Source organism: Amborella trichopoda, chromosome 4 (genome assembly GCF_054954075.1).
Source record: "Amborella trichopoda isolate Santa Cruz 75 chromosome 4, AtrichopodaSantaCruz75HAP2 v2.0, whole genome shotgun sequence".
Classification (NCBI taxonomy): Eukaryota; Viridiplantae; Streptophyta; class Magnoliopsida; order Amborellales; family Amborellaceae; genus Amborella; species Amborella trichopoda.
In genome coordinates this window covers 4,939,694-5,011,782 of record NC_142339.1, presented here as the reverse complement: position 1 = coordinate 5,011,782, position 72,089 = coordinate 4,939,694, and the positions used below count along the sequence as shown (strand labels likewise).

At 33.1% G+C, this 72,089-nt stretch overlaps 2 protein-coding genes across 10 annotated transcripts; both read left to right on the top strand.

Annotated features, from left to right (window-relative positions):
• The first annotated feature begins 27,599 nt into the window (after positions 1-27,599).
• On the top strand, positions 27,600-39,436 carry LOC18439265 (Pentatricopeptide repeat (PPR) superfamily protein). Of its 8 annotated transcripts, none has more exons than XM_011626963.3 (13): positions 27,600-28,271; positions 29,014-29,177; positions 29,903-29,980; positions 32,055-32,134; positions 33,533-33,617; positions 34,176-34,595; positions 35,146-35,253; positions 35,749-35,816; positions 35,893-35,980; positions 36,693-36,764; positions 36,928-36,981; positions 38,210-38,303; positions 39,096-39,436. In XM_011626963.3, the coding sequence occupies exons 1-12, from the start codon at positions 27,791-27,793 to the stop codon at positions 38,288-38,290; spliced, it is 1,779 nt and encodes a 592-aa protein (XP_011625265.1). In that variant the 5' UTR covers positions 27,600-27,790; the 3' UTR covers positions 38,291-38,303; positions 39,096-39,436. The 8 variants fall into 8 exon arrangements, 3 of the variants coding, with proteins under 3 accessions (XP_011625265.1, XP_088720624.1, XP_088720623.1); XR_966842.3 differs by having other exon boundaries at positions 27,601-28,271; positions 36,693-36,768; XR_016053889.1 differs by having other exon boundaries at positions 27,601-28,271; positions 34,162-34,595.
• Positions 39,437-47,039: 7,603 nt separating this feature from the next.
• On the top strand, positions 47,040-56,618 carry LOC18439266 (UDP-glucose 4-epimerase GEPI48). 2 transcript variants are annotated; one of them, XM_006849435.4, is made up of 10 exons: positions 47,040-47,445; positions 49,274-49,323; positions 50,012-50,147; positions 52,615-52,716; positions 52,847-53,074; positions 53,555-53,633; positions 54,864-54,946; positions 55,170-55,261; positions 55,387-55,491; positions 56,345-56,618. In XM_006849435.4, exons 1-9 carry the CDS (start codon positions 47,263-47,265, stop codon positions 55,478-55,480), a joined length of 1,047 nt encoding a protein of 348 aa, XP_006849498.1. In that variant the 5' UTR covers positions 47,040-47,262; the 3' UTR covers positions 55,481-55,491; positions 56,345-56,618. The 2 variants fall into 2 exon arrangements, with proteins under 2 accessions (XP_006849498.1, XP_088720622.1); XM_088864496.1 differs by having other exon boundaries at positions 52,615-52,732.
• Positions 56,619-72,089: the final 15,471 nt, after the last annotated feature.

Genomic DNA, 72,089 nt, shown 5'->3' with positions numbered 1-72,089 from the left:
CAGCTTTCAGAACAAGGTATGGCCATTATGAATTTTTAGTCATACCTTTTGGATTAAGCAATGCACCGGTTGCATTTATGGATTTGATGAATCGGGTCTTTAAGCCTTTTTTAGATAAATTTTTTGTAGTATTCATTGATGATATTTTAATTTATTCCAAGAATCAGAAGGAGCAGCATGTAAGAATGGTATTGTAAATATTAAGAGAAAAGAAATTGTATGCCAAACTTAGTAACTGTGAATTTTGGCTTGAACAAGTGACATTTTTAGGACATTTCATATCAAAGGAAGGTCTATCAGTTGATCCTTCAAAGGTTGAAACCGTTGTTAATTGGAAACAACCAAGTAATATGACTGAAGTTTGAAGCTTTTTGGGATTGGCAGGATATTAAAAAAAAATTGTAGAAGGATTTTCTCGAATCGCAACCCCATTAACTCGATTGACACAGAAAAATGTCAAATTTGAGTGGACAAGTGAATGTGATGAGAGTTTTCAAGAACTAAAAGTTCGATTAACTTCAGCACCTATTTTAACTATTCCTGAGGGGAGTGGGGGATTAGTGATTTATAGTTATGCTTCACATAAAAGCTTGGGTTGTGTATTAATGCAATATGGGAAGGTAGTGGCATATGCATCCAGACAGTTGAAAGAATATGAGAAAAAATATCCAATTCATGACTTGGAACTGGCTACAATGGTATTCGTTTTGAAAATGTGGAGGCATTATCTATATAGTAAGTAATTCGAAATATACGCCGATCATAAGAGCTTGAAATACCTCTTCTCTCAAAAGGATTTAAATATCCGGCATATAAGATGGATGGATTTTTTAAAAGATTATGATTGTACAATCCATTATCATTCAGGAAAAGCTAATGTTGTGGCCGACGCTCTAAGTAGAAAGTCTACGAGAGCCTTAGCTCATCTAATGATCCAAGAAATGAGATTGTTAGAGGAAATAGTGGATTGGCATCCGGCTCCGTCCATTAATGGTGTAGTAAGTATGACTGCCAACATTAAGGCAGAACCCCAATTAATCCAACAAATTCGATCGGTACAAAAGAAAGACCCTCAGCTTATAACAATTGTAGAAGAGGTAAAGCTGGGAAAGAAAGACGAATTCTCTATATGTAGTGAGGATTTGCTAAGATTCAAAGGTCGGATTTGTGTCCCGAATGATGAGAGTGTGAAGATAGCTATATTAAAAGAAGCACATCACTCTCGTTATACGATACATCCCGGAAGTATTAAAATGTATCAGGACCTGAAGAAAACATTTTGGTGGAATAATATGAAAAAAGAGGTAGCATTATTGTGTCTAAGTGCCTAATATGCCAGCAAGTAAAAGCTGAGCATCAAAGGCACGCTGGGTTGTTGCAACCTTTACCCGTGCCAGAGTGGAAGTGGGAGCACATCTTTATGGATTTTGTCTCTGGCTTGCCTAGAATAAATTCAGGACATGATAGCATTTGGGTCATTGTGGACCGGCTGACCAAAGCTGCCCACTTTCTGCCGATTAGCACGACGGACACTTTGGATTAACTGGCCCAATTGTACATTAAGGAAATAGTGCGATTGCATGGAGTTCCAGTTAGTATTATATCGGACAGGATACTCGGTTTACTTCTAAATTTTGGGTTTCGCTACAGTCAGCCATGGGGACGAGACTCACCTTTAGCACTGTCTTTCACCCTCAAACTGATGGATAATCAAAGAGGACCATCCAATATTTGGAAGATATGCTGAGGGCCTGTGTCATTGACTTTATAGGAAGCTGGGATGACCGTTTACCCCTGATTGAGTTTGCTTATAATAATAGCTTCCAAGCCAGTATTCAGATGGCACCATATGAAGCCTTGTATGAAAGGAAATGCATGTCACCAATATGTTGGAATGAGGTTGGTGAAAGAAAGTTTTTGGGGTCAGAAATTGTCCAGGTAAACACATATAAGATAGCATTAATTAGAGAAAGGCTCAGGACAGCTCAGGGTCGACAAAAGAGTTATGCTGATAACCGAAGGAGAGATCTTGAATTTGAAGAAGGTGATCGAGTTTTCCTAAAATTCTCACCAATAAAAGGCATTATGAGATTCGGCAAGAAAGGAAAGCTGAGCCCACGTTACATCGGACTATTTGAAATCTTGGAAAGAATCAGAGGAGTCGCTTATAGACTTGCCTTACCACCCGAATTGGCAAACGTCCATAATGTCCTCAATGTATCATCACTACGAAAATATCAGCCCGACCCATCCCATATCTTGAAATATGAACATCTACCGATCAGAAAGGACCTATCCTTCATTGAGCAACCAATTTTGATACTGGATAGAAGGGTACAAGTGTTGCGCAACAATGAGATTCCTTTTGTCCGTATATTATGGCAGTACCATTCAAGAGAAGAGTCGACTTGAGAACGAGAAGACGATATCAGAGAAAATATCCCTATCTTTTTCAGTAGTCAGGTACACAAATTTAGATGACTAAATTTCTTTAACGGGGGAAGAATGTAATAATCCTAAAAAAAGAAGAAGAAAAGAAACTTTTAAATAAGTGATGGTTCGTATGAGCAAGATGGTCCTTAAAGACCATCACTACTTTCAAAAGCTTTTACCTGGTTTAAGCTTTTGCTCTTGCCACATCCTTTAGTGGATGTGGGCTTTAAGCATTTAAGATGTAATATAACTGTTACACCTCATGTGTGAGGTGTAACTTAATAAAAGCATATAATTAGGCATCGTAAGAATTTAAATAGGAGAAGTGAGGACTCCCACCCTAGAAAATTTTGAGATTTCTCTCTCTAGTCGAAACGCAGTGAGCTCTTTCTTTCTCTAGCCGAATTTTTATCAGAAGCTTCCTCTCAAATATTTTAGGTAAGTGACTTTATTATCTTGAAAAATAATCTGTTCTTTTTAAAAATGAAATGAAATAATTACTTCTGCTTATTATCATGAATTTTAAGCGCGATAAATTTTAAGCGCAAGCGACCTCATTAATTTGAAAAATAATCTTTTTAATAAAAATTGTGATATTTTATCTATGTTAGAAATTTTAAATGCTGTAAATTTTTAAAAATAAATTTACTTATTTTTCTTGTCTATTGTTAGAAAACTTTAGATACTATAAAATTATTAGAAATAAATGTGATATTTCTGCTGTTAGTAAAATTATGAGATTTATTTCTACTGTTTTTAAATATTTAGCCATTGTAAATTTCATGTGCAAATGACCGCCTTATTATTTGAAAACTGATATTTTTTCAATTTATAGCATTGTCTGTGAAATATTTATTTGTGAATTGACATCCCATAAATTGCGATGATTCCGTATTCTTGAATTTCTATAAGAGTTTTTTCTATACATATTAGATTGGCACTTTTGCTATAATGTCTTTACGAACTGTTACCTTTCTGAACTTGAGCCCAAAATATTTGACTGGGTATTTTTGAAATGTTATTGAAAGTGTCTGTTATTAATGGTTTCAGTGAAATTCATATTAATAATTTCAGTGATATGTTAAGTACATGATATTGCTGCTTTCGAATGTTTAAAGAGATTTAGAAATACTTTAAGTATGCAAGTGGACTTATCTGGGACGTCGGTAGGGATTAAGTGGACTCATCCGGTACGCCGGTGAGGTATAAGTGGACCTATCTAGGATGCCGATAGGGATTAAGTGGACCCATCAAGTCGCTGATGGGGTATATAGGTGACCTACTTGGGACGCCAGTAGGGTAATTTGTAAAATCCTTTGAATTATACACTGCCGTTAAAATGTTATATGCATTTCAATTATTCGGATTATACTTAATTATGCATTTTTTAAAGTGAAACTGTTAATACATTTATGTTAATAGATCTCCTTTTTTAAAATATTGATATCTTTCAATCATGATTATTTTTAGGATTATGATGATTACTTACTAAGTAGCCAAACTCATCAAACTATGGTAAACATTTTTTTTCAGGATAACTGCGGTTTCATTTTGAGTGCTCTTCAGGATCAACTTTGGAAAATATTGTAGTTGTGCTTAAACTTTCTTTTGTTACTTTGTAAGAATTCACCACTGTAAATTTGTCCTATCAAGAGATGTATATATGTTTTGAATGTCACATCTCAGGAATATCAGTATTGTAAATTCTTGAGGTGTGACACTGTTAGTTCTTTATCTTTCTTAATTAATATCAGATATTACAATTGTGGTAGAACTAAAAGTATTTAGAATATTAACAATTGTTTTTTTTCGAGCTATTAATATTTTGTTAATTATGCAAATAATATAATCATAATTGATATTATGATTGTGTTATAATCACTCATGTATACTTATGTAATTATATTTTAATGAGTATAATATTATAATTATATAATTATATAATTATATTTTAATAAGTATACGATTATAATTAGGAGAATGATCCGATGTATTATCATACATGGGCTTAAGGTGATTTTAGCCCTCCACCAAACCTGTAGCCTTTCTCTCTCTTCTCCCTCTTTATTGGAACCCAAAATTTCTCTAGTCTGGTCTCCCATTTTTCTGCCTGCTTCTCTTCTTTGTTCTTCTCTCTCATCCAAAGAGCTACCAAATCTCTCTCATTCAAGTGGGAAGGAAGGCTTGAGAGAGAGAAAGAGAGGTAGGGATTTTAGATACTTATGCCTTTGACTTAATGAAGAGATCTCCAAATAGACGCTCACAAACTAAAATCACACGAAACCTGTGTATCTAAAATACAGGATCATTCCCTTTATAATTATCCGTTTCATGTATATTTTCTTATTTGTTAAGATATTGTTTAATATTAATTATGTGTTTCATGTATATTTTCTTATTTTTTAAGATATTGTTTCGTATTACAAGCCATGGTGGTATGCTCTAATTTATAGTACATTTATGAATAATATTATAATTTTGTATTGTAGGGTTTTCGGGAACCCCTTAGCTTGCGGAACCAGGAATCTCAAATATTGGGATCCCACTCAAGATCATGTACTCAATTGGTCAAATGCGAAGTAAATGAATACAACTATAAATCGAGTGCGAGAAATAAAGCAAATATAAAAAATACACCACAACAATACACGATTTACGTGGTTCACCCCATAGGGCTACATCCACGGCCTTGGCAACTAGAAATGCACTATCACAATAAATATTACAATTTTTTGTTACAAGAGATAATACATATCTATAGACTTCGATAAAATATCATCACCAATCTTCCCTTCTAAACCAGCTCTCCCAACCGAGCAACACGGTTGAACAACGTTCTCTTTTCCTCTTTTCTCTCTCTAGAATTAGAAGTTAACCAACCCAAAACTCATGGGAATACCGTCACTCTCTCAAAGAAGCTATGTCTCTCTCTCTTAAAGACCCTTCTCTATATTCGAGATCCATTCTCATAACCTCAAAAGGGGTGACTCTCAAAGGATGTGTATTATGTCATCCTTCACTCTCTTATAAAGATATCACTTTCTTGTTTACTAAGAAAGTCCATTTACTATTTCCCATAATACCATTAATCTTTAGAAGAAAATATAGGTATAGTGATTTGGCTATCACCAAACTCAATAATCTCCACCTTGATAGCAAAATTACCATAATTGCCTTGACAACCTTCATTGAATAGATTTTTTAATTTTTTCATACTTGCTTCCATTTTGGAATTTTCAAAAACATTTTGCCTTCATATTTCTCCACCTCAAACCATGGATATTTCTTTATTTCTTCTCACTTGCCTCCGTTGTGGAATTTCCACAAACACTTTGCCTTCATATTTCTCCACCTCAAACTATAGATATTTCTTGATTTTTTCTCAATTGTTTCCATTGTGGAATTTTCGCAAACATTTTGCCTCCATACTTCTCCATCTCAAACTATGTATCCATCAAACTCCACCATTCATCATTTTATTAATGCAAGTCTTAGCCCTCGTACATCCCTTATGCTCTGATACCAATTGTAGGGTTCTCAGGAACCCCTTAGCTTGCAGAATCAGGAATCCCAAATACCGGGATCCCACCTAAGATCATGTACTCAATTGGCCAAATGCGAAGTAGATGAATACATCTATAAATTGAGTGCGAGAAATAAAGCAAACATAAAAAGCATACTACAACAACACATGATTTACGTGGTTCACCCCGTTAGGTTACATCCACGGCCTCATCAACTAGAAATCCACTTTCACAATAAATATTACAGTTTTGGGTTACAAGAGATAATATCTCTCTATAAACATCAATAAAATATTATCACCGATCTTCCCTTTTAAACCCACTCTCCCGATTGAGCAACACCGTCGATCAACGTCATCTTTCTCACTACAATACCGCTACTGGAAAGATAACCTCGAGAGCAATATAGATATTTTCTCTCTCTAAAAGTGGAAGTTAACCAACCCAAAACTCATGAAAATACTGTCTCTTTCTCAAAGATGCCCATCTCTATATTGGAGATCCATTCACATAACCCTCAACGGATGAGTATTATGTCATATGTTACTCTCTTATAAAGATATCACTTTCTTATTTACCAAGAAATTCAATTTTCTATTTCCCATAATACATTTAATCTTTAGAAGAAAATATGGGTATAGCGATTTAGCTATCACCAAACCCAACAATTTTTATTTCTACAATTACAAATTTGATATATAAAATGGAAAAAGTTTATATAAGGTGGCAACCTTAAATGTAGAATTAAGGATGCACCTAAAGAATCCGTCAAAAAATGTTGTTTCAATGTTGAAAAATCCTCTAATTGATCATCTCGATATCGAGATGTACGAATATGAAAAATAAATAAAAAATTATGAGTCTCAGAAATAGCGCATCTTGAAACACATTATCTACATCGTCCATTTTGGAGATTTTCATATGTTTATAGATCTACTTGATTTAAAGCATTTTTGGAGTCTAAAATTTTATAATTAGAGATGAAAATAGATTTTGAGATAATCCTAAGGAATCTTTACTTCAAAATTACATATTATGATAAAATTTGAAGGTGTGTCTTAATTAGATTGTTTGAAGTTGCAACCATATAGAAACTACACCCTTATAAAAAAAATGGAAAAAAATAAATACAATGTTGCAACCTTAAAATGTAGAATTACATATGCACCTCAAAAATCCATCGGAAAAGGTTGTTATAATGTTGAAAAATCCACTAATTGATCATCTCGACATCGAGAGGTATGAATATGAAAAAAAAAAAAAATGGTTTTTGAGTCCCAATCCATTTTCAAGATTAAGCAACAAACCTTAATTGGATTGTTTATGGTTCCAACCTTATAAAAACCACACCCTATAAAAATAGTTATAATAATTTTATCATAATATAATTATTAATTTAGCATTAAATAATTGATTGGGGTTTTCTTTATTATAATTATGATAGGTGTTTAAGATTATAAAAGATTAAGTGAAATGTTGATAATATACATTATAATATTATGTTTGCAATTTGTATATAATTATCCACTTTTTATAATATAACTCATCAATCCATTTTTTACAACATAACTCATCAATAATAATTAATTTATGATAATTAATATATTCGTTATATTAAGTGTTAGTAATCCTATTTATGATAATAAATTGCAAGGAATGTAAATATAATTTTATAAATATTTTAAAAATAACTAGAAACCTAATTGAATATTATGAAGTAGTAGCAGCAGCTATAGCAATGGTTTTACAAATCATTGAATTAATTTTATTAAAGGTTTAATTTCATTAAAGGTTTGTTACTTATTTTTTATGTACTACCAAATTTCTAAATTGGTTTGTAAAACTTATAAATCTATCATCTATCTCTGCATATGTAAGAAACCATTATTTTATATTTTATGTAAAATTTAGTTTAATCTTTTTAGTATGGTCTATATTTTTATGATTAGATTTATAAATTCATTTTGCTAAAGAAATAAAATTATCATAAATATCACATTGTGCATGATATTTAAATAACACCTGCAATGCACTAGTATAATATATAAAATGCCACATGGTTTAGACACCGTTCAAGAAATACGGTAGGGGTTCGAGAATTGGTATTTGTTCTCTTATATTCCAAAAGTTTTTATACCCATTTGTGTAGAGACAATCCGTCCACGACTTAAACTTGTGTGGATACTAATATCAGTAGACAAGCTAATCATCTTCCTAAAAATTTACTATGCATTATACATGTATTTGAGAAAATATATGTTAATATGTTATTTACACGTCGTTCATGCACAAGTGTGCATTTTTAAGGACCGATTTAGTGTCAGTATTTCTATTACAGGGAAATGAATTACAAGGAAATATATTACTTCCGAATTTGGTTATGCATACGGTAAGTAAGAAATGAAACACGTTACCAAAAATTCCCCCCCAATATCGTGAGAACCATTTCAAATATGGGGCTTGATGGGTAATGTAGGCCCAGCCAAACTCACTAAAATTAAATACAAAAAATAGTTTAACAGGGCTGCAGCCTACCATAATAAGTAAATCCCAACCTCATAATTTATAAAAAAAAAATGCTATTCAGCATTGAAAGACCTTTACAACAGTTATCTCCTCTTGATCATTACGATTACGATTGTGAAAAAAATAAGATGCAAGCTCTAAAATATGTGTAACAAATTATCCAAACCGCCCATTTTGCCCTAAAATAAGTAGTTCCGTTTTAAAAACCTTGCTCCCTCTCTTATACGCACAATGCCATCCTCTCTAAACTGGCAACACTCAAAACCCTGGCAGTGCTCTCTCACATGCAGCTAGCTGGTAAGCCCCCCCCTCCTCTTCTCTCTCTCTCTAAGCCCTCTCTCTCTTTCGGTCTCTCCCAACCGTTGTTGTTAATGTCAGATCTACTATAGGCTCTGCAATTGGTGGTGTTGATAGCCGTGATCCACCAGCTCTTGCTTATATCGATCCCCCATAGTTACAGCTTTCAATCAGAAGTAGACAGGATGCTGGCTACTATTGCAATGGTGGTCTGGAAGATCTTCTCTCTTTCCCTCTCTATATCCACTGTGAATCTGTTGAAGTTGTAATAAAAGAATAGAGAAGATAGAAAGACAAATAGATCAACGCGACATATACGTAATTCGGCAATGGTGCCTACATCTATGAAGGGTCAACCCCTATTTCATTCATAGGGAATGCTCTGGTTTATCAAAGATTTATAGAGCTATAATTTTTATCTTTTAGGAAACAAATCTCATTACAATTGTAATCCCACAAAATAGGAAACTCTCAATATAATATTGTAATCTACAATAAAAGAACCTTTATATCTTGTTGCTAGACCTTCAACATAACCCCTTATCTTTATTCATTGTGAATGCATCTTATGGAAACCTCTAGTTCTTCAAGTGGTGAGGGCCCATATTTCCATAACTTTTTACTCTTCCTAAATCACAAAATTTGTGATTTTATACACAAAAAATAAAAAGTTATTTATGCACAATAAAAATAAACACTAGTTATTTTTGCCTATACATTATTTTGGCATATACTTCATTTGATTCACCATTTGGCAATTGTTGAGGTGGGTTCTCATAAGTTATCCATTCAAATTATGAACTTGTATGCAACTAATTTGTATTTCAGTAACTTTTCATGTACGACTGATTTTTAGTAATTGGCTACAATTAATCTTGATAATGTTGTCCTGATTTTTATTATGCGGTGGTTCCAGCTTACTAAAGAGATGCATGGTAGTTTATCTCTTAGTTACTGGGAGTGGGAGCGGGAACGGCTCCGGTTCTAAGAGCAGGGGCATCGGATCAATGGTTGCCCAAAGCTCCAGAGCTCGGAGAGCGAGTTCCAGTCAGGTTAAACTTTGCTGATCGATATCCCATATGAAGAGGGAGCGCATTCTCAATATAATAGGATCGAGATCCTTGCTTGACGGGTACTCGGTCCATGTACATTGGGATCGCGCTCCCATCCACAACAGGAATGAGATCCCATTTGAAGTTGAGTCACACCCCAATATAGGAATAATTGCTTTCCTAGATGGAAAGGATCGAGCTCCATTCAAGGACAGATTGCATTTCATACATGATTATACGTACTCCCATCTCATAACTCCACTTGTATCAAGAACCCAACTCCATTACACATGGATTCATGCTCCCACTAAGCATGGCAGCCTATTCCCATATAAACACGATCTCGTTTTGATTTATTCTAGAAACTATTGTCCTATGTAGCAATGGCCCATGGGGTTAGATCCACGCACAACCAATCCTAGATGTCCATGGACTAATTAAATTCCATTAGTCTTGTATGAAATAAAGTCTTTCAATGCTTTATACAATTATATTCTTGAAATGTTTAATGCTAGTATTGTTCAAAATCTCATATATGATACGCATATGGGCATCACATTGGAAATTTGGGTACTTAGAAATATATTGCATGTGAAACAAATTACTAGCGTAATATAGTACTAACATAATATATTACCTGAAAAAGGGAATGTTGTTGTCTGGGCACTATCTGATGCAACCTAAGCATGTATTGCTACTATTTGGCTATGTCTTGAAAAAATTTGGGAAATGCATTACCATTATTTTAGGTTGGAAATACTACATGAAATTTGGCTTAAAATATAATTCTTTTATTTTAAAATAAATTTATTTAAGAAATATCTTTTAGGAAATTATAAATTGGTAAAATAATTTTATTCAAAATTACAAAAAATTCGAGGTCACTTCCTTACAAGGATAGAGTTCTGTGAAGACAAGGATCGCGCTCTAAAAATTCGGGGACTGAGGATCTTATTTGTTCGGGTGCGAGATTTACAATCTTTAGGAATGTGCACCATGCGATAGTGGGATCGAGATCCTTTGTTCATAGGTTCGAGTACCCTATAATTGGGAGTGAGATCATGTAAAAAATAAATCGAGTTCCAATCGAGATCCCGATCATGGAATGTAAAAAATAAATCGAGTTCCAATCGAGATCCCGATCATGGAATGCCAGAGCTCGAGTCCGGAGCGGAAGCGCCACCTTGTTGGGGCACTCCTCGTAACTATGGTTATCCTTCTTTTTTTTTCTTTTTTTCTTTTATGGTATATAGATGCATAATGGTAGAGAGATACGTACTGTTTTTTTTTTTTTTTGGCTTTGCCCTTTGAATTTTGGTTTTATTGTAAAACCCTTTTAAAGCTGCATAAAATGTTTCCATCTTCATATATTGTCTTGACTTGAAATGGTTTAATAAATTTGGTTTGAATTGGTTCAAACATGAATTGATTCGATTAACACAATTTCTATTAGATCATGCTCAGAGTTCACATTCAAGAACCATGCATTGATTTTGAGTTGATTATCCATGTAATTTTTTTGCTTGTTGAATCTCTCTTTTTTGCTACTGCTGGTGTTGCAGCAGAAAACCAACAGCTATGTCATGATTTCATCCTTCTTGATGATTTCTTGATGGAAATTTTCACCAAACTAGACATATTGTTGAAGGAGATCATTATGATTGAATTAGAATAAATAACAACATCATAATCACACTGATATGGGCAATTTTCTCTACTGATTATGCAGGAGAAAAATTGCAGCACAGTTCTTTCAAAATTTGATTAAAAGTTCCAGTAATTCTTGCCTAGAGTTAGTGATACATGATCATGTACTGTTTAAATGATTGACAATAAATTGTCAATTTGAAGTTCATTAGAACAAAAGAAAGTCGGATCGAAATATTTGATGACACTACTGATGTATAAAATGCGTGAAATTAGTGAGTGTTTGTTGCTTGTGCTTGTTTGAAATTGTTTTGATCATACAAAATCATGATTGACTTTTGCGATCATTGACAAAACATGAGAGCAATGTTCAAAAAGTCGACTCGGCCAAGGTACTTAGACCCTGGCCGAGGAGATTTACTTGGGTAAGTCCGAGTAACTCACCCGAGTCTATTGCATTTGTTTTTAAAAGAAAATGAAGAAAAATATATAATATATATTTAGTGTGAATATCAAATAGTTAATGGTGAGTTGGTTATGGCGTGGCATGTTGGTCGCCTCCCTAATGTAGGTCGCGGGATTGATTCATGTTGGCATGCTTTTATTTTTAAAAGCTTCTATGAAGAAAAAAATTAAAAGCTTTTATGAACTAAAAAAAGTGACAAGTTTCTATGAAGTAAAAAAAGTGACAAGTTTTCTCGAAAATGGGATGCTCTACTGTGATTCGAACCCTGAACACGCAAAAACTGCAAAATCTTACGTGCAAACAATAACCGCTATTAGTTTTCGAGATGCTCTACCGTGATTCGAACCCTGAACACACCAAAACTGCAAAATCTGAAGTGCAAACAATTTACGCTACGAGTTTTCGAGATGCTCTACCTTGATTCGAACCCTAAACACGCGAAAACTGCAAAATCTTACGTGCAAACAATAACTGCTATGAGGTAAATAAAACGTGACAAGTTTTCTCGAAAACGGGATGCTCTACCAAGATTTGAACTCCGAAAAATTGCTCAAAGGACACCCTTGGCAAAATGTTGGGGCTTGTAGATTGTAAAGATGGAAAAATTGTCTAGACTATGATCTATATCTTGTCCCTTATTTTGTTCCATCTTTATAAGCACCAAGCCCCCAACCATAGCCTTTTTATTTTGCATATTCTACAAAAGACACCTTTGATCGATTCCCATATGTAATCAGTGACCTTCTTGTTGTACTAGTGTTTTAATTTTTATACTTATTTTGTTCCAAAATATCTTGTAATCATGTATAATCGAGATTTTGACAATGTTTATCAAACTGGATCAAATCCTTGTTGAAAAAAACTTGAGGGAAGAGATGGACCCTCTCCTAGGATTAAGAGCGGTGTCTTTAGACTATCGATCGTAAAGATCAGGTTTTTACCAGAACTGTGAGAACTCCGTAAATTCTTGTATACTTCTCCATGGCCATGAAACCCTTCTTAAAGAGGGATAAAGGATATCGTTCTCCAACGCTCGGCTGCCTCCTGAAATCTCTGAGAAAATATTCTGCTGCCTCCTGAAATCTCTGAGAAAACGTGGCCCTGTAATATTGGGAAGTGGGTAGTTACTTTCTAGCCGTTAAATAACGGCACTTTCCCTCTCTAAGAAGCCTCCCTTTTTTAGTGATAAGTATTAAATTATAAGAGAGAGAAATATTGCATGTTTAAAGGCCCTATGACCACATACACATACCAACATCTCCCACTTGGCCATGAGGGCCAAATATATTGAAATATCATAAAGTCTTTACCACTTAATGAATTTAATATTTATGTGCATATTTTTGTCATGAGGCTTTCACGCAAGTGCGGTTATACATCTCATAACAAAAGATATCCAAAGTCATGTCACTGTTTTTCATGCTAATGCGATTTTTCCTCTCATGACCAAGATATCAAAAAATATTCCATTTGGGAGTTCCTGACTTAAATATTTTTAAGTCCCATCAAAACTACATGCTTTGATAATATTTCTGCACTCAATCCCCTTGTTAACGGGTCAGCAATCATATCTGAAGATGGCAAATAACTTACCGTTAATTCATTCTTTCTAATAATATCATAAATATAATAATAATCAATTTCAATGTGTCTACCCTTAGAACTATAAGCTCAATTTCTAATTGATGAAATAGCAGCCTGATTATCACAAAAAAATTTAACAGGTCTGTCGGCTATATCCAGCTTCAAATCTTTTATGAAGCGTTTAATCCAGACGGCATAAGTTGTAGCAATGCTACAAGCAATATACTTGGCTTCCATAGTATACCGAGCTACACAACCTTGTTTTTTATTAGACCAAGAAATACATCCACCACCGAAGAGGAATACAATTCCTGAGGTTGATTTTTTATCATCTGGGTCTCCTGCAAAATCTGCATCAGAGTGGAACCGTCGGTTCCCATCCGGTTCAGCCTGGTTCTAGAGTGGAACCACCAATTCCCATCCAGTTCAGCCCGGTTCTAGAGTGGAATCGCCGGTTCCCATCCGGTTCAGCCCGGTTCTACAGCGGAACCGCCGGTTCCCATTCGGTTCAGCCCGGTTCACACACGTAACACATGACACGCACGTGCGAGCGTGCCCCACGCACACTCACACGCGCACACGGGTGTCCGAGCGCACGTACGAGCGTGCCCCACACACACTCACACGCGCACACGTGTGTCCGAGCGCACGTGCGAGCGTGGCCCACGCACACTCACACGTGCACACGTGTGTCCACATGCACATGCGAGGTTGCCCTAATATTTTTATACACATTTTACAATTCATATTGCATAGGTATTTATATACCAAATTTGAATACCCATCTTTCGATGTGGGATAATTCCCAAACATCATTAAATGAAAACAAAATGTAAATATAATCTATTAATCAGCAGTTTATAATCACATGTAGTTAGATGGCTTGATGGTTATGACTTTGAATTTTTTACTTGAGGTCCCAAGGTCGAATCCCCTTGGGCATGTGTTGCATTTTTGTTGTGTATAAAGTGGTTGGTATAAATATTTTTGTTGTTTTCGAATCCCCTTAGGCATGTGTTGCATTTTTGTTGTATATATAGTGGTTGGTATAAATATAAATATTTTTGTTGTGTATATAGTGGTTGGTATAAATATAAATATTTTTGTAAATAATATAAAAGACATAAAAAAATAAAAAATAAAAAAATTAATTCTTTATATAACCGTTAATTTTTGTTGTATATAGTGGTATAATTATTTTTGTAAATAATATGAAAAGTATAAAAAAAATAAAAATAAAAAGTTTATTCTATTTGAAATCTCCATCTTTCTACTAACAATCTCTTTTACTAAATTTATTATAGAAACCTAAAAAAATAAATTTTTGAAAAATTGAAGTGTTATTTCCAAAATTTGTAAGCATTTTATTAATTTTTACATTGATGACCAAATTTTTTACTTTATTTATGAATTTTTACATTATAAATCATATAATGTACTATTTTTCTTACAGTTGTCAATAATACATTTTAAATTAAATAATATTATAAAATAATTTAAATTTGTTATTATTTGTCTAGTAAAATAATAATAAAATGTAAACTAATAATTATAATTTCAGTATATAATATTATAATTAGTGAGGTTGTAATAATTTTGGATTATAGTTAGTTAGGCTGTAATAGTTTGGGTTTTTTTAGCGGGTTAGGGTTTTTCACCAAAACGAGATTTTAATGGCCATTCTTTCATTGATTAGTCTACTCTTTATAATAGTCCATATATAATTATATATTTCATCCATGATAATTCTATGATTTTTCTTTTATGTGATGCAAATTTAATAGTTAAAATAAATTTATATGGGGAAAGAACATCTCAATATTCACAAATTGATAAAAAAAAATGAAACTTAACAATGTAGTACCCTCATTTTTTATTGGATTCCTAAAACACAACATTTATAATGAATTTCAATAATTTTTTCGGATTTTTTGAAGCTTTAATCCGACCGATTCAACCGATTCCCGATCCGGATCGCCGATTCGCCGATCAGGATCGGTTTTTGAGGTGCCCAATCCGGGTCACCGATCCGTTTTTTAAACCATTGGTCTAACCCAGTGTTTAAAAAATCGCCGAGTCGAACCGGATTCGCCCGGTTCGACTCGGAATTCACGGAAAAGGTACCGGATCGGTTCAAAAACCGGGAATCGTCCGGTTCTAGAGAGAACCGGACGATTTCGCACAGTGACTCGCCGATTCATTGTGCGGAATCGGCGAGTCCGTGAAGAACACGGGTTGCACAGTGTTCTTCACGGATTTTTTCAAATTTGTCATTTTTTGATCATTTTTTTTGTTTTTTTCGGCATGTGATCTGTTTTTCAGGCTGTAAACAGCTTTATTCAGATTTTTCAAGGATTAAATGGTGGAAAAATTGGTTGTTTTTGGATCAAGAAAAATTCGGGGTTTAGGGTTTCCGCCATTTCTGAAATTTCATGCCAAATAGGGCATGAATCTTTCAAAATTTGTAGGCATATTGATCTTACAGCTTTGAATCAAAAGATTTTGTTACTAATTTGTGATAATCGTTGAGAAAAACAGAGTTTTTTGGAGATTGAAGGCTTCGGTTCACAAAAACAGGTAAGAACTTTGGGTTTTTTTTTTTTTCCGCCATTTGATTTATTTCACGGCATAATTTGAACAAAATGAGTTCAATAATTAGGGTTTTTAATCTTTATTGTGTCTAATATGATTTAAAATTTTCAATTTTACGTAATCTGATCAATTACAGCAAGAAATTTGATATGAACTGTGAGATGCCTGAGGAACCAAATTCCGCTGTTTTTTTTTTTTTTTTTCCGCCTTTTGATTTTGTTTTCATGATATATTTGAAATAATGTGTTAAAAATTTAGGTTTTTGATTCCTTATATTGTTGTTTATCAGAAAATATAGTCAATTGGATGTAATTTATTCACTTGGAGGTGAATTTTTGAGTTAAAATCCCTTATGTAAAACGACTCTGTGAAGAACAATTTTTTTTTTTTTTTTTTTTTTTTTTTTTTTTTTTTTTTTGTGTAGCCCATGATAGAATTTTTTGTAATCTATGATCGAATTTTTTGTAATCCATGATCAAAATGTTTGTTTTTTTTTCTTGTAATCCATGATCGAATTTTATTTTTTATTTTTTATTTTTGTAACCCATGATAGAATTTTTTGTAATCCATGATCGAATGTTTTGTAATCCATGATCGAAATGTTTGTTTTTTTTTGTAATCCATGATCGAATTTTTTGTTTTTTGTTTTTTATGTAACCCATGATAGAGTTTTTTGTAATCAATGATTGAATTTTTTGTTATCCATGATGTAATTGTTTTTTTCTTTTTTTGTAATCCACGATCGAATTTTTTGTTTTTTCTTTTTGTAATGCATGATCGAATTTTATGTAATCCATGAACGAATTTTTTGTAATCCATGATAGAATTTTCTGTAATCCATGATCGACTTTTTTGTAATCCATGATCGAATTTTATGTAATCCATGATCGAATTTTTTGTAATCCATGATAGAATTTTCTGTAATCCATGATCGACTTTTTTGTAATCCATGATCGAAATGTTTGTTTTTTTACTTGTAATCCATGATCGAATTTTTTGTGTTTTTTTTTTTTTTGTAACCCATGATTGAATTTTTTGTAATATGATCGAATTGTTTTTTTCTGTTCTTGTAATCCACGATCGAATTTTTTGTTTTTTTATGTTTTTTTTTTTTTTGTAATCCATGATCGAATTTTATGTAATCCATGATCGAATTTTATGTAATCCATGAGCGAATTTTTTGTAATCCATGATCGAATTTTTTGTAATCCATGATCGAATTTTTAGAAAGTTTATGATTTTTTTTTTTAATCCATGATCGAACTTTTTGAAAATTTGTTAATTTTTTTTTTTAATCTATGATCGAATTTTTTGAAAATTTGCTGTACTTTTTTTTTTTATTTCTTTTTATCCATGATCGAATTTTTTGAAAAATGATGATTTTTCGAAAAGATGTGAAAATCGTGATAAAGTTTTGATTATCATGATGTATTAAACATTTAAACCCAATTTTTAATTTTTATTGTTTGAGTTTGCTGTAAATTTTTTTTTTTTTTTTCCATGATCGAATTTTTTGAAAAATGATGATTTTCCGAAAAGATGTGAAAATCGTGACAAGGTTTTAATTATCATGAGGTATTAAACCATATTTTAAATTTTTATTGTTAAAGTTTTTGTTGAAAAAATTGTATGTTGATGGATTATTTATGCAAAAAAATGCATGTTATTATATTTTCAATACAAAACTGTATTTTTTTTATCTGTTGTTCATGGATTTTTTAGTTGGAATGACTGATGTTAGCCGGCTCTTTGAAGAATTGTTTTTATTATTAATTTTTTAATGCAAAAAATGTATGTTCTTGATAATTGAGTTGTAGCCATGTTTGGAGCTTGCATTTTGTATTATTCTAAATGTTTGTAATTGATATGTACGAAAATATTATTGTCCTTTTGCAATAACAAATAACAACGAATATGACTACATGAACTACCGCAACATATTATCATTACATATGGTGATTATTTTTCTTTTTGAACTGTCAGGTTAATTTAAACTTTTTACATCTTAATTTAGATCGTATATTACTAATTTTATGCTTTATTGTAGTCCATGTATGCTGATATACTTATTCCATGATAATTCTATGTTTATCCTTTTGTATGATGTAAATTAAATGTTGAATGGCGGTTCATGCAGGGGAAGAACATATCAATATTCGCATATTCATTCAAAAACATGAAAATTCTTAATGGAGTACCCTCATTTTTTATTGAATTCCTAAAAAACAATATTTATAATGAATTTTAATAATTTTTTCGGATTTTTTTGAAGCTTTATTCTGACCGATTCACCCGATTCCGATCCGGATCGCCGATTCGCCGATCCGGATCGCCGATTCGCCGATCCGGATCGGTTTTTGAAAAGCCCAATCCGGGTCACCGATCCGGTTTTTAAACCATTGGTCTAACCTATTGGCTATATAACCAATTTCAGTGATTGCATTATGAAAAGTAAAATGTCATTGACTGTTTTAGACCATATAAAGATTTTTTAAGTTTATATACTTTATCTTCTTAACCTTTAATTACATATCCTTCTGGTTGTTTCATGTACATATATTCTTTTAATTCTCCATTTAAGAAAGTTGTTTTGACATCCATCTGAAATAATTCTAGATTATAATATGCAACTAACGCAATGATGATCATAATAGATGAAAATTTTGCTACTGGAGAAAACGTTTCTACATAATCTATGCCCTCCCTTTGCGTAAATCCTTTAGCTACCAACCTAGCTTTATATTTATCAATGGATCCATTTGTATTAAGCTTTTTCTTTAGGACCCATTTGCAACCGATGGCTTTTCTATCTTTAGGGAGGTCAACCAACTCCCATACTTGATTTTTTTTAATAGAATCAAGTTCATCATCTATGACTTGAGTTCACTCAACTGAGTCATGTGAGCTAATAGCTTCACTGTAACTACGAGGTGCATTTATTGTATCCTCACTCATTGAAGAGCAATTATCTTCATTCATAAATACATAAAATTCTTCTAAAGTCATAGGTGGGGCTATAGTTCTTTTAGGCCTATCTGGTATACTTGATTCAATTGAATCATTCTCATCAAATGTAGAGGGAGTCTGAGAAACAGGGTCTTCCAGACCCTTATCTTTATCAATTTCATGTAAGTTAATAGGCTTATTTAAAATATTCTCATCATCTATATTTTTTAAGAAATGAGCATCACGACTCTCTACTAATGATCTAGTATCATGATTATAGAATCTATACCCTTTAGAATTTTCTAAATAGCCTATAAAATAGCATTTTATAGTTTTACTTTGTAATTTATCTCTATTTTGTGGTGGTATAAGCACATGTGCCCAAGAACCCCAAACTTTCAAGATAGTAAGGTCAAGTTTTCTACCTGTCCATAATTCATAAGGTTCAAGTCTATATATTTAGTTGGAGCACGATTAATGATATATATTACAGTGTTGAGAGCCTCACCCCAAAATGAAGTGATAAATTTGAATGACTCATCATGGACCTAACCATGTTCATTCGAGCTACACCATTTTGTTATTGTGTATATGACATAGTTGTTTGGTGAATTATATCATGCTCCTTACAAAATTCAGAAAATAAGACGAAGCAAATTCACCTCTCCTATCTGTTCGAAGAATTTTAATATGCCTACCTAACTGATTTTCTACCTCAGCTTTATATTCTTTAAATGTTTCTAATGCATCTGATTTCTTACAAATTAGGTATACATATGCATAACGTGAATAATCATCTATAAATGTTATGAAATATTCCATACCTCTATGTGTTTTTACATTTAATGGGCCACATATATCAAAGTGAACAAATACTAAGTAGTTCACTAGACCTTTTCCCTTTAGGGAAAGGTTTCTTAGTTAATTTACTAGAAATATATGGCTTGCATGTTTTGAACACAATTTCTCCTAAATTGGGGAGCAAGTCTCTTTTAACCATTTGATTTATTTTATCTTTATTTATATGTCATAATCTTAAGTGCCATAAATATGGATCATCCATACACATAAAAGCATCAATATAACCAGAAAATGATGAACTTTCATTAATATTCAGTCGATACAAATTGCTAACTTTAGTGTCATACACCAAAGCTCTAGAATGCTTCCCAATGGTAACCCGACCAGACCTGAACCTTGGGACAGAAATCAAATTGCGCCTCATATTGGGCGCAGACAATGTATCAGTCAATAAGAGATTTGTTCCTCTTGGTAAACACAGCTTGAAAGTACCAACACCTAGTACATCGCATAGGTGTCATTTCCCATATAAATCTGTTGGTTACCGTCTGCAATCTCTTTCAATTTTGTGAATCCATCTTTGGTCCTCGAGACATGTCGAGTAGAGGCTGAGTCGACCCACCAATTTCTCAGGTCATGATCGGTAGATTCTAGGACTAAGCAGATAAAGTCATTTCTCTTATTTTGATTATTTCGAACAGAGTTGTTATTTTGGTTCTTATTTTTATTTTTTAGCTTAGACCAACTAAACTTGATGTGCCCAATTTCCTTATAATAAAAACAGGTTTTCTCAACCTTATTCTTTTGATTTTTAAAATTTCTCCTTATTCTCTTATACCTAGTATTTTTCTGATAATTGAAAGGTTTCTTGAGGATATGAGAAGATGAACTTTGAGCAAAGTGGAGCTCATTTGACTTCTTCCTCATTTTTCTCTCAACTTCAATACTAAGATGCATGTGAAGATTTAACATGATTATCCCTTGTGCAGAATGGTTCAATGCAATTACAACAGAATCCCAAGATGGAGGGAGATTGTTAAGGACAATAGACACTTACATGCGATAGGGGATTGGATTCTCAGCTGCAGCAATGTCCTTTGCAAGCACCGTCATTTTATTGACATGCTCGGTCACTGAGTCCGTTTCTTTCATTCTGCAAGAATTGTATTTTTCTAACAATAATTGTACATGATCTTAGAAGTGGTCCCATACTTTTCAGATAGGGCGCCTATTATACTTTGAGTTGTGGTGCCTCAAAGACTCTAATTAAATCATCTTTTATAAAGCTTAACATAGTAGACCTAGTTACTTTGTCATCTTCTAACTATTTTTCAAGTCTCCTTCTGGCTTGACCATTGGCATTAGGCTCTAAAACTGGTGGATCTGTTTCTATGACATAATCTACCATATCTTGAAAAAGAATATATCCAATTTTTCTTTTCCACATAAAAAAATTGGTCTCATTGAGTTTTTCAAGTTTGGATAATTCTGACATGACTAGCTTAGATGCCATTTTAAATTTTTAGATAATACCCAAAAGTTCAAAAACGAATTTAATTGTGTTTAAGAAAAGGTTGCCTGCTAACTAAATCAATAAGTTTGCCGACTCTCAGTGAGCTGCAACTTCAAAGAAAAATTTACTCGAACAGTTTATTTTCACACTGCTGTGATGCAACAAAAAATTAATAAAGTAAGGCAACAACTATTTTTATGTCAAATCTTGCACAATAATAATTTTCATAAATATGTGAATATGTCTTAGTACAAGATAGAGAGTCTACAATGATATTTGATATTTTTCAATAAAAAATATGGCATTGCATAATCACAAACAAACAAAAAAAAATAATTCACAAAATCATGATCATGAAATTTTCTTACTTCAAGAGACCAAACATAGGATAATTATGCCATGCAATGACAATTATTATGCAAATAAAATATGTCGAAAATCCCTAAATTATAGGTCACAAAAAAAATAAAATAAATAAAATAAATATATGCAATTGATATGTAAGCCTTTAAGTCTACAATGATATTTGATATTTTTCAATAAAAAATATGGCATTGCATAATCACAAACAAACAAAAAAAAAAAATTCACAAAATCATGATCATAAAATTTTCTTACTTAAAGAGACCAAAGCATAGGATAATTATGCAATGCAGTGACAATTATTATGCAAATAAAATATTTCAAAAATCCCTAAATTATAGGTCACAAAAAAAATAAAATAAATAAAATAAATATATGCAATTGATATGTAAGCCTTTACTCCAATAGAATTGGAGTGTGCATAATAAGATTCAATAATAATATGCACTAATTTTTAGCAACAAAAAGATGGAAGAAAGAAGATGCCAGCCGCCTGATTTTCAGCAGTCCATGGTAAGTAAAAAAAGGTATATAACAATACATAAATTTAGATGCTCAGCTACCTTGCATAGAGTAGAAGAATTTTTATTATTTATTATTATTATTATTATTTTACAGTCTTTACAAAGTACTATTATTATTATTATTATTATTATTATTATTAATTTTATTAGAAAATAGAGAGAATAATTATTTGCCTTATTTTCTATTACTTGACCATGGGCTCAAATATGTACTGTATCAGCAATTTGATTTGAGAGAAAATAACTACACAACTTGTTCCTACTCTAGAGAGAGAGCCTAATATTGAGGCGTTCCTACTCTAGCGAGAGAGCCTAATATTGAGGCGTAGAGAGAGAGCCTAGTATTGAGACGTAGAGATAACATAATATTAAGGCATATGCTAAGTTAAGATAACTCTTCTGCAACAACTTTAAACTTATTTTTTCTCTTCCTATTCTTTTGATGGTTCTTCTAGCATCTCTATCTCTTTAACTTTTCTCTACAAAAGATTAAACAGAGGACTCATCCGAGTACGCTATGATCACATAAGCCAAACGCAATCTAGAGAGAGAAAATATGCAAAAGAATTTACAGAGAGAATATATTTCAGAACCTATAATACCAATAAAACAAACACTACATCGCAAATGAGGAGCAATAAATTAAGAGAGAGAAATTTATAAAAAATAAATAAATTTAGATTATTAAATTTAAGGTTAGAAAAAAAATTTACAGCAAGATATACGTGAATGACAAAACACAATATCAAAGTTATTGTAAACTAAACTCACAAAAAAAAAAAACTATAAAATACCAAAACAAAATGAGACATCTAGGTCATGAGCCCACCATGCTTCCATAACCTGCTCTGATATCAATGTTGAAAAAAACTTGAGGAAAGAGATGGACTCACTCCTAGGATAATCCTTTGTAATGAGGGATGGAGGAGACCGTTCGCGAACGTTTGGCTTCCTCCTGAAATCTCTAAAAAAACGTGACCCTGTAATCTTGAGAAGTAGGTGGTTACTTTCTAGCCATTAAATAACGACACTCTCTCTCTAAGAAGTCTCTATTTTTAGTGATAAACATTAAATTATAAGAGAGAGAAATATTGCACATTTAAAGGCGCCATGGCCACACACGTACCAATAATCCCTAGGTTATAAGTTGGACTTTCAAATAGAAGATAATATTATAATTATTTTTTGGGTTCTAATTGAGGTGTTTGGAGACTCGCGTTTGTTTTAGAGTGTCTATGACAATTAAATGATATTATAATTCTTTTTGGGTTGTGGTTGATAGTGTTTTGGAGACTCCTTTGTTTGTTTTAAACTGTGAATAGCATTAGTACTGATGCGCTTTTAGTATTTCCAACAAGTGTCTCTTTTTATGTGATAGGGCTATTAAAGAAAAATGAGCGGGTTGTATAGAGCCTAGGCTCTAAACAATCAAATTAGAGCCTACCTTCAAATAATGTTAAGAAATATGGTTTCAACACTGAAAATCTTTGTGATAGCCTAAAAATATATTTTGATCTTTATTTATAAAGTTTAAAGCTTCAAAAATAGTGTAGCTCAATTGATCTATGTAAACTTGAAAGTCCTGAAAATTGATGGTAAAAAAATACATTATAAAATACACTATTTCCAAAACTTAAAAATCCAATTTTTTCTTATGTAAACCTCACCATAAATAAATGCAACCTTATGTAAACCTCACCATAAATAAATGCGCCAATAAATATAACACAAGCCTTTACTTGTTAACTTTCTAAATGTTCATGGGAAAGGGTTGAGGTTGTGGTGGTAGCATATCTTATACCCCAGTTGCACGTTGTGGATTCCATTAATTAAAAACGGGTTGGGGCTTGTCATCCTCACTAAATTATCCAAATTTTTTTTTTTTTTGTCTAAATGTTCCAAATTCAAACGTAATTTAAATAGATGGCTTGGTGGCCATTGCTTGTTGCATTGGCTTGAGTGGTCGTGGGTTCAAATCCCATGAACAAAACGCGGTCTTACATAGATACGATACTGTGTCTCTCACCAATAGACACATTAATAAGTGTCAAGATGCCGTATCATAATGCGAAAAGTTGTAGATACGAATGGATAACATGTTGATACATGTCAATACGTGTCGAAATGCAACAAACGAGATAGAGTCAAGTATTTATGCAACTACTCACTTCTGCAATTGTGTCCCCTAACACTTAATAACTTGGAGATGGAGGTTAGAAAATGGTAGCCCCATAAATTTAACGGCAGCTTTCTATGGTTCCTATACAACATGAAACTTATATACTTCCCCTTAACACTTAATAACTTGGAGATGGAGGTCTGAATGCGTGTTGAAATGCGACAAACGAGATAGAGTCAAGTATTTATGCAACTATTCACTTCTGCAATTACGTCCCCTAACACTTAATAACTTGGAGATGGAGGTTAGAAAATGGTAGCCCCATAGATTTAAGGGCAAGCTTTCTATGGTTCCTATTCAGCATAAAACTTATATACTTCCCCTTAACACTCAATAACTTGGAGATGGAAATTAGAAAATGGTAGCCCCATAGATTTAACGGCAAGCTTTTTATGCTTCCTATACAGTATAAAACTTATATACTTCCCCTTATCGAACCGTCCATTTTGCATGAAAGGCTAAGATTGCCCTAATGACAATGTCACGTGTCAACATTATTTTATTTTAAATTTTTTTTCTATAAACTATTTTGACACCAAATTTGGGACATCCATTCGTCTATTAAACTCGCACTAGTGGAAAATATAAAAACTATTTTCAAAAAATTAAAATGACCAAAATACCTCTGAAAGTTTCAAAGGGTATTTTGGTCATTATATTTTATCGAAAAATTATTTTCAATATTTTTTCATAGGTGCGTCCCAATGAGAAGATGACACGTACCAAATTTCATACTCATACAATTTGAATTAAAAAAATAAAAATAAAATACTTTGAGACGTCGGATCTATGATCAAATGGTGAGCGCTCTCTTGATCAAAATTGAACGGCTAGATAGTAGGGAAATGATAGAAGGATAGAACTTATATGATATAAGGGAAGTATATAAACATTTTCCATAGATTTAAAGTTGACAGTGCTAAAACTATGTCAAATAGTTTTTTTATTTTTTATATATTTTTTTTTTCAGGTTCCTTCTTATCATGGTTGAGATCTCCCTGAGATTTTGAATTCAAAATCCATCTCTAAAATAGAATTTTGGAGTGATTTCATTTAAATAGGTGAGTCGGCCAACTCATAGAAACCTTTTTTTTTATGATAAAAAACACTAACAAGGAAAATTAACACGCATAAAATAAAATTGAGGGTCTATGCATAGAAATCTCAAGTGTATATGATTTTTGCAAGTAAAAGTTGCTTTTCAAAAAGTCAATTTCAAATATTTATATGAGAGTGTGGTTTGCATAATGTTGCATTCTTAAATAATCAAAGTTAGGCGCACCTCCAAACTTTGTCATAAGATGTAATTTTAGTGTCGGAAGTTCTTAGGATGGTCAAAGAATATAATTATATCTCTAGTTATGATATTCTAAACTTAAAAAAGAGTTCAAATAAAGAAGATCTATGAACATACGAAAAGCTTGAAAATAGATGATCAAGATAATGTGCTAAAAGATGGGATTAGCCCACTAGCTTATATGAACATATGAGCCCAATGGCCCAGATCGAATCTGGGCCGATCTGACGATCACAGATATCCGGTAGTGTTTGATTTTTTTTTTTTTCTACAAATCCAACTACTTGAAATTTTAGGTGTGTATTTTTCTCATCAAGGCGCACCTAATAAAAATAAAAATAAAAATTATTCGCCTTAACAAAAATGACCAAAATACCCCTCCGAAACTTTTCAGGGGTATTTTGGTCAATTTATTTTATGTAAAATATTTTTTTGATATTTTTTGAAGATTCACTTATGTAATATATATATATATATATATATATATATATATATATATATATATATATATATATATATATATATATATATATATATATGGGAAAGGATCATGTCAGCCTACTGGCTGACAGCTACAGTGTCAGCCAACGGCCCAAATTGAATCTAGGCTTAATCCAATGGCTATGACTTCATTTTGTATTTGAATTTTTATTTATTTTTATACAAATCAAAATCATTGAAATTTTGAGTGTCTATTCTTCAAAAATAGGAGAATCTAATAAAAATATAATTTTTTTGTAAAATACAAATTGACAAAAATACCTCTACAAATATTTGGGGGTATTTTGGTCAATTTATATTTTACAAATTGTTTTTTTTATATTTTTATTAGGTGTGCCTTGATGACAAGAATGAATGCCTAAAATTTCAAATGATTTTGATTTGTAAAAAAAAAATGAAAATTCGCATACAAAATGAGGTTGTAACTGTCAGATCGGTCCAGATTGAATATGGGCCGTTGGCTAACACTGTAGGTGTCAGCCCGTAGGCTGACATGATCCATACAAGTGCTTTTTTTAGAGAACAATTGTGAGACCAACTTGGCTTTTATAGGGTCGAATGTTGCGTAATAAAAAAATAACATATCCATAAAATGCGTATAGTTGAGATGGATGAGCGGCAAGACAAGAATGGATAAAATTCGAAATGAATAAATTCAAAAAAACTTAGGTGTAGCTCCAATAAGCGATAAGATAAAAGAAAAAGACAGATTTAGCCCTTGTTAGGAGGTCGGATTTGGTTCAAGTGGAAGGCTAAAAAAAGACAACGTGAAGGTTAAAAATGATATAGTTGGAAGTAGTGATAAAAAATATATTGACTTATGGTCTTACTGAGTGAATGATTATTGATAGAGCAGAGTGGCAGACCAGGATTCATACAGAGGATCTCAAATAATTGATAAAAGGCTATGATGATGATGATGATGATTATGAGTGGATAATGGTTACAACCAATGATATAAAAAATAGATCGATGACCTGGATCAAGAATTGCAAAAACTTATCCGAATTGGTGAATTGGTGTTCGGGACCGTCGTTTTACTTTTTAGAAAAAATAGTGAACTAGCAAAAAAACCATACAAAAATAATGAATTGATAAAAAACCGATTCGGATAAGTGAATCGGCATTTTTTACTGTAGCAAATCGCCCTTACTCTTCTAGATCCACACAATTTCATATATATTAATAGGATCGGATCGGCATGAGGTGACCGTTTCTTCGGTTGAGCCCGGCATTTTTAAATCACTGTTTACAACGAGCTTTTTTCTTTTTTTTTCTTTTTTTTTTTTCAGGAATCTAATAACCAGTTTCTCTCAACTTTAAAACTCAATCTCTCCTGTCTATCCAATAGTTCCAATATCGTCTCACTACCAGCAAATCTCTCTCTCTCTCTCCTCACTTTTCACCACAAAATCTCTCTCTCTCAAATTTTATATTTATTATATAAGTTTGAATGGACCATTTTGTACTTTAAGCCTCTCGTTCCTTATCCATTATCTCCCGTGCCTTTTCCCACCTCACTCGATCATTTCCCTCCAAATTTTCATGGCTCTGAAACTGATAGCCACCCCATGGGTTTCTTCTCCCTTCCAAACCCTTACTCTCTCCTCCAAAAGCCCAACAATTTCTTCAAACACTAGAACCCTTCTCATCCTTCTCCTAAGCCGATGCATCTCTGCAACTTCCCCTCTCAAACCCACCTTAAAAAGCTTCAATGCCAGAGCTTCTTTGAATGGGGAAATGGAGGCCCAAGAACCCATTTCAAGGGCTTCTCTCTCTACTGAAAATGAACCTAGTTTCCTCGACGAGGACTTGTTAAGAAGGGCTTCCGTAGCGAGAGATGCTCGTGAAGTTTTGAGTATGATTTCAGAAAAATACCCCAATGAAGGAGGTGTCATAGGAGCTTCTGATTGTTCGCGTATTATAGGAATGGCTCTCAAGCAAAGCAACACAGAGTTAGCGTTTTCTGTTTTCTCAGCAATGAGAGGGAACTTCACTAAGAAGAAATTGGGTGAAGTAAATGAAGGTGGGTTTTGATTTTGATGCTCAGTTTTCATGGTTCCATCCTTATTCTAGATAATTGTGTACAAATAAATTTATTTTTTAGGCTTTTTGTGGGAGGAAACTTCACTGAGAATCCATCTGGCAAAGAACATGACCGTGGGTTCTCTTTTTGATGCTTGGTTTCTATATTAGTTTTATCATTTTCTCCTAAGAATTCTGTCTTTTGAGCTATAATTTGATTTCATTTTGGACCTCTATTATTTCCTATTATGTAGGTGATTACTGCATATGTTTATTTCTCAGGGAGTTCTGCTCTTGATTTCTCTGATTTTCAGCTCTCCAGTTTTGTTCTCTATTTTTAGAGTCTTGTGAACTTGTAAACTCTTGATTTTTCAAAATTCAGACTGTTCTCTCTTATATAGTTTTCGCTGTAAGTCTTGAATTGAGAAATTGATCAGTCGATCATTAATGACCTGCTAGATACTTTTGAGATTATAGATTATAAAGTGAATTGGTGTGTACATGATAGGGTATTGGGTTCTCTTATAAGTGATGGAAGTGAGTATGTTCATTTTCCATGAATATTGTTGTGAAAATATCTGCATTTTTCATTCTCAAAACTTGCCTCCCAATTTCCTTGTGTTGTTTCGGATTATTCTCTTACAAGCATATCTTTTAGTTATTTTTCACTTGAGTTTCCAATTATGGGGTGAATTTTTCTATGGATTGAGAAGAGCTTATAAAGTTTGGGTTTTTATTTATAGATGAGAAGGAATTGGGTTCTTCTGTGGAATGTTGGAAGTGGGCTCCACCAGATGTGAACACATATGCGACTCTTGTTCGAGGACTTGCTGCTTCCTTATGCGTTTCAGATGCCATTCGAACTATTACTGATGTCTCTCGGGCTGGGCTTCCTTATCGTGAGGAGGTGTGAATTTGTATTCTGAGTTCTTTTTTGCGGGAGAATGTATAGTATGGCAAACGATGAACTGTTGGTGTATGTTTGTATATATCATACAGTGCTGGTGATGTATGGTACACTACGGGCGTCGACTTTCCATTATGGGTTCAGTCATTGCAACCATTTTCCATTCATTCTAATTTATATGCATGTTCTTGTAATGCACATCTTTCATTGCTTAAAATGATATTCATGGCCTTGACTTATTGAATTGTCAACCTTATTTAAATTTATAAAAACCTGAAATTATTTCGTTATTGTTTGGAGAATTGTATGATGGCCACAATTAAGTGCCAACATATGGATTTGAATCTACTCTCACTTTAGTTCTACTTCTTGAAGCTTTTTGATATACTCAAGTTAAGAAGCTGAAGGTTAATGTTCTCTATTGATTGCTTAGGAAGCATTATCATGTCTACGTCACATCTAATCCCATTCGTTTTGCCATCAATTCTTGTTTGAAATATATGCGTTATTGTCCAATTGAAGATGAAATTTTGATTTAAATGTTTAAATTAATAATTATGATAATAGTTTCTTTAAATGTTATTTAGGTACATTTTGGGGTGATTGTTAGATTTCCAACTTGCATGATAGCCATAATATACTCTCTATAGTCTAATTAAAAGACGGCATTCGGTATAAATGTTTAAAAAAATACTTGTAGTCATTGTTCTCAAAATATTATGCAGGTTCATTTTGGGCAGATTGTTAAATGTCCAACTTGCACAATCGCCATAGCTGTCGCACAGCCTCAACATGGCATTCAAGTATGTATTTAACTTCATTTCATATTATCATTGGAAAGATCTTCTATTGATCTTACTCTCTTTGATTACCATGCATGCTGAACAATTTTCTTTTGATAGATTACGCTGAACTCTTTTAACTTGCCACAAATATGACCAAATTCTTGATATGATTTGTTACTTTCTATCTTTGGCATTTTATTATACATGTATCTTGAAAAGTGGATGCCTTTCTGCTTGTTATATTTTAAAATAAAAAATCATGTGTCAGTATATGTCATCCTCTTTTATTTTAATTAATAAAAAAGAAAATAATAAGTGCTCAGAAATAGGTGTATGTCAATTTGCATCAATGACGCTGCCAAGGGGAAACAGACTGCAATCAAAACATCAGATCTCATGGGTGTGAAGGACTGTCTCTAATGGATGAGGGCTCTCTTGGCTCGCACTTATGCTGGGGAGTTTTCCTCTCATTTGCCTTCCTGACCACATCAGAGAAAGGTTTTGGTTCCCCATATGCTAATATGGAATCTTTTCTAATGTTGTTAACTAGTCCTCATAAAAGTATGATGCCTCTAATCATGCTCACCCTCTATCACTTAGCAACATACAATGGACTGGAAACTTCTAATAGCTTGCATTGAAGGTCACAATTCTCTTGATCTGAAAGATATATTCATGTCACTTGTGTGGACAGGACTTGCATGTGGTGTGATGTGGAAAAAAAGCAAACTAAGATTTCAACTGCTTAGATACATTGACAAAAATGCTTGATGGCGTAATGAAATGGATATATTCTCCCCTCATATGACTTGTTGCCTATATGTTGATAAATAACTACATAGATCAATGGAAGTTGATCATTATTCTCTTATGACGCAATATATCCTCTGCATACAATTTGGCAAATCAATACTTAACTCCTATAAGATGTATAGAGACCATGAGCATTGTCCCATTGCACACCACAACAAGGTAAAATAAATCTCAGGAACTAAGATCACTCATAATATATAACCACACAAACTAAGAGAAGGTTGTCCATTCCCATTGAATGAAATCACAGTGGAGGAAATATGCTTGATAAAAAAAAGTTTGGGAACCCAAGGCCACATGCTGCAGTTAATTCTTACCAAGAACTTCACTTCTCAAGACAAATATCAATACAGGACTTTTTAGTTATTCACTGAAATCGATGTACACCAGATGCCTCCAGTGGAGCTTTCAGCTAAAGATTGGTAAAAGCAGCTATAGGACCAATATCCTTCTATTCCCTCCCCTTAATGGCATATAGATTGTACCAATCCCTTGACAACCAAAAGCTTTCATTATAAAAATACCTTGACAGTGATGCTTCAAAGTTTCTGTGTAGCATTGTGCAACCAAATTTACATGGTCCGGCATCAACACTGTATCATGACTTCTTTGAACCACATCGCTAAGAATGTGGAATAATTTATCTTTCTGATTGATTCTATTCAATATCTTTTTGATTGATTCTATGTATTTTTATTCATTGAAGAACTTGGTGCTACTCATTTCGCGCACGGTAATTTGCTTTATCTAGTTAATACAATCCTAGTTTTCTGTCATGTTCAGGTCACTCTACAACAATTGAACCTATCAGTTTACAAATTAACTCAACATATATGCTGAGTATTTTCATTCTTGATTCTTGTGTCTCATTTTGTTTGTATGTGCTTGAATGATGTGCACTTGCATGCTTTCACATGATTGAAAAAACACATTTTCAATTTATTGAGACTAATCCGGACCGGTTTTGGTTGGTGCAGACCAGTTTTTTACTGGTTATTGTCAGTTTTATTTTTTTTATATTTTTAAAATATATTTTTTGACATTGGTCTGACTGGTGAACCATCTGGCCCGACCGGACTGGTGCCCTCCCCTGTTTGATGACCGGTCCAGTCCTGAAAATATTGCAGCATTTACTACTCATAATATTCATTTCTATGACAATGTAACATGGTAACTTTGTTGTTGGTTTGTCTGCAATGCTAACCTTTTATCTGCTAGCGATGTTGTAGTGTGGTAAACCAGTTTGCCTTCTTCTAATTATCATGAGCTCCTCTTGCAGATTGCTTCATGTTCAAAATGTCGCTACCAATACGACCTTGTATCTGGCCATATCGTTAGCATTGATTCTGAAGCAATTAGGTAATTTATGCATTGCTTTTATGGTGGATTCCTTTTAACTTATGCATGTTTGTAGTTGATTAAAAACATCTGAGTTCCCCAAAAAGTTTTGTGTTTTTTCTTTTCTTTCAGTAGGTGACTTAAGCATTTCCTTATGGCTTTGGGAAGAAGATGTTTGAAAAATTTTATCGTCGTTTGACAGGTTTTTTTTTTTTTTTTGTTTCCCCGCTTCTGTCTATTCGATTTCAAATTTTAGAAATATACAGGGATTTTGTGCAGAATTTTTTCGTGAATTTATTTACCTAATATAAACAATATCTCTGAGTATTGGATGTCTCTACTTATGAATTTGAATTGTGTAATTTTTCAAGTACCACACCAAACAAAGTTGACTTCAGTGCTTTGGAGTTCTAGCTGTGAATACATGTTGTTATGATGATTTTTTCTTCTTTCCTTTGGAAATCAATTGATTTGTAATATAAGCCTCTTATCTTTGGGCATTTGCAAATGCAAATGGCATAATAATTCTAAGATATTTCTTGCAGCTCAATCACATTTTGACTTATCCATGCATCTAACGATAATTCTGTTATCATCTTATTATTGTTCTTGTTTTGGTTTCTCTTGCCATGGAAATTTATTTGAGGGTAGTGGAAACTCCTTATCATTGGACATTTTCAAACGCAATTTGCACCATTAGATCTAGGATATTGCTTGTAGATCGTCTGTTTTCTGACTTCCGCCACTTTTCAATTTTCTGGTATGTAGATGTTTAATTATTGCCAAATTGATAAAGAGGCAGAAATTAAAAATCATCAGTGCACAATTTGATTTTTAATATACTTCAAGTCTTTGAGAATGTTTATTCACACATACTGCATCAAGAAACTTGCTGTAGTCATCGTGACCACATTGGAGTCCATTGGAGCCTCCATGGAAGCTTCATTTGCACAAAAATGTATTGGGTTTGGATTTATGGAACAGTTCCTTAGGTGCTGAATGTTTGATATCTTCTTTTCAAGATTCTCAAACTTGTTAGTTTATGCTAGCTCAGGTTGCTAGTCCTTGTGTTCGTAGAATTCCATACATAACAGCAAAAACCAAAATCAGCTCTGGTAGTTACACTAGTTATTAATAATAGAAGTACCTAAACTACTTTCCTATGATGTGTGAAGCATAACTAATAATAAGATACAATACCGTATCATATTTATTTTGACAAGTTAGTACCAGTACAAGCTTGGAGGCAGAACCTGATTATTTTCATTTAGTCCAATCTGAACTTCTTGTTTAGTTCTGATGAACTGTTAATAAACAAGTATAGGATTTCTATATATGGCTTTCTTTGTAATATATTTACTTGCATTGTTGATTGGGGCAAATTCACTTTTTCTAAGGATCTGCTCCTGCCGAACGCAGCACGGATATTTCACCATGGGATAAAGCGCTGAGGCTCCTTCAGATAATCAAGAAGAGTATTCCTGCTGCTGTTCACTCAATTGTGGTACATGTTTATAGGGATTTATTGTTTTCTTGTTGAGCAAGTGATATTATTTACTTTTTTTTTATTCAATCCTCAGAATGATCAAAGTTTCCCTGTTAATTTTAGTCTAGTTTTGCTCGACATTTTAGATCTAGGATTTCTCATGACATCCTTTATGTATTAGTCTTGTTTACTAAGAAATTCACATATTATCAAGTTGATTAAGTTTCAAACCATATTTCAACATAAAGCTTTCTTAGTTGAATTTCAACATAGGACTTTCTTAGTTGAATTTATGAGGGAATTGGACCTGGGCGATGCGTATTATCATTACAGAACGTAACAAGCTTGATTGTATGCCTTGCTTCAGAGCAAAGCTTATTAGAAAATCATTAGCAATTATTAGTGCAATGTACACGTTTTATATTATATATCAGCTGATGAATAGTCAATAACGTTGCATCGGGTACTTCCCATCTCTCTCTCTATCTGTGTGTGTGTGTGGGGGGGGGGGGGGGGGGGGGGGGGGGCCCCAGGGATTAAGGTATTTATATTTCCGTAATAGTTAACTCCTTGCAGGTTCAAACTCCAAGTGGAATTGCTCAAACACACCGTTTTTCAACTAAAACTGTTGATCTTCCAGCCCAAGAAGGCCAGAGAGTAACAATTGCATCAGCACCTCCATCAAATATTTATAGGGAGCTAGGTCCTTTCAAGTTAAGGGCGAGAATTCCTGGGTTTGATCCTGGGGAGCCCATATCTATAACAAATCATACAAGTGGGGTTCAGTCTGAGCTATTACGAGCCCCTGCAAAAAACAAAGTCTCATCTTTGCTTGATCCCCCTATTCTGTTACTCCCTATTGCTTTACTTGCTACTGGAGATGCTGCATCTGGAATCTTGGACCCTACTCTCCCCAGAGTCATTTCGATTGCCGCTGCGTCATCTATCATCTTAGGGACTACTATAAACACTATTATTTTACCTCGGCTGAATCAGGTGTGGTATTTTTTTTATGTTTTTTTTTTTTGGGTTGGCGGTTTCTATATTCTTCTACTTGTGCCTGAATGTGAGTACAAAGGAGGGAAATTGGGATAAAATGGGGTTTCAGCACATGTTAAATAAACACAAAGTTGGGTAGACATGAGAGTGTGTTTGTGTATGTGTTTTGTACAATAGAGAGGGTGGATTACAGTGGTTTTCAAATAAACACAAGGTTTTGGATGATATGTGTACAAAAAACTGTTTAGTCCCACAACTAAGTATAACGATGATGGTGATCTGTATGTTTTGTGTGATTTGTGTGATTTCAATGCTCTGTCGTTGAGCAATATCCTATCTGTTGATACCTTATAGCCCAAAATGATTTTGGATAACATAATATGGGTGATTTTGTGTAGCAATGTGGGTTTTTTGCATAAATTATCTTAAACAAGGAAAACAATATATTAACTGGAATCTCCTCGTACCCTTTATTATACCATGTGACAAAAGTTCACAATGTAGTAACTGGAATCTCCTCTTCTGTCTTTCATCCCTATGATTACAGCTTCCTCAAAGAAGTGCGGATGCAATTGCTATAAGGCAACAATTGTTAGCTCAGCATGATATGCTTCAGACCCGCATGAAGGAGCTGAGTCAAGCTGCTGAAAGAGAGGTATTTATTCCACATATTTTTGGGAAATATCAATATCCTATCTTGTCCACTCAATGGATCTTTCGGTAATCCAGAAGCTTGAAATATCATGACAATACCTGGACCTGGTTGTTTATTTTATTTTTATTTTTATTTAAATAGCTACTTGATTCAACATCCTATGAAAACATCTGAGAAGCAAGAGCATAAAAATTACAAAATCTGGGATGTCAAAGTACTGTCCGGACATTTCTAGTTTCTAGACCACCTGCAGAGTCAAGTCAAGCAGGTGTTCCAAGTAGGGTCTTTTCATTTTCCCTTAAATTACTATAGTTTTCACACTGGTCTAGTTTTGTACTTATGTACATTGTTTCGAACAGCTTTCTGTACTTGAATACCTCCTCAAAATTTTGAGAATGTGGGTTAAATAAGTACACTAGTGAAATAAAATTCTGCATAGGCATGCTCATCTGCAGCTGGAGAGAGTTTACATACTAAAACTATGTTTATTCGAAGGTTTGGATGTTGGCTCGCATGTGCCAGTTGGAGAACAAAATCCTGGCTGTGGGAGAGCCTTCTTATCGGTATGTTATTTCTCTCTAAAGACTTTTTCCCAAAACCTATCTTCCATTTTCTGACTGATCTGTCTTTTCATTATAGTGCGAGAAGAAGTAGAATCTTGAAAGTACGCGAAAGCTTGGAGAATTCCCTCCTAACAAGAATTGGGTTAATTGATAGCTATGCTAGAGTGAGTTATTGAATGGAATCTTCATGGTGTTTGTGTATTGGAGTTTTGTGATTTATACTAATTGAATTTGCAAAACACTCTACATAATTCTCTGGTAGAAATTCTGTTCTTTGTAGTTATTATAAAGAGTAATTGAAACTTTCAATAGTTGGGAGTATGATACCATAACCCCATCTCCCCTCATAAAAAGGGAAATTTATTAAAAAATTATCAAAATGCACCTAAGTGATGAACTATTTAGCATTTTACCCAAACTTTTAATTTAATTTCAAAAAGTCCATGAAAATTGCCATAGTCATGGGTTGGAATGGTGGAAAAGGGGTAAAATGTTAAATAGTTGATAGGTGTATTTTGATAAGGGAAAGTATACAATGAGACCATTTATCTTTAGTACAAGGTAGTCACAATTAATTTTGAGCTACATTTATTCCATTGACCAAGCTCAAAGTTCAAAGAAATTTTCTCGAACTTTATGACACACCTAAGCTATCAGATTTCACATCGAATGGTTATAAGTAATTGTGACCTCCTTGTGCCAAAGTTAAATGGTCTCATTATCCCTTTTGATAAATGTTCCCCAAAAAATTAGTCAAAGAAACCTCTCCAATAACATATGAATGTCTTTTTGGTAATATTTTAGGAGCAAGGGTGTTGTATTTTATTGACAAAGAAATATTTTTATTGTTGAGACTTGATAACATTGTTTGCGCAGATATCTTCAATGATTGAGATTGAAGTTGAAATGAATTCTGATGTCCTTGCTGCTGAAGCAGTCAGCAATGCTGTATGTAATATTCTTCAAAAGATTAGAGCATGTCACTTGTTCTATCTCTCACGACTTCAGTAATTTTTTGGTTTTATGATAGTTATTGTTTAATCTCTTAATATTATGAACCATTGTTTCGATGAATGCTTAACCAAGTTGCAAAATATGTTCTTGTATGTAGGAAAATATTGCAGAACAGATAGAACACATGATGGAGTTAGAAAACCTTGAGGAGGTATCTAATGGCCACTATATATATTAATCTTAACTAGAAAAGGCAAAGGCTATTTCGTTAAATTTCATCTCAATGAATGATTTCTGAACTGCTATGTATAGTACATATATACGTACCCACATGAATATTTATTCTTATGTGCATACATAAAGGCATTTATAAAATACAAACGCATCACGCACAAATAATTATATATGCACTTTCAACACGCACATACACTCCGTAAATCCCATATGGCCCCATATGGTACCCTCAAAACGACCATCCAAATAGGATTTGTTTGAGCTGAACTTTGGGGATGATCTTAAAACCATGGTATGAATAATTTCGAAAAGAAAAAGTAAGATTTTGAGGGCAGCTAATCCTAGATCTATTAGTGCATAAAAACATACGGCTGAGGTTAACCCAATTTTCCCGCCCCAGAAGACTTATTCTTAGTTTTTTCTAAATGTTTTTTTTATGAGCATGCTTGCTGTGGTCAAGAGGATGCTTGTGCAAAATACGGGGTTCAATACACCTAACGTCATAATTTTTGAGCAGTGAACTTGTACATCATTAGTTCAGGGGCATATATTATCTCCTCCCAAACTGCAAAACCCTCTCTCTGTTCCTCTTTCTCTTTTGCTATATATATATATATGCTGTTGGAACAGTATAAGCCCAACGATGAATATTGGCTGATCTAACGAACACGACTGCATTTCGTATTTGACTTTTAATTTTTTTGTACAAATCCAAATCATATGAAATTTGGGAGTCCACTCTTCTCATCAAGGCGTACCTAATAAAAATGCTAAAAAAATTATCCACAAAAATTAAATTGACCAAAATGCCCCTAAAAGGTTCCAGTGGAATTTTGGTAAATTTACTTTTTATGAATTATTTTCTTGATATTTTTATTATATTCATCTATTTTTTAAGAATAGACAATCCAAATTTCAAATGATTTAGATTTGTATAAAAAAATAAAAATTCAAATACGAAATGCAATCGTGACCGTTGGATCGGCCTATCGGCCTAGATTCAATCTAGGCCGTTGGAGTTAATATTGCTGTCAGCTATTGGGCTGACCTCAGACTCTCCCTTATGTGTGTGTGTGTATATATATATATATATATATATATATATATATATATATATATATATATATATATATATATTCATGCATGCATATGTAAATTATGTATGTGCACCTACGAAAGGACTTATTGTTGCGTACTGAATGTAGCGATGGAGAATGCAAGCTGAGGCCAATGATGAGTTGGAAAAACTTCTAAACTCTCAACCAATGTCAACAGAGCCTGTATAAAGGAAATTTTCCAGTAATACTTTCAACCCTGTCCCTCTATTCTCTTTAATCTATATGTATGTATTTATATTGAGATTTGTGGAAGCTTGTGTTCTGCTAAATTCCTCTTATCATTGATAATTTAGTATATTTGGGATCATATTTTGGCACTGGTCTGCTCTTTTACTCAAATTCACTTGACAGTTCCTTTTTTTGTTTTTGGAAGAAAGCCAAGCAATTAAATTCTCATTTATTTCCAAAAAAACATGAAAATTCATTTTCACCAATTACTTGCAAGTTACCACTTAATAGAAACCATAGGCTAATAACCATAATTTTCAAATGTTTAGCAATGAGCAAAGAAAATATTTGTATTCTAATCTCATTTTCGAAAGCAATCACAAGAAACTATATTTAGAAGTGCTTACCTTGTGGAAAATTATAAGCTGCTCTCAGAATGCTCATCGATGTTTTTTATTTCCCTACGATATAATAAAAGCAGTTACATAAGTAACCATCATAAATATCTGTATTTCTTCTTTTTGTATTTCTGTTGAAGACAAGCCTAAAAATAACCGAAACTTCTGTTTTACGGGGACATAATTCAGGAAGTAATCACCTTTCATCTTTTTATGTCATTTCACTATGTTTCCAACATATCCTTGTTTGTTAGGAGCATATGCTTTTTCTCAATTTTTTGGGGGATGCCCTTGACTTAAGCCATAGGGTTTTTACCAGTCCTAATTCTTCAGGTTATTATGAGATATTTGATATATGGATAAATAAAATACTATTGTTTCCATGACTCTATTTCCCTTGAAAACAGATAAAGGACGACTGAATCATCATAACAGTTCAATTGAATCTATGCAACTAAGCATGGACCAATGAAAGGAAAATTGAACCAGAGACTTCTTGACCATCATGAAGCCACTTGCAGATCCATGGAAAGGAATATCAAGTTCATATGCTTTTAAACTACTGAAGAAAGGCTGGGGCTTAAGAATTGTGCATAATCATGTTACTTACCTTCTCTTAATTTAGCATCAAATGATGATAAAATCATTATTCTTTTCTTTTTGCCATTCTTGGGCATTACATTTTTTACTGTTGTATAAAATACTACTATGTAAATTCAATAAGCATGTTGCAAATTGCCATTGACCACATGTAAGGCCATCTGAGTCTTTTTATTTCCCATGCTTTCTGCCTTTTGTAATGGGTGACATTGTGGCATTCCAACCATAGTATTATATTCTTATGTAGGGTTCTTAGAACACAGAAATACCAGAAACAACCACATTGTCACCTTACCTTTAATTTGATTTTGTTATGTCTACCTTCCAGAATCTAAGCATTAACTTCTCTAATCCAAGTGATCCTTTTTTTTGGTGAGCCCTGGGGTCGTCATGGGTTTGGTACCTAAGACCTCCTAAGGATGTGTGATAAAGCCTACCACTATGACTGTAGCAACAAAGGAATGTTCTCTAGGGTTTGCAAGATTCAATTTCCGAGAAGGAAAAATATATTGGCTCAAGTATTCTCTTTTGAGTGGTGTATGTTATATTATACACAATGTGCATATCCACCGACCATTCTGATGACTGACACCATTGTTCATATGACAGACATTTATACATGTATATGTTTTACCATAAGTGCCATAAATCATACACTATTGATTATATTAATGGGAAAAGTTATGATCCTTCTAATGGATGTAATGTTATATGCACCATGGCGAGTTCCACCATCTGTTTTTTATGATGGATGGTGACGATAACCACAGCTCCCAATGTCTGACATTTATCCATGTATGCTTAATCTCCACTGTTTATCATCATGTGTACCACACCCCATACACCAGTACCATATGGTATACCACAAACCCAGTTTGTTTTGGCACAAGCAGTAAATCCCAAGGCGAACTTTTTCTTTTTAAAAATATCTTTCTAAATAAAATCTCTCGTTTCCATCTCCACTCAAGGAACCCATGAAACAGACCTCTGATGAGATTCAACCTCTGCAATTTTTTATTATCATTTGGGTTGTGAGGCAATAGGGATGAAAGCCTGACTGTTAAGCAGTAAGGAATAGACCCCGAAAATGACTTGGTACCTGCATTGATTTTCGACAATTCTATCAGAAGGCGGATAATTTCAGGGAACTTGCTGGAGAACCCATTGCTGGGAACTTCGAGGTAGAAAGATTCCGAGCTTTTATGATTTCAGAGTTGATGGGACCTTTGAATGTGCTAGAGAAGTCGAGTAAAATCCAAACCCAAGGTAACCCAAAAAGAAGTTTACCAGCGAGAAGGATTATGGTGAGGAATTAGAGTTCCAAGGGATACTAAGAAGGTTTTTGATGGAGTAATGAGGGTTTCAGAGAATAATGAGGTGACTTTTAATGGAGTAATCTGGGTTTTAAAGGTGAAGAGACGGATGATTTCGACATTCAAGTTGGTTGAAGCTTGCCATGGTTTCCCAATTGTGTATAGAGATCAGAAGTTTCAAATTTGTTGGTTTCAGCTTATGGGGAGCTGAAATTGGTGAATTTTCCTTTGGGCCTTGGATTTCATCATGTCGGAGCAGAAATTTCGGTGACTTTTTAGTGCTTGTGAATTCAGATTTAGGTTGGTCGTTGCAAAATGGGTCCAAAACTTGGGGTTTTCAAGTCAATGGTTGATTGAATTAAGGAGGAGACCACCCAAATTTGACAGAGGTTTCGCAATATACCTGGTCTTTGCTACATAAGCTGAATTTTGTTTCAAAGTTCATGGAGAAATGTTTTTATATTTGCTTGGTTATTCTTTTTGTTGATTTCTTCCCATTTTAGTTCATCAAATCTGCTTATGATCATTTCTATCAAACCCTGAAACTTCAAAAATGACGCCTCTCTCTTTCTCACAAAATATTCATCATAAACCAATCTGTCCTGCCAAAGCAAACAATTTAGAAATTGACATTCAAGGATTAAAGTCCAAGATCAATGGAGAACCTGATTATCAGGTATCCAGATAGTTGGATTTATCTGGTAATTGACATGCGAAGTCATTTTGAATGGTAATTCGCATGACTGAGAATGGATGGGTGTCCTGTTCTTGAGAGATGGAGAGAGTGGTTATTCGGTCCCGAGCAGAAGAGTGAGAAAGAAAACTGCTTTGTTTCCTTATTGGTGATAGAGAAGGGCAGAGAGAGACTTCTCTAAAATCATGAATAGAACAAGGAATTATACAGTCTCAAAGCTTAAGAAACAAGATGGCTCAACTGCCAATAACAAGAGAGAGAGACCTCAAAGCTTCAACTGCCAATAACAAGAGAGAGAGAGAGAGAGAGAGAAATGAGAGCTGAATGAATGAGAAGGCCTTCCTGGGTTTTGGTTGGGGTACAGATAAATTGTTCTTATTGGCACTGTGCAGCTCATCTAAAGCCCCTTACAGTACTTAAATTTTAGAAGAAACACATTCTTTCAAGGACCGGTTTCTACGTGACCAGGCCTATGTAGAAATGCGGGCCTCTTAATAAATCTATTTTTGAGATGGATTTTAAGACTTCATTTTTAAAGACATATAATCTCCAACATGGAGATCATGAATATGAAAAGACAAATAAATTTTTAAAACTAGAAATACTAACTCTGGTAAGAAAACATTTGGACTGTTAGTTTCCATTGTTTTTAGATGGAACACCTACTAGCATCCATATTGAAGATGGATGCTTTATAGTCCAAGTAAGTCATCTGATGGGTTTCCCCCAGTTCTTCCAAATATATCAGCACATAATTGGCTGAGATGATCGATTTAAAAGTTTTACAATATCATAAATGCAATTGTTTGTTGAATTTTAAGGTAAGGATTTATTTATTTAAATAAAGCTGCAGCCTCTCAAGACATTGTCCATTTTGAAATGGGTTTGTTATTTATTTGGAGTAAGATGTAAATTTCCCGAAATAATATTACATCAGTTACTTGGATGACCATGAATCTGGGACGCTTTCCCTTTGGGATGAGAAAGCATCTACCTTTTTCTTTTTCTTTTTTCTTTTTTCTTTTTTCTTTTTTGTCTTGGGCAATTCAGCACTAGGATTTGAACTTGCAACTTGTGATTCCACTTCACATTTTTATTATTTATTTATTTATTTTAATCTTGAACCATAGCCAAATAAGTCCAAGCTCATAAAAATCATGGGAATTGGACTTGTGGGTCTCACTTATTGTTTCTTTCATTCCAAACAAATAAGGAGGATAGCAAAATCATTATATAACCGTTGCATGAAATCATTGTCCATCAAGTTGGGTTTATGGGCATATATACCATACTCATACTCATACGGGAGTATGTACTGTGCATACACTCCCTCGCTCAAAATACTTATTTGGGTGGATTTTTTCTGAAATTTTAAAAACTACTTAAAAATCACTAGATGATTATTTTTATAAGTTAAAAAAATTAATTTTGAGTTTTTTGAAACTAAGATTTCGCCCTTTAACAAATTTTATGGTATTTGATCAATCTTGAGACATTTTTTTTCCCTAGCGCATAGTGAGTTCAATTTGAATTTTTTTATTGAGGTAACTTTATAGCTGAAAAAGTTACATCCTGAAAATTTAGATCCTAAAATTACTTGATATTGAATTTTACACGGGGGAGTAGATACCTAGCATAATCCCGTGGGGGAGTATCTTTTCGCTTTATTGTTATGCATCTTCTCTACATAGTGAAGACATAGAGACATTGATCCTCATGGAAAGCATTAATACAGCAAAACGTTGGTCCCGGCCTCTGATATTCAACAGCATGACACGTGTTTAAACCGGCCCCCCCAAAAAAAGAATATGTTCTAGAATTTAAATTTAGAGAGAGAAAGAGGGATCAGAGAATTTGAAATTGTGTTGCATTTGTTTCATGGAAGTTTTGACTTCGGAAGTTAAAACTCTGATCTCGCGGCTTCTTGGAAGCCACAAATTCCATTTCTAGTTTCTTCGCCTATTTTGGAACTTATTGATTATAAATGTGGGTGAAGAACTGGATTCAATCTACCCAATCGAGTCTCCTTGGGAGCTCGATTCTTGAAATCAAGACTTTCAAAAAACAAACACACCCTCAAAGAGAAAGAGGAGAGAGAGAGGAGCTTAATGAACGTGGCACTATCAAGGAGATGGACATGCGGAATCTTAACTGACCTCAATTAGTTAGAAAAAAGCTTTGACGGTGATAAAGACATCGAGAATCTCTCAAAATATTGAGTAGAGAAAAAGTGGGCCTCCTTTGGTTTTCTTATGCTCCGGGCCATCGAACATTTAAACTTTCGGCAACAAGAGGGCATGTGTCTTCAATCCAAAATCCATGGCATATTGTACTTTTTTAAGATGTGGTTTCTATAAGGCTGAGGCCCTAAACAATCAAAGTAAAGCTCAACTTCAAATAGTGCTAAAAGATATTGTTTTAGTATCATAAATTATTGTGATAGCCTGAAACTTATTTTTATCTCCAATTATAAAATTTAAACCTTAAAAAAAGGTATAGATCGAGCGGACCTATGAGCTTAGAAATCTTGAAAAGTGAAAGTCTAGATCCATACCTCTTGAGATAGAGATGATTGATTTGAACGTTTTTCGGTATCAAAACATCATTTAGTGAATTTTTGAAGTACAGTTTAATTTAATTGTTTAAGGCTTCAGTATTATATAAACGTTTTTCCCTTTTTTAAATGATCAATGGCTTGACTTTTCATGAGTTAAGTAAGAAACAAGAAAAGCCTATACTTTCGTATGTTAGTCAAAATCACTAAAATAATACATAGGGAAAATGATCAATATCTTCGCATACCTAGTTACCACGTTGTAGTATCACTAAACAGGGGAGCTGGTTCGTGGTGATAGCACCCCATATCTAGTTCCACGTTGTGGTTTTAATCCTACTCATACCACTTGCTTATATCTTAAAAAAAAAAAAAAAATCCTCAATTTATATGAAAAACCATAGAAGGGGCCAGTCTTCCTTATTGAATTATCCAAAATAAAAAAATGAGAAAAATGTAAATAATATGGTTCCATTCAAATGCCACTCTCTTATGGAATATTTATCTTAAAAATGCATCGTCGACTCAAATACATTTTAAGTCATATGAGATGCGTTTTTGCTTTATATCCATGATTACACGTTTCAAATAATAAAGCGATTTAATGATATGTGAAAAATAAAATGAATAATGGATAATAGATACAGGATTCATGGAGAGTTTTAGTAAAATTTTGTGTTGGTCGCCTACTTAATACAACCTACCTCATTTATCTGGGCTTGAGACGGGTTAAGGGAAAATTTAAGGTCCTCACCTTTCTTAGACCAATGAATAGTCTACAAATAAATTCTATTTTTTTTTTTTTCTAAAGTTCAAATTTTGTATTTTTTTTCATATTCATAATAGTAGCAATATTGATTATCTACCTCTAAAATTATAGATCCAAAATGTATTTCTAAGATGCATTTTGATTGAGACATTAACTACCAAATCCCCATCCAAAAAAAAAGGGAGACACAATTTTTAAAATCTCAATATCAACCCTACTTGTTAAAACCTAATTTCATGGAATTCTATTTCCTGCTTTGACTCCTAGTTCGACCTTAGATGTGTTTTTTCCCCCCTACTATTATATTTTTTCTTCTTAGCCCTCAAGTGGGACATAGAGTGTTGCAATGTCTACGGCTTAAACCTAACCAAGAACAATTTTGAAGTACCCATTTCACCTCATAAGCAAAAAGCTAGAAAACATCTGCATAATGAATATTGTTGTGTTTTTTGTAAAGAAAAATAAATTTTTAATGAGGGTAGTGTTGTTGATAGAGCAGAATGACAGAACAAGATTCATATAACCGATCTCAAATAGTTGGGATAATACTTGGATGATAATGATGCTTAGTAAAGAAAAATAAAATAAATAAATTCCTACCTTTGAACCGGCAAAAAAAAAAAAAACTACTTTCTTACAATTTATTAATATAAGAAACGTTTGAGCTAGCTTTGGCCCTAGTATAGTACTCCACCTCATTTTTGTTGAACACTTAGAACATTGTTCCACCGTTTTGAACTAACAAGGGTGGACAACCAAAAACATGGTGTGGTCGTAGTCCAAGATGACCACCCTAGCAAATGGTCTCGTGCTCAAACTAAAAAAAAATATTTACATAGAAGAAAAAAACTTATTAAAATATTACAAATTTGTCAATAATACCAAAAAGGATGTTGCTGTTGTTTCGTTTAAGGATCACCGAAGTAATATCTAAACCTAATGATTCAAAGATATGGGATATCATAACAAGGAAATGCCAATATAAGGTCGTAACTTTAAAATGTAGAATTAAAGGTGCGCCTAAAAAATCCATCATAAAAAGTTGTTTGGATGTTGGAAAACTATGTAATTGATCATCTCGATATCGAGATGTATGAATATGAAAATAAAAAGAGACTTCAAGTTCGCGAAATAGTATATCTTGCAACACATTATGTGGACCATTCATTTTCAAGGTTTTCACTTGTTTATAGATCTATTTGATTTGAACTATTTTTAGAATTTAAAATTTTATAATTAAAAATAAAAATAGATTATCAAACCATCCTAAAAAAATTTTATATCAAAATTATATTTAAAATTTTAGAGGTGCGCCTTAATTGGATTGTTTAAGAAAACCACACCCCCTTTAAACATTGTACTTATTTTCAACTATTCCAACTCCGTGTAATTTGATGGAATTTTTAAAATTAAATAAAAAATATATATTTAAAGGGTAGTTCATTTCTTTAGTGTATTTCAATAAATTTCTTTTTAAAATTTGTTTAATTAGATTTTAAGCTCTCAAATCCTAACTGACCTTCCAACAAGGGTTGAAATTGAGGGAGCATTTGTTTAGATTATTTTACGAGTTCTAAACATTTTTTTTCCTCTTTTTTTGAATAGTTTAGTGGTAGGAATCAAACTTGAGATATAACATTGGGTTTTTTCTCTTTTTTTTTTTTTTTTTGAGTAATCCAACCGTAAGAATTGAACTCGAGACATTTTTTTTTGAGTAATCCAGCCATAAGAATTGAACTCGAGACATGGCATTAGTAACGTCAACTATCGACCACTCTTGCTCAAATCCGGTTCTTGAATTTTCTTTTTCTTACTAAAATTGGTGTAGGGATAGCTAATGATGATTAGGAAGTGAAAATTTAGATAAAAATATGGGTGGCAATGGACCAAGACCTGAACCCACACGGGACTCAAGGGGTAGACCCAATCGGGATATTGGACCTAAACACTATTTGGATCAGTGTTTAGGCCCGATCGGGTTCAACCCTAAGTCCTATAATATTTTTTTGGTGAAATATATTTCAATATAATTAAATAAATAGACATTTTAATTTTTGGATTGGGTCTGATCAGGTCCAGGTCTCGATTTGACACACCATTTTCAGGTGAATTGGGTCGGGGTAGGGCCCGTTGCCACCCCTAATTATTCGTCATTAATTTTCATAAAACCTCCTATATTTTTGCTCCGATCGAATGCGCGTTAAACGTGGTCCCCCCAGGACCAGTAAATATTGTTTAGACAATTTCTGTTCTTTTCAGTTTGGTGGCAACTAAGCTCAAAAAATTTGTGTTGCACCCAACGCTTTGAGATATGTATTATTAACCGTGGTCGCTCTGGACCACAACATATTGTTCAGACAATTTCTCCGCTTTTTCTGGTTTGGTGGCAATTAAGCTCAAAAAATTTGCAATGCACTCAATGCTTCGACAGTCCATAAGTTACGGGGCCCTCAGCTGTTCCTGTCACGTCATCTCCACGCTTTCGTATATAAATCGCTCAAACTCTTTTCCCCTCCCCCTATTCGAGCGCTCTCTCCCTCTCTCTGTATGCCCTCAAATTCCTCTATCCGAGAAAACATCGGATCCCTGTCTTTCTCTCTACTCTGTTGACTCATTTTGATTCTCTCTCTTTCTCTCTCTAGAAATGGGGAAGAACATTCTGGTGACTGGTGGAGCTGGTTACATCGGTAGCCACACGGTCCTGCAACTACTGCTTGGAGGATTCAATGTTGTGGTGGTCGATAATCTCGACAATTCTTCGGAGATTGCCATTAAAAGAGTCACTGAGCTTGCTGGAGAATCTGGAAAAAACCTTGTTTTTCACGAGGTAAGGTTGGGATTCATCGATCAAAAGATCAATTGTGGTTGGATCTTTGTTTGCATCATTGATTTTGGCTAATCAGTACTGTGATTTTTGTGATCTGCTTGATTTGTACTTTATCAATGCCTAGAGCATTTCTTTAGTGGATTTAATTCTGTCCTTCAATGCAATTTTTGATAATTTACAGAGAAATCTTAAGTTTTGGTTTGTTAGTGCTGGTTTTATGATTCATCCCGGTTGCTGTGATTCTTTCCATTTATAAAATCCTGAACAAAAATCAGGGCTTTTAGAACTGTTTCTATTTTTAATACGACATTTCTTATCCTTCCCTGAGTAAGTCGATTATTAGGCTTCTAAAGATCGTTTTTTTTTTTTGTCTTAATTTTTTTTTTATTTGGAATTTAAATCTACTCTTTACTTTTTTACTAAATTCATCATTTAATGTGTAGAACCTAGATCTGTTATTGTCGGTCTATAATGATCATGTTTTTATGAGATCTTTGATGAAGTAAAACCTTTGTTTAGTTTTCATATGTTTGTATTCAGTAATGTCATATTGGTGATCTAGGAATATATTTTAATTGCACATTTTCATTAAAAAAAGTATCTTATTTATTTATTTATTTATTTTTGCAGCTCAGACTTTACCATCTTCACAAAAAAAATCATTTTCTCAAGAGATATGTGATTTTCAATTGCATGTATCGATCAATGTAATGATTTGAACATGGAGGTTTGCACATTTTTAAACTGCTTTATCTGTCTATTACTCAGGATTTGTACAGGCAGATCTTTGTTCCCATGCATTTTTAGTCAGGATATCCTTTTACGATCATATATTCTCTCTTTTGTCACTATTTTTATCTTTATTGGTATTTTTGTCACTGTTTTACTAGTCTTTTTACTAAGATAGCCTTGTTTCATGTGTATGCTTTATGGACTGGAAAGAAGATTAAAAAACTATGGAAAAGTTGAAAAGGTATGTTAATTCAGAGGTAATTTTTCATCAATGACATGGTGGGGTTCGTGGTCAATCATTGATAATTGGTATTTTCATTTTTGGTAAGAAATTAGTGCTTTATGAAATTTCTACACAAAGGAATATGGTAAGGGAATAAAATGAAGCACTTTTAATATTTTTTTGGAATTAGTTGAATACTTTTGTAATGTTCTGAGGAGCATTTCTGTTATATAACTTTCAATAAATATATCTTCTAAAATTTTCTCGTTATATAGATTTCCACTTGGTAAACTCAGTGGCATAAATTCTGATTATAGTTGAAAGTCTCGAAGTACAACTGCAGACAGCTGATTCTTTTATATCAAATGGAACGTTTTCTGATAATTTTTGGAATTGGTATTTATATGCATGCAAGCATGCATAATGCATATATACAGATATGTACAATTAAAAAAAGCAGAAAAGAAAGAAAAAAAACATTGAGGTGTGTTTGTGTGGGTTTAGCTTTGAATTTCGTATATATGCGTAGACTTGCAGTTTAGATTTTACTACTAGAAATGATGATTTATTCAGATGTTTATTTTATTACTTTCATTCATAATGTTCCGTTCCGCATGGATGATGATTCATGATAGAGGGAATGATTCAAAGATGCTACGGGACTATGATTATCTACTAATTCAGTCTTGTGATAGGGAGGGGCATCATTAATTTATGACTACAAAAAATGTTATACAATTTCACTCATACTTGAATCCTAGCGTTGAAGCATACTGCTTTGATTTCTCTTTTGTTTATTTGTTCCTTCCTGTGATATTGTCTTGAGATTTGTGGCATATTTTACAATGCTGAAGTTTCTATTTTCTTGTACAGGTTGACCTGCGAGATAAGGTGGCCTTGGAGAAAATCTTTTCTTCTTCGAGGTAATCTTTCACTATTTTTTTTTAAGAACATAATTAATGCTAAGTACATCTGATGAATATTCCTGTGGACTTTCTTTTTACCAACTTAGTTAATACTAAATACATCTGATAAATATTCTAAGTGGCTCTAGTTTTCCATAAATTTTGGTCTATTGAGCATCAGCATTAACTTTAGTCTAATTTTTCAGTTTGGTTTTGGCTGATAGGCTTTTTTATTCTCTCTTAGTTAAAGTTAGATGCATTTGATTAATATACTTAATGGCTTCGAATTTGCATTAGTTTTAGTGTAATGAGCATCAGCATAGCCATTTGTTGCACTTTCCAATGAATGCACTGTTTCAATGTATTCTCTTAGTTTCAATAGATTTTCTTGGACTTCGTCATCACTTACTAAAAAAATAGATTTTCTTGGACTTTGATGAGATGGATTTGCAGATAGAACAATAAGGGGTGATTTCTATACTAATAGGTGGACACGATAGGCAAAATTTCATCAGATTTAAATAATTGATGTATTTGTTTGTTCAGTTAGTTTCTCTCAGCAAATTCATAATTTGTTTGTTATTGATTGGTTGGTTAACATACTTTGGGATTGCAATGATGCATCTATGTTATATTATCACCTAAGTCGCTTTCCCTTGTAGACTACTAGATTTGTAATTTTCCGTCATTTTATTTCTTGCTGCAGTTTTGATGCTGTCATTCACTTTGCTGGATTGAAAGCAGTGGGTGAAAGTGTACAGAAGCCACTGCTTTACTATAACAACAATCTAATTGGAACTATTAATCTCTTAGAAGTGATGGGTGCACATGGTTGCAAAAAGGTAAGTCTAAGATCTTGCAAACCATATAGAAATTGATCTTCTTTGTCTATTTATATGCAAAAACTGGCTATATGGTGGACTGCATCATAGAGAAATTGCTTGACTTCATCTCCTTTACCGTGTGCAAGATGCTTACATTTCCAGTTCCATAGTAGTGATTTCTTTCCTTAGACGAGAAGGAATAATAGAGTTAGTAATAAATAACTTTAAGATGACTTTGTTCACTACTTCGTACTCTGGAATGGCGATGAAACAGCACGATTTCTAGGTAAACACCTATTTATCTGACATTTTTGGAGAATTTTGAAGTCAGGTAATGCAATTTTTTGTGTTAGTTACAGTCGTTTGAAATTATTCTGTGACAACATGATGCAGATCTAATTATGTGGCAATAGTTCCATGTTCAATAGCTGTATATTTTGCCGCCTGTGGATCTCGTATACATCATGGTGTTCAAAATTAGGCCCCTGCAAACTGCAACAGAAGCCTTGCAATGCAATTTTGGAAGCTTAAGTTCACTGTCATTTTAATTGCTACAATTGGTCCCATGCCGAATTCAGGCAATCTTATTTAATGAAGCCAGTTGTTATATTCGCGTTTGATCTTAGAAGCAAACACCTCCATACTAGGGAGACAGATGATCATGCACCAAGCTTTGCTGTTTACATACTGGAGCATGAAGGAATCATGGTTTGGTCATGGTTGAATTTTTTTTGGTCTTCTTATATGCATTAGATTGTGATAGTGTATAACTTCTTTGCATGAGATCAATGCACAAGATAGATGTATGCACACAGAAGCACATATGCTCCATACATATTTGAAACTTTAAAAGCTATTGCCATTTTGTGTTCCACATTTGCATGCCCTGTTCCCTCAATACTATTTGTTGAGCTGTATTTTAACCCATTACCATATGAAGTAATGTGAACTCTGTAGCAATCACGCCCAAACGTCTGCAAGGAGTCTCAACTGTTTCTTCACCGGGGTTTCACCTTTTCTTATTTAAGATATGAAATTTTTGTTTGAAATTGGAGTTGAGTGGGAACAAAAACCTGGGGATCCTTTTCGAAGTGATAGTTTTGAAATATTTAGAGGTCTTTGTCCTGAAATACAATTTACTTTTCATATGCTTGCTGAATATAGTTTGATGGTTAGATATTTTAGGATCTAAGTTTTCCTTCCACTCATTTGTTTAACAATTGATATTTTCTATCATGCCATGAAATAGCCATTTGTTAAACAGTTGATCTTTTCTATCATGCCATGAAATAGGGTTTAATAGAAACTATTCTGTGTATTTTAATCTATTGAACAATAAATTTCCAAACAACCTCAATGGACTCTTCAAAGTGTATACTGTTTGAATGCCATGGCCAAGAGTGAGCTTCTAGTATATGTTAGTGGTTTTAATGGCAGTAGATATGGCCAGTCGTCTTTTAGTGGCAGTTAGGCATAGCGATTATCAGATCACAGTTTTTTGCAGCTCACATTCTACTAAATTATTCTAACTAAACTTTCTAGTAAATTTTCATTTTCCCTTTTTCAATGATTTACTTATATGGTTGATTCAAGAAATTGTACAATTTATGACATGGATATAGCTAAAATGATGGTGATAGAATCCCAAGTTTAACCTTGTTTGGAGAAATTGGACTTGGCCAACAAGACAGGCATAAATAAGTTAGAATGGATGAATTCCAAGCTCATTCCCACCAAGCAACTTGGGGTGCCCTTGCATACGTGCATCTAAATTCGTTTATTTGGTTACTTGTTAGAAACGAGCAGAAAAAGCTATAGACATATGGAAACTCCCCTAGATCATGATCATCCTTGATAGAGTCCTGATTATGTATATTTGGCAGATAAAACTGACACGCAGGATGCATACACTGCATTTGAAATCTGTGCCCCTCAATCTGAACCTCAAGTGGATATTAATTATCAATGGATATTCATTGGATTCACACTCAGAGATTTAGAGAATCGTAAAGGAATAGTTCTTTTCGTCTTCTAACCTTCATAGAAGAATATTGCTAGTTTTATATATTTATTTATTATTTTGTTCAAGCTTCCGAACTCTCAATACATTCTTTTATGATAACTCTGGTGGAAAGGGAGCTTGTCGACCAAAGGGATTCAACTGGATGTGCATGTGAAGTTAAAAGCTATTCAGTTGTTTAAATTCTGATGTTACAATGTATTGGTGCAAATTGCTTAATCTTGATGGCCTCAATTCTGTTATAAAGCTGGTGACCTAGACATATATTCCCTATTGGCTCTTCTGTGGCATGTTTTGATATTTTTATCTTGGAATTCCTTTCCCCTCTGGCAAAACTTCGAACTTTCCATGGACATACCATCTGCAGTTGATTACAAAGATCTTTATTGATTACAAACTATATTATCGCATTCCTCTAGCATTTTCGAACATTGATACATGCTGATTTTAAAAAAAATCATACAGCTGGTGTTTTCATCATCTGCTACGGTTTATGGATGGCCAAAGGAGGTTCCCTGCACCGAGGAGTTCCCACTATGTGCCACGAACCCGTATGGGCGAACTAAGGTATGGGCGAACTAAGGTGTGTCTGCTTATGGATTGCTTATATTCTATATCTCTACCTTTTGCTATGTATTCTGATATTGAGTTTTAGGGTGCTAAACTAATTTGTTGTCCATTCCGTTTATTTTTATAGCTTTTTATTGAAGAGATCTGCCGAGATATCTATCGTTCAGATTCAGAATGGAAGATTATATTGCTTAGATACTTTAATCCAGTGGGTGCTCATCCTAGTGGCTATATTGGAGAGGATCCTCGTGGAATCCCGAACAATCTCATGCCCTTTGTTCAACAAGTTGCTGTAGGCCGGAGACCAGCATTAACAGTATATGGCAATGATTATTCGACAAAGGATGGCACGGGGGTACACTCTCTCCCATTCATTCTGGAGATATAAACTATTTGTTGATTTGTTCTGTATAACTGACTGAACGTTAGATAATGCATCGGGTGTGGTTGTGGATTAAGTTGTTTTCTGTGTAAATCTGGCATTGATATCTGGAAAAGTTACCTTTAGTTGTGAATCCAATAAGCCTACTATTTGTTTTTTTCTGGATAAGAAATAAGCCTGCTACGTTGTTGCCATACTTTCTACATTTGCACATGTATGGATTGTGCCATACAATTTAATCTTCTTAATTGGTTTTCTTTGAGTCATTTATGCCATGCTGAGTTTTCTACTGCAGTGTGAGAAGTTTCTCTGGTTGGTTAATGGGGAATGCCCTAATTTCTCTTAAAATTTTGTTCATTAGATTAGAAAGTAAAAATCTTTTCATGAGTTATTCCATTCCGCAGTATTTTCTTTAGATGTTTACAAGTGATGCTCCTGTTTTATGTTTCTCAGGTCAGGGATTATATTCATGTTGTGGACTTGTCAGATGGACACATTGCTGCCGTACAGAAGCTTGATGACCCTAGTATAGGTATGGAAGCTGCTAAAGTTTCATGATTTATTGTATTCATCTCACCCAATTGCATAATGTGTTAGATTGAGCTGATTCTCGCAATTTTGTGTGAGTTTGGAAGATGAACTTAGGGAAATGTATTGTGTTCAAGACTTCAACAGTTTTTTAGAATTACCTGAACCATCTGTTTGCGACATCTGATGGCTGGGGTAATCCTCGAAAAGTGTAGGAAACAAAAGTGTTTGCATAGTACATAATTATGGGATCAAAATGTATGTTATAAAATAATTTTTTATACTTGTAAAAGATAGTGGAAACATACTTATTGTCCATATGATAATTGTAAACGTATGATTATAAGGGTATTATTGTCTGGTCAATGGTTCGGTCAGCAATGGGGAGTGCTTGTCTTGTTGAATTCGTGACATTTTTGGTGGGACCCACTCTCCCCCCACGTTGCAACCTAGTGATGGGAATGGCTGTTACGACCATATTATTACATGATCATATGGATCATAGTGTACTTTCCAAAGAAATAAACTGGAGCAAACTCAGTCACTTTTTAAGATAAACTTCCCAGGTTTCAGTGTTTCCACCCATGTTCGGGTGGTTCATGCGAAAGAAGTGGGTGGAATTAAAAAAGTGAGTGGCCAAATGTGCTCCTGTAGCAGAAATATGGAGGTTGTACCAGCCAAAAATAGGGTCTGGATAACTTTTTATGTGCGGAATGTCTGATTAATGAAATTGCATGGACAGGTGTTCTAGACTCTATAAATTTGGTAAAGAATCATGTAGTTTTGTGCACTCACTAAGACAACTTTGACAGTTTCATCGTGGGGCAAGGTTTTTATGAGTCCACTGCCTCATCTGTTTAAATGACTCCTATCTCCAAAAATGGATTTTGGATTTAAAATTTTAAAGATTTGAGAATCTAGACCATGATAAGCATGAATCTGAAAAAAGAAGAAAAACTAAAAAAAAAAAAAACAGAGAAGAGTTTTTAATCTAACGTAACACTCTTAGTTTTAAGTTTTGGTGGGACTAATGTTCTATAATATCCATCTACAAGATGGATGTTTAGCGTGTCAGGGAACACTATTGTGGAAGTTCGTCCCATGATGCACAGAATTACTTTTCCTTAATCATGCCTACTTTCTATGCGTAAAGAGCAAGAGTGAGAGGCCCGAGTCTCCATTGCATGGGTGAGAGAAGTCTGAGCATATGATTGAACTTATTTTTGACCTACAGGTTGTGAAGTATATAACCTAGGAACTGGAAAAGGAACCTCCGTCTTGGAAATGGTAGCAGCATTTGAGAAGGCCTCTGGAAAGGTATTCTACCTCTGGTCACTGCTTAAGTTATATATGAATTTCAAAATATCAGTTCTTGGAGAGAATTAGGTGCTCCAATTCCTTCTCTAGTTTTTCAAGGAATATGGCTTCCCAGAATCTCTCTCCTAGAATGAGTGACCACATTCTCTCTTGTTTTCGAAGAGAAGAAATACCCAGATTCTCTCTCTGGTTTTAGGCCTAACTAATGTTTGATTGGTTTTAGAAACTTCCTCTGGTTATGGCTGCTCGCCGTCCTGGGGATGCCGAAATAGTCTACGCATCCACTGACAAAGCGGCACGCGCATTGAACTGGACGTGAGCTCAATTATCAATTATTGTTTTTTCCTTGTTCTTTTTTTATTGAATTTCTTTTGCTCAACTGGATATGTTCTATATATGGAATTTCTACTGTTAAAAATGGTGCCAATTGGGTTTTGCAGAGCTAAATATGGGATAGACGAAATGTGCCGGGACCAATGGAACTGGGCGAGCAAGAACCCATGGGGCTATGGGTCACCTGACACGAACAACTGAAAAAGTTCGAGGTATAGCTCTAAAGTAAATTATACTATACACCAATGTTGTATGGTTTATAGTTTATTGTACATCTCAAGCGCCCTTTTTTTTGGCTGGGTAGATCAGTGGGGATTACAGGCCCCAATCTGTTTTGGAAATAGTCAGTTTTTGAAATCGTTAGTGAGAACGGAGGCCGTGACTTTTAACTAGGGCACGGTGCCACCACCATGATCCCAGCTCCTTTCTCAAAACAAGGGCGTTCCATTCACCCAGATGGGTGCCCCATTGGGCTCCGTTAGGGTTGATCTCCACGCTCCGTATCGAGAACAGATGGCGGGCCCCTTTAGTATACCACATACCCTCTCTTTAAAAGAGATTCTCTATATCTTAGTTACTGAGATTGGCATCGTTTCAGGAACAAATTTGTGTTACCAGTTCAAACCAGGTTGATCGATCAAAAAGTAAAAGGATTTTTAAGTCATTGTGATAAATCATGTCTCTGGCTTGTTGTGCAAGATTTTCAAGAGTGTTTTCTTTTTGAAAGCTATACGACTACCTTGGGAAATGTTTTGAAAACCTAATATTACAAATTAGGAAAGAGGTGGAAATTTTAGAAACGTTAAAAAAACATAAAAATAATTATGTTGTCCTCTACCTTAAAATTTGAGTCTGTATAAAGGAACTTAAAATAATTGAATAGTGGCCGAAGAAAAACGTTCTCTGATGCCAAAGAACATATCTCTTTTCATTTCAAACTCTCATGATCTTTTGAAGATTCAAAAGATCATGAAGATATATATCACGATCTTTAAATTGGTATTGTATTGCTAGTTATCAAAATGAAAAGAATGGGTAAAAACTGATATTGAACCTATGTTTCAGGCTGTTGCTCTAGAGAGGTGAGATTTATTTCTGCGACTGTCGCATTATCAGGCGATCTGATATGCCTCATTCTACAGCTGTAATTCTTAATAAATATTATCCTATGTTTTCCCATTTGAGGAGAAATCAATGCTGGCGTTTTTATTATCTGTAACACTTGAATGGGATTCCTTAAATCCAGATGTGAGTTATGGAACGAGGAGAAATCAATGCTGGTGTTTTTATTATTTGTAACACTTAATGGGAATGGGATTCCTTTGATTTCTAAAGTCAAGATATGAGTTATATGAGTTAGAAGTGGTTGTGTTGGGTGTATTTATCAAAACAATCATCACGATTTTATTAAAAAATTATTTAAATAAGTAATTTTACCATTAAACAAAGGCAAACTTGAATTTTTTATAAAAGTACATCTTTTTTCTTTTAGTTAAAATTTTAATTTTACCTTTTATAGAGATGATAAAAGTTCCATTTGTTTTATAGTAATATTGCAAAATTGCCCTATTAAAGTAATTTTTTTAAAAAAATAGGTTACAAAATTAATAAATTCGCCCTTCATAACTCTCTATCTTGAGCCTTTTTAATTTGAAGGGTTGTGAAGTTTAGAATATATATATATATATATATATATATATATATATATATATATATATATATATATTTATTGTCAGCCAACGACTCATATTGAATATAGGTTTGATTCAATGGTCACAACTTCATTTCGTGTTTAAATTCTTATTTTTTTTATACAAATTCAAATCATTTGATACTTTGAGTGTCTATTATTAAAAAAATAGAAGAATTTAATAAAAAATAATTCGTAAAATATATATTGGTCAAAATATCATTGAAAAGTTTTGGGAATATTTTGGTAAATTTATATTTTGTGAATTATTTTTTTAATATTTAATTAGGTGCATCTTGATGAGAAAAATGAATATTTAAAATTTTAAGTGATTTGGATTTGTATAAAAAAAAAAAAAAAATTCAAATACGAAATGAGGTTGTGGCAGTTAGATTGGCCCATATTGAACTTGGGCCGCATCAATATCAGTCGCTTGTTGACATTGTAGCTGTCAGCCCGTGGGCGGATAAAATACATTCTTTATATATATATATATTTTGTTGGTGGTATAAAACCAATGGGTTAGAAATACAATCTTTTAAAATTTTTTCATTGTATTAAAACTCGAGTTTAAATGCATGAATATCTCAATACAAAACCATGATACATATATGAATGATAAAATTCAACCCTAGTAAGGTCACTTACAAATCCCTTACTGAAAATACAATTAAACTCAATACAATATCCAAATATCACAATGTACATCTCTACAATATATTCTATAACTTGCATTCGCAATTTCTTATTATATAAAAATTATATGATAATTTCATCTTTATTCTTTATTTTCATCATATATCACAATGTCTCATATACATCATACATTTGTTCATAATAATCCAATGAGATTTTAATTCATATAAACAATAAAACATAGCATTAAAACTCATACCGTAATATTAAAGAACAATATCAATATTCAATTTAATCAATCATGAATCATTTAAGAACTGTAAATACATCAAATTAACATGCAAACACATATAGGGGAAGCTATAGTTCGAACCGCTTGTGCCCAGGTCATGAAAGAGCCTTTTGAAAACTTAGTTATGTCTTATTGTCTAAGGCATGAGTGATAATAATAATTCAAAGAGATCATTCTAATGGGAAGCAAATGATCACTTTTAATTCACTTAATAGAAATAAAATCATGAGATAAACATATATCAAAACAACCCTTTAAAATTTGAGAGAGATACTATACAAAATAAAGTAGTTGTGAAACTACACCATGTGACCCATCAGAGACTACAAAACTTTTCAACATTAAAAAGAAAACTCAAGGAACTATTTCATATGCTCAAATATAATAAAATAAACCTCTCATCAGTTCTATATTTCAATAAAAATTATAGAAAAATAAGATAAGAAAAATTAAGGTGACACTACTCAAGATCATAGAGTAAGCAAGCTAGTCTACACATACTATGTGTACGGATTATACTATTGCTTTGAAACTTTTCAAATGTCAAGTTTCATGATTGAAAGATGTAAAAAACTACTGTAAATTAAAAATTACAATAAGCTTTAATAATAGAAATGAGGTAAGAAATAAAATATCTTGGAGAAAAATCAATATCTTGGTGAAAAATCAATAATTTGGAGAAATGAGGTAAGAAATAAAATATCTTGGAGAAAAATCAATATATTGGTGAAACAATATTATGGGTTTGATCTCACATATGAAGGACTATTCCATCAAAAGGTTTCAACTCAAGGCTTAAAAAATGGAGAATACAAGAATGAGGGTGTTGATCTCAAGAGGGCTGTGGTAGCCGCATTGTTGTTGAAGGAGCTCTTTTTCTTTGAAGTGAAATTTAAAATTAGGGTTATTTATCCCATAAGTTACTTTTATACTTAGATCGTAAATGTGGATTTGATCTTGATCCTTGATGCCTTATTTCAATGACTCATGAGAGACTTTTATCGAAATCACTCATCCATATCTTATCACCAAGATCAATGGATGAGCTTTTGAAACGCTTCACTTCTTAAAACTTAGGTTTATAATCATTTTACTTTAAATCCCTTTGCTCAATGTTTTATTTCTGAATTAGTCCAAATTCATGTTTACACTTATGCCCATGATTTTTCAATAATTTGTGAGAGTCAATTAAAGACAAGGATACTGACATAAAGGTAATATGAGATATCTACACATATAAATAAAATATCTTATGATACCACCAATAGGATTTCAAGAACATTAAAGTTCTACATGGGCCAAGCCCATAAGGTCGTACCACATAAGATATACCCATGTGCCACAATATCATATGTAGATAATAGTATAAATCAAATTAATTTTCAAAATCCCATGACTTCACAAATGCCAAAAATGGCACATGTGAGAAAAAAGAAAGACCTCGCCCTTGCTTCTTGGCTTTCGAGCTTATGCTTGTTAGCTTTTTGCTCTTGCTTTGCCAATGGTAGCAACGAGCTTTGCCCGTGGTAGCAAGCTCTAACTATTGGCTGGGCTTTTTGCTTTGATGTCAAGCAAAGTACTATCAAACTTGTGTTTTGCAAAAGCAAAAAGCCCTCAACAACGAGTGCTTCGTGACTTAAATCAAACATAAGTCATTATAGTATATAATACTTTAAATAACAAGATAACATGTTATGAGACAATACCACAAAAAGAATTAATGACAAATAGGTCCCCACGTGGATATGATATCAGCATGATGTCATCCATGAGTGGGGAGTTAGGGGTGCCACGTGGAATTCCTTTGGCCACTAGGGATCCATATGACATCCCCATAGGATGTTATTGTTTGGAATTTACGTCAAACAAATTTGAAAATCACATTTTTATTATTTAAAATTTCAAAACAATTCTTCAAAAAACCCAAAAAATTCTCCAAATGATTTTACAATATTATTACAAAATTTATCATCAATATAAAATATTTTTTCCTCAATTTTAGATTAATTTGAGCCAAAAGTAAATGAGATCTCTAAACTTATAACATTAATCGAAATCTTCCATTGGGCTAAGCCTGAAGGACATTCCATCGGTGTCTCAAGCTGACCCAACATACCTATGCTCTTCATTATTTGATAATGGCACATAATTGGTCACGTCAAAATCGCTGAGCTAGAGCTTCATGTCACCGGTGATTTAATGGATTACTGGTGCATGCATGTGGGACATGTTGTTAACTCTAATACAGGGGTTCTCTCAAAGCACATGTGCACTAGCTCTTTTAAGTCGAATGGTCTCATGTCAGGATACAGACTCATGTCTCACGAGCCGACCATTTCATACAAGGTTAATACTCTTTTAAATACGTAGGTTCTATTATACTCAATTGGATTTTTCAAGCCCTGGCTCATCACATTAACTATAAAGCATTTTAAACAATATAGTCATGACTTAGAGGTGACCCTCACACCTCTCCGAGAGATCACTCTCTCAAAACGCAAGCTCTCTATGCTCTATAAAACTCGGGGTATATGAATTTGGGCCCAATACGCCCAACACCAATATTCAGTCTCTCTCTAACTCCCACCGAGCGAAAAACTCTTGGTTTTAAAGCCTTGAAATGCCACATAGTATATATATATATATATATATATATATATATATATATATATATATATATATATATATATATATATATATATATATATGAAAAAGTTTATATAGGGCTGAGGCTCTAAACAATCAAATTTGAACCTACCTCAAAAATTTCACTAGAAGAGGTTGTTTTGATTCTCAAATATCTTCAAATTGATCATCTCAAAATCAAGATGCATGGACATGAGAGAAAAAATGGATTTCAAGTTTTGGAAATAGTGTATTTGTAAGGCATTTTTTTATCGTTAAATTTCAAGATTTTCAAGTTTTCATAGATCGATCGATATACACTATTTTTTACACTTAAAAAAGTTTATATAGGGCTGAGGCTCTAAACAACCAAATTTGAGCCTACCTCAAAAAATTTTCTAGAAGAGGTTGTTTTGATTCCCAAATATCCTCAAATTGATCATCTCGAAATCAAGATGAATGGACATGAGAAAAAAAATGGATTTCAAGTTTTGAAAATAGGGTATCTGTAACACATGTTTTTACCATTAATTTTCAAAAATTTCAAGTTTTCATAGATCGATCGATGGACACTATTTTTTAAGCTTTAAAATTTATAAATAAACGTAAAAGTATATTTTAAAGGTATTACTGATTTCCAATATTGAAACATTTCTCGACACTGACTCTGATTTTATTGTTTAGAGCCTAGGCTCTATACAAACTGTACCCATATATATATATATATATATATATATATATATATAGGGAAAAGATGTTGTGTGCCCAGGTGCGTACTACTACAGTAAACGCCCACAGCCCAAATTGAATCCGGGCTGATTTGACTATCATGGATGTCCGATAGTGTTTGAATTTTAATTTTTTTTTCTACAAATCCAAATCACTTGAAATTTTAAGCATGCGTTCTTCAAAAACAGGAGAATTTACGAAAAATATATAAAAAAAATTTACATGAAATAAATTGATCAAAATATCCCCAAAAATTATTGGGGAGTATTTTGGTTAATTGTTTTTCCTGAATTGTTTTTTTATATTTTTATTAGGTGTGCCTTGATGAGAATAACACACTCCTAAAATTTCAAGTGATTTGGATTTGTAGAAAATAAATTAAAATTGAAACACTATCGGATATCTGTGAACATCAAATCGGCCACATAATGGCCCAGATTGAATCTGGGCCATTCTCTTACGGGCGTACAGTAGTTACTCCCATATATATATATATATATATATCTATATGGAAAAGTCTTCCCAACGCCTATAGGCAAAAATGAAAAGTGATTTCGCTTTTGCTCATCACCGTCCAAAGTTCATCGCACGATCACGATTGTCTGATAGTTTTTTAATTTTCATTTTTTTCTATAAATCCAAATGATCTAAAATTTGAAACGTATGTACATCGTAGTCAGCCTCGCCTAATAAAAATATGAAAACTATAATTCACAAAATATAAATTGATGAAAATACCCCCATAAATTTTTAGGGGCATTTTAGTTAATTTATATTTTGTAAAATATTTATTTTATATTTTTATTAGATTCTCCTATTTTTGATGAACATGCGCTCCAAATTTCAGATCATTTCAATTTGTAGAAAAAAAGTGAAAATTGAAACGCTATCGGATAACTGTGACCGTGCGATGAACTTTGGACGGTGATGAGCATAGGTGAAATCACTGTTCACTTTTGCCTATAGGCATTGCATAGTTTTTTCCTATATATATATATGTGTGTGTGTGTGTGTGTGTGTGTGTGTGTGTGGGTGCGGTTTGTATAGAGTCTAGGCTCTAAACAATCAAATTAGAACCTACCTTCAAATAGTATCGAGAAATGTGGTTTCAATATTGAAAATCTTTGTGATAGCTTAAAAATATATTTTTATATTTATTTATAAAGTTTAAAGCTCCAAAACTAGTGTAGATCAATTGAACTATGAAAACTTGACAATTTTTGGTCCAAAAATGCTTTACAAAATACACTATCTTCAAAACTTGAAATCCTTTTTTTTCTCACGACCATACATCTTGATGTCGAGATGATAAATTTGAACATATTTGGGCATCAAAACAACCTCTTTTGGTGAAATTTTTGAGGTAGGCTCAAATTTGATTGTTTAGAGCCTCGGTTTTGTATAAACTTTTTCATATGTATATATATATATATATATATATATATATATATATGGAAAAATCTCCCATACGTTCGTTCGCGAATGGGAAACAAGTGCGCTCAACGGTGGAGATTTTTCCATATATATATATATATATATGTGTGTGTGTGTGTGTGTGTGTGTGTGTTTGTTTGTGTGTGTGTGTGTGTGTATGTGTGTGTGTGGAAAATGTTGAGATTAACACATTAGCTCATATGAACATATGAGCCCAACGAACTAGATTGAATTTGGGCCGATCGGATGGTCACGACCTCATTTTGTATTTGAATTTTAATAAATTTTCTACAAATCCAAATAACTTGAATTTTTTGGTGTCAATTTTTCACCTCAAGGCGCACTTAATAAAAATATTTAAAAAATAATTAGAAAAAAATAAATTGATAAAAATACCTCTTAAACGTTTCAAATGTATTTTCGACAAATTATTTCTTACAAATTATTTTTTTGATATTTTTATTAAAATTTCTAATTTTTGAAGAACAAACGCCTAAAATTTCAAGTTATTTGGATTTGTAAAAAAAACTTAAAATTCAAACACGAAATGAGGTCGTGACCGTCAATTCGTTGGGCTCATATGATCATATGAGCTAGTGGGCTAATTTCAATATATATATATATATATATATATATATATATATATATATATATATATTGGCGATATTTTGTCATTTTATTTTTTTCAAATAATTTTTTTATATTAGGTGTGCCTTGATGAGAAGAACACACATCTAAAATATCAAGTGATTTGGATTTGTAGAAAAATAAATAAAATTCAATTATTACCGGACATCCGTGATCATCAGATCGGCCCAGATTCAATCTGGGCCATTGGGCTCATATGAGCTAGTGGGCTAATTCCATCTTTTCCCTATATGGAAAAAGCTTGGGTGAGCCCTCTAGCTCACAAAATAGTATAAGCCTAATGGCCCATATTGAATCTGGGCCGATCTGATGACCGAGAGTGTTTGCATTTTAATTTTTTTTCTACAAATTCAAATTATTTGAAATTTTATGTGAACATTCTTCTCATCAAGCTGCAGCTAATGAAAATATTAAAAAAATAATCTGTAAAATTAAAAAATGACTAAAATACCCCCCAAAATTTATGGGGGTATTTTGATCTTTTTTCTTGTAAAATATTTTTTTAATATTTTTCAAATATTCACTTATTTTTTATCAACACACGTCTAAAATTTCAAGTGATTTAGATTTGTAGAAAAAAAACTAAAATTCAAACACTATCAGACATCCGTGATCGTTAGATCGTCCCAGATTCAATCTGAGTCGTTGAGCTTATTTTTCCTGTGAGCTAGTGGGGTCGCCCTAGCATCTTCTATATATATATATATATATATATATGGAAAAAGTTTATATAAGGTTGCAACCTTAAAATGTAGAATTACAAATGCACCTCAAAAATCTTTTAGAAAGATTGTTTTAATGTTGGAAAGCCCTCTAATTGATCATCTCAACACTGAGATGTATGAATATGAAAAAAAAAAAAGTTTTTGAGTTCCAAAAATAGTACATCTTGTAACACATTATCTAGATCGTCCATTTTCAATATTTTCATATGTTTATAGATCTACTTGATTTTAACTATTTTTGGAGTTTAAAATTTTCTAATTAGCTATGAAAATAGACTTTAGCATAATCCTAAGAATATTTTAAAACAAATTTATATGTTATGATAAAATTTAGAGGTACGCCTTAATTAGATTGTTTAAGGTTGCAATCTTATGGAAACCACACCCTTATACTTTTATATATATATATATATATATATATATATATATATATATATATATATATATATATATATATATATATATATATATATATATATATATATATATATATATAACTCTAAAATTTGGACATGCACTCTCTTCATCCCAACCATATAAAAGAAAAACCCTAGAAAAAGTTAAAATGGCTCCGACAATATTTCTCAACTATTAATTTGGTTGATATTGAAATCTAGGCAACTATTTATTCACTAAAATTATTTATTGCATGATGATGAGGCTGTTAATGAAGTAATGTAAGGAAGAGCGAAAAAAAAGAACCCGCAAAGGTCCAGATGTAATTATGCTGTGAATTGCACGACTAGTCCATTGTTAGAAAATGTTTTTTAGGCTGTATTTTTGTTTGTTACTATTCATTAGGATGGAAAGAGAGTGTTTTGAATTTGGGGAAAAAAAAAAAGGCCCCTAGCATGGTTTATAAAGGTAATTTCATTGTGTTAATATAAAGCAATCACTTATAATTGCTCAAATGTGTCATAAAGTTCAAAAATTCACATTCGGACTTATGAGCCTAGTTAATGAGGCACTTCCAGTAGCCTGATTTTACTTTCAAGAATCAAGGTTTGTTGTGACTTGTTATAACAAGGTTAAATGGTTTTATTGTATATTTTCCCTGATATAAAACTGTTGTGTAAACTTACTCGATATGTGTTGCTCTACCATATACTAGTAGATATGGTCTTATTGTATACTTTTACATATATAAAACTAAGTATACAATGAGATCATTTATTTTTAATATAAGGAGGTCAAAATTATTGTTGACTGTTAGATTTGAAATTAGGTGGTTGAGGATGTGTCATTATTGAGGCATATTCTAAACTAAATTTTTTTAAATGTTGTCACACACTTTTATCTATGGGATTTCACATCAATGGCTAAAAGAGATTGTGATATCCTTGCACCAAAAATAAATAGTCTTATAGTAGACAATTCCTAAAATTATTGTATAAACTTACTCCTTGATATGTATAGCTCTAGGGTCAGCACACTATGCATCATTGGTTTATGATATTATGAATATAACATTCACTATATGATTATCTATTTTATAGTTGCAGCAATGGAATCATTTTATGTACAAATAAATCAATATTGATTGTGAGTTGTGAAACAATTAGGTACTAACACTTTTTGACAAGCATTTTCCGCACCTGTTCAGGTAAACAAAAAACCTATTGATAGATACGAACACATTCCCACAAGTTCCCAAAAAATATAGATTTGTGTCAAATTGGGACTAATAACTAATCCCCGCATTGAATTATTGAAAAGCTCATGTAGGCAAAAAATCTTAAATATTCCATATCATGAATGAATAAACAGATCATATAAAATAAATCAAATCATATGCATATAACGGAGAAAGAGCGAAGAATTGAAAGAAAGGTTCGAGAACAAAACAAAGAGTTAGAAGAATTAGAAACACATGGATTTCCATCCGACAGTAGTATTTGTCACTTCAATTCGGAGTTCTTAGTTACTTCGATCATATGGATCTTAGTGATGGAATAATGAGCAATAAAATAATTAATTAGTCATATATATGTGATGTGGTGGATATTTATGGTTTTATTTTTACCATTTTATTTGTTCTTTGTTGCTCGAGCCAGATGATGAAAAATTATCATGTCTGGTTCTCTCGGGGGATGGATCCATAATAATTCACGTATTCCCTTATCAAAGAAACCTGACTTGAATAATCATGTATAAAGAGCTAAATTGGCTAAATAGATGGGAAATAATTATTATGGAGAACCCGCATGGCTTCATGATGTTGTATATATGTTTCCAGTAGTAATTTTAGGTACTATTGTATGTAATGTGGGTTTAGCTGTTCTAGAACATTCAATGATGGGTGGACCAACAGATCCATTTGCAACTCATTTGGAAATATTACCCGAATAGTACTTTTTTCCCATAGTTCAATTATTCCGTACTATCAGTTAACAATAATGTATGGGGCAATGATTTCATACTTTCATGCAACCGTTGTATAGTAATATGATGCAACAACCTTAAAAAATCATCTTATGGTGATTTGTTTGATCCAAAATTTGAAATATTCACTTTTTTCATTCTAATGAACAATAAAAAAAAAAAGGAAAGTTTGAAAATACAACCTAGATAGTATTTTTTTAGCCCAATTAACATTGGCCGTTCATTTTGGTGAGATGCTTAGATCTAGGTCTTAGAAGGATTTTTTCATTTCCAATTTTTTTGGATGGCTTTATTATCATTAGATGAACAATGTTAAAAAAAGAAAAAATGATTTTTAATTTGTAAAGGGTAAGATCTTGAAATTCACAAAATGAATGGTCTAGATTCGTTTTGGGAGGACACTCATTTTGACCATATCTAGGGTTCAAATTGATTTTATTTTATTTTATTTTGGGATTGATTATTGAGATGAAGAGAGTGTGTGTGCAAAATTTGGAGTTATACAAATACCATAAACATGGTTTTCTAAAAGTGTCGTTGCATTATACTATGATACAACCGTTGCATTAGATCATTGCTCTAATGTATGATATGTAATTGCATACTATAAGATCATGCACATTTAGTACACAATCATTTTTAGTTATTAAATGTAAAATTTGACATATTGAAGTATGTCTCAACATTTAAGAAATTTTACTTTGGACTTTGTGTCTGGTATATCTTTAATTATCAAATTTCACATCTAATAGTCAATAATGATGGACACCTCATATCAAAAGTAAATAGTCTTATTATATATATTTTCCCCACGATACATTTTTGAAAATTTATGAAATTATTCACAAGAGATGAACGATTAAAACTTTACCCATATCTTTGATGGAAAATTGTTTTGTGCGTTCAAGCCCGCTCTTGTTCCTATGTGGGCTTGGAGACCTACACCGTCCACCAAAACCAAGTCCCGTAAATAATAGTCCTCCAAAGAAAAAGTAAACTCAACGGTTCAAATATTTTATCTAAAAAATACCATTTCTAGTTTTTAAAATTTATTTATTTTTACACATTAATAATCTCCATGTTAAATATTATATATTCCCTAAAAATTAGGATCAAATTCTATTTTAAAAATAAATTGTTAAGGGTGCCAGCATTTTTACATGTGAGTATGTAGATTCATAGAAACTGTCATCTTCTATTTAATTTAAAATAAAAGAATAGTCTGGAGTTGGAATAGTTATAACTGGGCAAAAATTTAAATACTTCATCTCCTGGGTATCTTGACAAATTTCCCATATATTTTTTATAGACGGTGGAGATCAAGTGTGGCTTCTGGTAAGTATATCCACCCAGGTGCGTTCTGTCTCCCTTGGGAGCCAGAGACCGGCTTCCTTTATGAATGCTGCTTCTCTAGTGAGTCACTACTCTGTCAATGAATCTATCTATATTAGCTTATTTACGATGTTAATTAAGTGGGATAATGGATTTATTATGATTACCAGCACTATTCTCGCTTAATTAAGTCAAAGATGTTTAAGTGAGAAAGAAAAGGAGGATACAGGGCACCGCGTACTTTGACTTGATGGATCTAGATCCGGTTTTGATTCCCCTGGTCCAACTCTCACTTTCAGAGTCCAATTGGGTTACATTTACAAGAGTATGAAGATAAAAAAATAAATCATTATTTTAATTGGCTAAATCAAGATATTCAGATTGAATTGGACATCCAAAAATGTCTATAAGATGTCTGATGCGTATACTTTAACCCTCAAGATAGAGGAAATCGAAATCGAAAAAGTACAAAAATTTTGAGATTTTTAGACAAAAATTGCCACCCTCCCAATCTAGTCTGACCTGGGCAATTCGAAAATTGAACTTTCAATCACTGATTACAGCAAGTTCTTGAGTCCCAGTGCTGACCTACCCAAAGAAAGAGAAGAACGAAAACTAAGAGTTGGTTCGATTTTTCCATTGTGTAGACAAAAGTAACAAAATATTATGGTAACTAATCCCTCAAAAACTTTCCACGGCCTAGACTTGAAATAAAACGTGTTTTGCTTCATTAGAAAATGCAATAAGTGATTAATTGGAGATCTTATGAAGTGGGATGAGGTAAGAAGATATCTCGTGGAAGGTTCAGCTAACATATCCATTCTCTCTCTCCCATTGCCTTTATCTCTCTCTATTGCCATATTTATAGTCTCACTTAGCGTAGAACCAGAATAGCGGACTCTTGTAGTTGATCTTAAATAGTTGAAAAAATGTTTTGATGCTGATAAATTATAAAAATGAGAAATGATCTTATAGCACTTTCCCCTACCCATATGTGTAAGATATCAAAGGATCGCCATTAAATTTGGCACGGGTTTATAGAAAGTCAAGTCTCACACCCATGTGATAACGTTTTTAGAGATCCGTACCAACTTTAACGGTGCTCCTTTAAAGTCCTACACATATGGATGGAGAAAGGTCCTATAGGATCATTACTCTAAGATATATATATATATATATATATATATATATATATATATATATATATATATATATTATGATGATGCGTCAATTCTTCTCTATTAACAAGTTAACCAAAAGATGGGGTTTATGTGAGTCGGCCGACTCATATATACATATGCGTCCCCATCTAAAATCCATTTTAAAGATGGATTTTCTATCTAATTTTTTTGCAAATTCATCATTTAGACAAAGTAATTATGAATATAAAAATAATAAAAAAATTTAAATTAAAAATAGAATTTTTTGGTGCATCATCCATATAATAGCATTTATAGAGGGTACACTTTGTCTGAGTAAGCGAGCTCTTGCATTCGCTGACTCAACAATTTTTCTTGACCAAATCATCGTGATTTTATGCTCTTGCAAAACATAAAACATTACATCATCATTGGCACAGTTTTTTCTAACTAATTAGGATAAGTTTCTTCATGAATCGTAGTCCGTCATTGCTACATAAAAACATTACATAAAAGATGTGGCTTGTATAGAGCTGAGACTCTAAACCAGCAATGTAAAGCACACCTTCAAATAGTATCGAAAAATATAGTTTTATTACTGGAAATCTTTGTGATAGCCTTAAAATATATATTTTACCATTAATTATAAAATTTGAAGCTTTAAAAATAGTGTAGATCGAACAAATCTTTAAAAACTTAAAAATCTCAAAAATTGACGATCCAAAAATACGTTACAAAAAGCATTATTTTCAAAACTTGAAATCCATTTGTTTCTTATGTTTATACATCTTGTCAAGATCGATTTGACGATATTTGAGTATCAAAACAATCTCTTCTAGTAAATATTTTGATGTGGGCTCTAAGTTGATTATGTGAAGGCTCGGCTCTATATATATACTTTTCCCTTGCCACCAAAATACCTCTAAATATATCCATTTGAAGCTTAATAATCAAACTGATTTTGACAAATTTGGCACCTCTAATATTCCATAAATGGCAAAAGTAAAAGTGAAGAAAAGCCTTTTCCCTTGAGTGCTTCACCATTCAAATTATGTTTTCATGCTTTAGTCAAAGATGTGGATGTGGAACAAAAGGTAGAAGCTGGCCTTCAAAGGAAAATTAAGTCTATAAAAGGCCAAGAAAAAAATGGAAAAAAAGAGCAAAAAGGCAGTACTTTTTGTTTATTCATTATTGAAGTAAACGTACATCACTGAAAATCTATGACACAAAACAAGTAACGATTATTCGCGTTTATTAAGATGGCACGCCCACCGTACATCACGCCATTTTACACGTGTGGTCGAACACCAGCATTCGCAACGTTATTTCGAAACTCGAACAGATATTTTTCTAGCAGGACTCTGCGTTCGGGGCAAAATATCAAAAGAGAAAGTTTATATAAGGTTTCAACCTCATAATGTAGAGCTATGGATGCACCTCAAAAATCCATAAGTAGTTTTAATGTTGAAAATTTTTTTGATCGATCATTTCGACATCGAGAAATATGACCATTAAAAATAAACAGATTTTAAGTCTCATAAATAGTACATTTTACTACATATTATCTACACCATCCATTTTCATCTGTTTATAGATCTACTTGATTTTAACTATTTTTGAAATTTAAAATTTTATAATTAAATATAAAAATAGATTTTGAGATAATCCTAAGAACACTTTACATCAAAATTATATACCATGATAAAATTCGAAGGCACACCTTACCTCTACAGCTATGGGTGATCTGTTTGCAAATTTCACCCAATATCAAAAGCGTCCCTCACATAGTCACATGATTGAGAGGGTTTTCTTTAAAAAAAAAAAGGAAAAAAAGAAAAAAACAAGTGATGTGGATAGGGAAATGGAGAACTTTCTAGTTTGTTAGAGAAGCCGCAAGAACGAGTCCCACCTTTTATTTTCCATTTTTTTTTTATTTTTTTATTCTTTCTTTTTTATTTTTTATTTTTTATTTTTATTTTATTTTCAATCAACCGGTTCACTTGGCTAGATTGCTGATGTGCCAAATTGATTCGATTTTTTTGATGGACGATCTTGGCCATCGATCCATTTTTTAAAACCTTGACTTTAGACAACTGAAGATCTGGGGCTATAAATAGGTCCGGTTATGTTTAGATCAATCTGAAAAGATCTAAACCAGGTGTAAGTTGGGTCAAATTGGATCCATTGACAACTGAGGATTTAGCATTGTAAATAGGTTGGGTTGTACTTGAAAAGGTCTAAATTAGACCCCGGTGTATGTCAGGTCAAATTGGATCGGAACCAAATCTGACCATACATGGCTGGATGGAACCATACTCGACTAGAACTAGTTTGGGCTCAAGCATATGGACCTAGACCTGACCCACTGGGTTCAGACTTCAACACAGGTCGACCGGACTCGTTTACCACCCCTACGCAGATCCCGTGTCTCCACCGTTCATGCATATCATCCATTGCATGTACTTAACACCATGTGAGGCCCCATGAACATGTTGAGCAGTGATTCTCATATGCAAAAAACACCTATCATCACACTATTATCTCCCATCATCACTTGGATGGGTTAAGCAAATTGTTGTTGATTAATTTACATACAAAAAAAAAAAGTTAAATAGGAAAAACAAAAAATATAGTAGATATACAAAATGGATTGCTTGCTGCCACAGGTCTAGGTATTAAATGTACCAGTGAACATCATGTTCCTGCCCACATTTATGAGTATTTCCATGTTTGGGGATGCAGTAAAACACCAAACATCACTATATTTTGGCCTAAAATTCAAGTTCAAATGTCTGGTTGGATTCCCTATATAAAATTTGTATGGTTTTGGCATGGTCCCCTTCCCATTGCTAGAAAAAAAAAATCATATGACCCAAGGCATGAAAACTAAGTTTTCTGTCTTGAAAATTAGGAATAGAAAGACTAAAAACCCCAATCTGGTTGATTTTAATTAGCACACTGGTTAGAGAGTAGTTCTATAATTTTAGGAATGCATTGGTATTCCTATGGAAATGAGTCCTAAATACCAATGGTCACTTTTGAGTGTTTTAAAACCCGGCAATTGCTTTGGTATTCCTATAGAATTCGTTGACTTGGATGCAGAATCAGACGGGCTGAATCGGTTCCGGAATGATGTATGTACCGGCCTAATTCTCCCCCAAAACATCCTTTTCATTTT

Coding starts and splice junctions, on each gene's coding strand:
- LOC18439266 (XM_006849435.4), top strand. CDS start 47,263: ATGGGGAAGAACATTCTGGTGACTGGTGGAGCTGGTTACATCGGTAGC. Junction 53,075..53,554: donor CGACAAAGGATGGCACGGGG/GTACACTCTCTC, acceptor TATGTTTCTCAG/GTCAGGGATTATATTCATGT. Junction 55,262..55,386: donor GCACGCGCATTGAACTGGAC/GTGAGCTCAATT, acceptor TGGGTTTTGCAG/AGCTAAATATGGGATAGACG.
- LOC18439265 (XM_011626963.3), top strand. CDS start 27,791: ATGGCTCTGAAACTGATAGCCACCCCATGGGTTTCTTCTCCCTTCCAA. Junction 29,178..29,902: donor GGCTTCCTTATCGTGAGGAG/GTGTGAATTTGT, acceptor AATATTATGCAG/GTTCATTTTGGGCAGATTGT. Junction 32,135..33,532: donor ATTGATTCTGAAGCAATTAG/GTAATTTATGCA, acceptor TGCCGAACGCAG/CACGGATATTTCACCATGGG.